Here is a 71,328-nt window from a genome sequence, read left to right as displayed (position 1 = left end):
CTTTGTAATTTCCCCCTTTGATAAGATGCTTCCCCTTTGCATGAAGCATGAGTCCCATCATTACTGCCCTGTCAAATGATAACTTGATCATCACTTCAACAGCCAAAATGGTATATTGTCCCTTCATAGTTAAAACCCTCCCACTGATAAAAACTAATTTCATCTAGATGCACGAAAATGCCACAAGGGTTTATACCTCTGATCAATCTCTGATCCTAAGCGTACTTTCTGTCCACTTTGATCTTCAACTTCTATGCTAAAGTCTTCCAGAGGTAATGAACCATCTGCATGCCGTTCAGCCAATGCAGTCGCAGCAGCCCTGTTTTGCATAATTCAACTAAGCTTCAGAGAGAGTAATAATTCTAACATAGTATCTATCTATTGAGATACTAGCTAATATTGATTGTAATCAGATTTGTTGGTATTCTTTCCTTATCATTACCTTTCATAGTTACCTTAGTTAATGGAAATTTGATTTGATCCCAAAATTATAGGATCATAGTTCTCTTTAGATTATATCTCTCAAGTATATAAATGCTTCTGCAATGTTCTCATGTATATAAATATAATAATATAAACATAAATCCCTTCGACACAATTTTAGGGACATTGCTAACTGACTGACTAATGATAAAAAAAAAAAATTAACTTAGTTCCCATATAATCAATTTAGTTCCCATATAATGAACTGCAATCTACTACTACTTCATAACACACATTCAATAACTAATTTAACCACTACATACATCATATTCAATTTCAATTAAACATGATTAAAAAATATATATATATAATTTTGAAACAGAAGAGAAAATTATGATAACCTAATACGTGCAAGCCTCTGAGAGCTTTGTTCTTGGACAACAAGGGAGTGACCTTGTTGAGGAGATGAGAGAGTAGCGAGAATCTTGGAGTTGTTTTTGACACCCAATTGAGACAAAGTTAGGGTTCCATTGTGGTGGTGGTGGTCATCGTCATCTTTGAGAATTCTACCGGCACATATGAGGTTGATGAAGTGAGGGTTTTCGCAATTTGATCTTTTAGCAACTTCTTCACGTAAACAAGATATGGTCCAATTCTCTAAATTCACTTCTTCTAATACACCTGACCATGTCCCAGCAATCTTCAATTTCGCCATCATCTTTTGCTCGCTCGATTTCCAGATACCGATGATCGTTTCTCTCTTTCTCAACTACTGACTCTAGTTTTGGTAAACTCTTTCTCAAATAATAATAATAATAATAATAATCATCTAACAATATATAAAAGGTATAGTTGAGTTTGGGATGGACTTTTCAATATACCTATTTTACTCTTAACTTAGTTTCACAACTTTCATTAATTAATCAATTTAAAAAAATAAAAAATAAATTCAAATCATAAAAATCTAACAGTATATAAAAAGGATAGGTGAGTTTGGGATGGACTTTTCAATATACCTATTTTACCCCTGACTTAGTTTCACAACTTCCATTAATTAATCAATTTAAAAAAATAAAAAATAAATTCAAATCATAAAAATGTGAATAAGTGGCGAATGAGTTGCCTATACATGAATGATTACCAACTTAATAATACATCTATACTATATAAAAAGAGAATACAAATATTTTTGGTGTCGATTTTTCATAATACCAACAATACACTTATTTTTTTAGCAATAAAAATTTTTTATTAACAAATTCATCATCTATAACAATATATAAAAAGGATAGGTGGGTTTGGGATGGACTTTTCAATATACCTATTTTACCCTTGACTTAGTTTCACAACTTCCATTAACTAATCAATTTAAAAAAATAAAAAATAAATTCAAATCATAAAAATGTGAATAAGTGGCAAATGAGTTGTCTATACATGAATGATTACTGTTGGGTTTTTGTATGTTGGCTACATTTTGCAAAAACATATTTTAGCCAAGTGTTGAGACATATGTGTCTACCCCAAGTGTTGTGACAAATGTGGGTACACTTTGGAACAACACCAGTCTGTGTATCTGTGCGCGCCATCTAGTGGGTTTTAATTTCTACTCAATCTTTTGAAGATTTGTTTGAAGAATTGTTTCAAAGTTTCTTACAGAGGAAGGCGCACGTGTTTAATGTGTTTCAGGAGGCAGCCGAACCCTAGTTATATTTTCTAAAGGAATTATATTTTTGGAAAATATATTTTTGTGTTTCAAAAATAGAACTATTATTTTCAAAAATATATCAGCCGCTGCCGCAATTCTAGAAGCCCTAATTTTGTCTTGAAGCCCAAGTCGTTCTACTACTATAAATACGAAGGCAAGCATATGGTTTCAAGCATCTAAAATCATGTCTTACAAAGTGTGTGTTTTAGGGATTTTAGAGTGTTAATTGTGAGCCTTTCTTGTATCTCATTGTTGCAAGCTTAGGACCTGTGTTTGTTGAGTTGTAAGTGTGAACTTCTCCTAAGCTTTGAAGTACGGAGATTGTTCTAGTGTGTTGTGTGATTTGCTCGCAAGCTTTTAAGCAAGAGTGAATCCTAGTTTCTTAGGAGTGTGTCTCCACCGTTTGTAATCGTTGAAGTTGATAACAACGCTGAGTGTGTTGTTAAGGTGGGAATTGGGACGGGGTCTCATATCTAGGAGTTCCTAGGTAGAAGTGTCATTGGGTAGTGTAATCGTTAAAGCCTTTATATTTATATTTACATTTTAATATTGCCTAGATTTACTCCACGACACAGGGTTACTTGGAGCAAAGCCAGCTAAAACACCACTTGACAATTCAGTCAAGCTTCATCAAGATGCAGCAAAACCTTATGAAGATATAGCTGGATATAGAAGATTGGTTGGCAAATTATTGTACCTCACAACCACTAGACCTGACATAGCATTTGTAACACAGCAGCTTAGTCAATTTCTTTCATCTCCTACTCAAACACATTTTGATACAGCTTGTAGAGTGGTGAGATATCTCAAAGGATCACCAGGAAGAGGTCTTCTCTTTCGCAGAGATGCTACATTGCAGTTGCTTGGCTTCACTGATGCAGACTGGGCAGGGTGTTTAGACACTAGAAGGTCTACTTCAGGATATTGCTTCTTTCTTGGATCTTCATTAATTTCTTGGCGAGCTAAGAAGCAACACACTGTTTCTAGAAGTTCTTCTGAAGCAGAATATAGAGCTTTATCCTTTGCATCATGTGAGCTACAATGGCTGGTGTATCTACTTGCTGATCTCAATGTCAAGTGCATCAAACCTCCTGTTCTCTATTGTGATAATCAGAGTGCCTTGCACATTGCAGCCAATCCTGTCTTTCATGAACGAACGAAACATCTAGAGATTGATTGTCACTTCGTTCGTGACAAGCTTCAGCAAGGCATCTTCAAATTGCTCCCAATTCATACTTCATGTCAGCTGGCTGATTTCTTCACCAAACCACTGCCTCCAAAGTCTTTTCTGTCCTTTATTTCCAAGCTAAACATGCTAGACATCTATCATGCTTAGCTTGAGGGCGGGTGTTGAACATATACATTGCTTGAAGTTAGCTTGCGCCACAAGCTAATGGTATATGGTAGCTGCAGTAAGAATAATGTAGGCTAGAAGTAACAAACTTGCCTATCAAATGGTTAAGGCAGTAAAACAACACTATGCACAAGGTTTCATTAAAATATCATAACATTGTTTTTTTTTTTTTTGCTTTATACTAGATAAAGACAGATATAATTCACAAGTAAAACAAAACAATTGACCTGTAATCTCATCCGAAAGATGGTGAAATATCTTACTAATCACAGCATAATCATAATAGTGAGGATATATAAATTGCATCATAGAGCCATTCCAAAAAAAAATTGCATCATAGATTGCAGAACAATAAACAATAAGAAACAAAAAAACATATAAACATTTGAATAACTTTCATTAAAATTAGTATTTGTGAAAATATAAATAGGGAATTAGTAACAGCAGGTTTATAAATAAGTAAACCCCTGTGTCGCAAGACATGTATGAGTTTGATCTATGCCAGCAAAAACGAAATGTCCAGCTACTAGACAAGAGTCTGAATTCTAGACATCAGATACCATAGGAAATATACTTTGTATTTAAAACAAAACAAACAAAAAACATATTAAAAAGAATGAAAATATTCACATATTTGCAAGAGATCATATGGTAGTGCATGTTTGTTTCATCATCTATAACAGAACCGTATGGATATATATCATCATTTCTCTGGCATTTCATATACTATATAAAAATTTAAATAAAAAATTTAAAAAATACTTGTTCCTATAAAAGGGATTAAGATCAGACATAGTTTTATCCCTCACCATAAGGCTCTAGAAGACCAAAGTAAGACTGGGTGTCAAAAACATATCAATAAATCCAACATCGAAATCAAAACAAACCACAATAATTATTATAACTGAAAATTAAAAATGTATAGAATTGGTTAAAACGGAACTTACTAGTCTACTTCTACAACCGTTTCAAGAACAGACGTAAGCTTTTTCCATTAGCAGGATCCTTATATTCATCCACCTTGTATCTTTTTTCATTCTTTTTCTCTCTCTCATCTATATGAACATGGGCAACTGTATATAAATCCTTCTTCTTATTGGCAAATGCATACTCCGCATTTGATATATAAAACCCTTTCTTGTCTAAGCTTGTCGACTTCACTTCAATATAATTGATGATGGTTCCCTCATTATTTTTGACCAACAAATCATAAGGTAAACCAGATTCTTTTATTTCATTCATCCATGTAACCGTAGCTGTATCTCCATAAGAGCGGGAGAAATACTCTGATGCATATTTTTCGCCTTCTAACCCTGTTTCTATGGCTTCCTTTTTTGATTTTGTTCCATGTTTCTACAATAACAAAAAAAAAAAGTAAGATTTTTAAAAAAGTATAGGACTTTTGTTGTACAGCAGTATACTTACAGTCCCTCCATGCCAATTGTCTTTTCCATAATAATACTCATAATCCAATTCACTCTCCTCCGGTTTATAGCCATTAAAAATCTTTGTATGGGCTGCAATGTACTTTTCAGAGACGGTATTTCTCAAGACTGCAAATAATTCATTCTTTGGGTGTTTTGAAAGTAGGTCATCAACATCCTTTTTAAGTTCATCTGCAATAATACTAAATCTTTTTGTAGCCTTTGAAAACAAATCATCAAGAGTTTTAACATATTTCTCATATTCTACTTCTTCGGTTGAAGGTAGCGGTAGATCAGGCTTCAATTCCTCCGAAGTTGAAGGTTGTTTTTCAGCAATTTTAACTCCTTTCTTGCTATTTTTTGGTTTTTTTTTAACGGCTTCACTTTTGTTCCTTAAATTCATTTTGAATTCATCAAAATTTTTCCTGCAACAATTAAATAGATAGTCAATGTAAGGAAACAAATTAATACTCTTAAAATTAAAAAAAAAAAATCCTTAAAGCAGTAAGTAAATTACCTGAATTGAGACTTGATAAAATACATTTGAAACGCCAAGCAACCTATTTTCTTTAGATTATTCTCAAGGGAAATTACAACTTCATGATTGAAACTCTCATCTTTTTTCAGATTTATCGGGGAGTATATTTGATCAGAAGCCAATCGTAGAGTTTTACTAGCAGGACTAAGCAAGTGGAAGTTTTTACCCTTAGCTTCGACCAAACGAGGTAAACCGGTTGGGATATCATTTTTTCTTATTGAGTTATAACCCATGTAGAGGATGTCTAGAAGCACAATATCACCGTCAAAGTATACCAGAGCTTCTTTTACAAGTGTGCCCTCTGATATTGAAAAGTCTTTGACCTTTGTATATCTGCAAATATAATAACAAAACTGTATTAATACTCCAAATATATTAAATTCTAATCATTTGAAAAGTTGGATCAAATAAAACATACTTTAGCCACTCATCAAAAGTAAGAATCTCGGTGCTGATATCCCTTGCTGTATCCTCAAAAAGTTTTTTAAACTCTTTGTTGATGGATGCCCCATACTCCCAAAATAATTGCAGCAGCAACTTGCGTTCAAGAAAACTCAGGGAAGTAGGATGTTTTCTGTTCATAAAAAACGACCATACAATTGTTAGAGTTCAAAGTTCAAGTTTAAAGATGCAAAAAAAGAATAGAATAAAAATTGTAATTATGACTTACACAATCTTTTGAATTTGAATGTCAATCTTAATAAAGCCTGCATGGTTGATAAATCCCTTATCTTCTTCACAAATACTATCATGGTTACATATAGTCACATGATCACTTGTTTCACAGCTAAACAGAAACATTTGCTCTGGTAGATTGGGGTGAATTGCTGCAATTATTACTTCGCCTGAACAACCACCACGATCAAACTTAAATTCCAACTTGTTTTCATCCTTCGTAACCTTGCAATCCCATTCAGAATCTTCGACTTTAATTTTAATGTTATAAGGAAGATGGTGAACATCGATCTCCAACTCTTTTCGAGTATATAATTGTGATGCAAAATCGTCAGACTTCAAATCCATATTCTTTAAAAGATACAAATATCTGCCGTATTCATCCATCTTTCTTCCAAAATCTGAAACCAAACCAATAAAACATTGTGTAAGTGAAACAAAGTGAGACTCATTGTGAGAGAAATCCTAAAGTTTGATAAAGGAACAAATATGGCATTTTCAACAGACAACAACAAGCCCCTTGCCAACAGCCTGCTGAACAAACAACCACGCACACATGGGACAGCAAAACAAAAATCTGTTCCACACAACAATGAAGGACTGTGACTAGATGATATAATAATAATAATAATAATAATAATAATATGCTACAAGTTGTATCAATACACTACAACAAAACTGCTCTGGAGCGTCGGCCAAAATTAGACGCTAAATGACAAAAAACGGACGCTACAAGGTATTTAGCGTCTGCTTAGCGTCCAGGTCGTGGCGGACACTTAAACGCCTGAAGCTAGACAGTTGCGTCCAGTAGACGCTATTTGGCGTCCGTCTGAGGAGATGCTATGTTGAAGCTACAATCACAGGTATACGGCAGACGCTAGTAGCTTTGGCGTTTGTATGACGCTATGGGTATGGTTTGGTTCTATTAATTGTTGCCAATAGAGTCCGTTTGGCGGACGCTATTTCTAGCGTCTGCTTTATTTTGAAGCTATTTATTAGCCAATAGAGTCGGCTTGGCAGACGCTATTTTATTTTATTTAACAAAAAAATATATTTTTAATTAAACTCTCTCCCAACCACACATACAAATCCATAAAATCAATAGTCATACAAAGTGACAAACACAATATCTCAACCAACAAACAAACTAAACTTATTTGGTGTAAATTTTTAGAATCTCAAGAGATTGGCAACCATTATGTTATACAACAATAACACTAAGAAAAACAAATCAAATATATGTCTAACAAATTGAAAGTAAAGTCTACACCAAAAAAACCTATTTGGTGAAGATCCTTCCAAATCTTCAGTGACAACCTGAAAATTTATACACAAGAAAGATTGGTGAAGATCCCAATAAGATATAAAACACTAAATGAATAACTCAAATCGTTAGCTCATATTGCACCAAATTAGTGGCTAAATTAATCATGAGGCAATTCAAAGAGTAAGGACCAATTAGATACAATTGAGAAGCTTAGGGATAAAACTAAACAAATGCAAATCAGATTTTGAAGTATTTTTGTCATAGAGATAGATAATTATATGCACATACATATATGTGTAATTAGCTAAAGATAAGGCAACTGATAAGCACATCAAAAGTCGTCCAAATTCAAAGAAAATTAAATGTGTGAATATGTAGATGAAGAAATAGAAGAACTAATCACTCACAAGTTGAGTGGGATAAAAAATTGCAAAATTTATGCCAATAACTAATACAAGACATTAAATCCAATAGCACACATCCCACAAAATCTTAAGGTCATAAACTTTTTGAGAGAAAGGCTCACATAGAGTGGAGAAGCAAACGACGACAACAAGTATGCATTTTGGAACAAGTTAAAATCATGTGTATATAACAAAATGCCAATTAGACTCAAGCAATCAGGTCTTTTATTTGCTCAATGTGAGGGAAGAAAGAACCAATTAAAAACATAGTAGATTCAAGAAATGTCACAAATACTAATAGACTTTAGCAATTTCTATAAGCAACAAGCATGTACTTTCTCCAACATGTTAGAGATGAAAAGAAACAGCCACAATGTACATATATTTATGGATCACCCACATCGTAAGCATGCTATTTTATACACGTTCATTCCAAGCATGATATAGAGATGTAAAACATGATTTAAAAATACAAAGCACGAGAGATCACAACTATCAGACAATCAACCAAAGAGTCACACAACACAATTTAATCCTAATTTTCACACTTGTTGCAATGAATAGAATAGAGTACTGATGCAGAAATCTATTTAATCCTCAAAGGAAATTAATCCTAAACAACCGACGTGGAACTGTTACTTTTTAAAAAAAAAAAATTGTTTTTTTCTGCTGCTCTAAAAACCATTTTCTACTCTGCAATAATTAAAAAACAAATCCAATTATCCTGAAACAAACAAGGTTCAATTACCTCAACCTCAAGCACATCAAGGTCTACCAAAAAAGCAAAACCATGTTCCTTGAACTCTTACCTTCTAACATTAAGCTTAGATAATAGACAGTTAGAAAAAGAGGGAAGATTTACTAATACTGACCTTCCGATAACCCCTTCATAAAAAACAAAGAACCATCCTTGCTATTTTAAATTGTCCCTTTCCGAGCAGCTCTAGTAGCCATTTGTAACACTGTCACTTTCCGAGTAGCTCTTTTTAGACTAGAGAAATCAAGAAACACATTTTCATTAAGAAAAAATAAGTTGAAGAATCACATAAGAACTTATATGATAAATGCTTAAGCTACAAGGCTTGAAACAAGGCAGTTTTCTTGTATTGTACATTTCATTGAAATTGAAAAACATGGTTATAGTGAGCAGCTTGAAACAAAACATGGTTACAGTGAGCAGCTTGAAGTTAGAATCGATTATAATCACTATTAGAAACCACTCCATCATATATCACTAATAGGAATATATCACTATTTTTATCACTAATTGAAAAACATAACTTTCCATAACTTTTTGGTTTGGTCTTATTATCAATTTAACAATACATAAGCTGTATATTCTTGGCTCTTGAGTAATTAGATACAGTTTTTGTTCTAATGCAAAAAAAAACTAGTTTTTATCAATCAAATAAGAAATCAATCAAAAAAATCAGTAGTCTAATCATCACATCTATTCGTATATGGATTTTGCATTGCATGTCTATATATATGCATCAAATCTGACTATTCAACCATTGTTGTTAGTTGAGTAGCGGTAGTAGTTTTTAAGTCAGTTCAGAAACAATTTACAAGTTGAAAACTAGTTCAGAACCAAAACTAAACTAACCATTTTTGTGTTTAAAACAGTTTGGTTCAAAAGTTTTAAAACCGATGCAGAGAACCAAAGAATCAGTTCAGTTTGGTGAACAGTAAAATCGATTCAATTTGGTTCGGTTACAGTTATGCAAATTGGGTGCTACTTCACAATTTTAGGTCTTAAAGCAATTTTACATGTTTTAGGTGTTGAACAACTCAGTAACAGTTCAAAACTCATTTGGGTGGAACCATTGCGGGATTGCAAAATCCAAGTGTATTACAAGTAAAAATGTAAACCTTGGATATTTTAGGTGTTAGAAAAACTCAGCCCTACTTCAGAAGCTATATAACATTTTTTACACACAACTTTATATAGGCACAACTTCAATCACTTGGAAACCCAAACAACATCATCCCGTGAGAATCCCTTTTGGCTAGTGAATCCCTAAAACATCTCAAAAAATAATTTTAGGTCTTAAAGAATCCCTTTTGTCTAGTGAATCCAACCATGCACAAACTCAAAATTAAAAGAACAAGAGATTAAGGAACAAACTATAAAGAACATGAAGTGCAGAAATTTGTGAAGGGATGAAGTTACTTACTTGGAATCGTGAAAACGACGGCAACGGAGAGGAGAGATGCGCGACAAGAGATTGAAGAGAGTTGCGAGCTTCTTCGACGGAAACGAGAGATTGAAGGAGAGATTGAACGAGAGATTGAAGTGGGAGCTTGAGTTGCGAGCTTGAACGAGAGACAACAGAGGATTAGGAACGGCGGAGTTTGAGATTCTTCTCGTTCTCAGTTTCCATTATTGTGTTCTGTCTTGGATTTTTTATTTTTTTTTACTTCATATATTTAGGATTAGGAAACAAAATATAATTAACTGATAATATTTGTGAAATAAAAGTGGCAAACTGAAATAAAAGTGGGAAACTTAAAATTTGTAAAAAAGGTAAACTGCAATTTTCTATATCAACTTTTCAACGAGGCCTGGAAATTGTAGAATATCGTTTCTTAATACAGTATGTACTTGATTGAATATGTTGACCACAGTACGAAAATGAGTCACGTTTTGAAGTGATTTGATTCATTTTGTTTTTTCTTGGTACATAAGTTAGGTCGAAATGCAATTGGTTTAATATTGTTCAAACTTCAAACAAACTCTAGCATAATTTTTTTTTGGAACTTGAATGAGTCCTCAACTTACTCTAACATAACCATGGCTTTCATTCCTATCATGCAAATACTATCATTTCTGGAATATTACTATACTTCCAAATTCTAATTATTGGATTGCGGTATTACTTCTCAAAGTGAAATTACATATTTCTTATGCACTGTAGCAAGACATTATAGTATTCCGTTTCCTAATTTTTTATAGGCAAATGCTAACGAGTGCCTCCGGGGCACTCTTTAAGACCTTAAATAGTAAGTTTTTTATAGAATTTTTATGTAAATGTGTAAAGTCAACGCATTGAAAATTGTAGTGTTTAATTTTTTGAATAAAAGTTACTTTAAATGGAATGCTTAAAGAGTGCCCCGGGGGCACTCGTTAGCAAGACCCTTTTTTATAATATTGGAATACTACAAGAAAATAAGCATTTTGCGACGGTTAAAATTGCAGTTTGCAACGGTTGAAACTGTTGCAATTGTACATTTGCGACAGTTGGCAAACCGTTGCTGATTTGTGTGTCGCAAGAGAACTTTGCGACAGTTCTGAAAACCGTCGTTACAACAGTTTCAAACTGTCGCTATGTTTTTCCCCACATAACACTAAATTAATGTTGCAACGGTTACAAAACCGTCGCAAACTTGTTTTTTTTTAAAAAAAAATATTTATTTAAAACATTTTTTATTCATTGTAAAGAAAACATTTTTTATTCATTTTGATGACTTATTAAAGAACAATCACAATATCCTTATAGGAGTAAAGAAATTAAAACGCACAAATATATAAATATAAATAACTTAATCTCATTTATATATATAATTCATTCAATAGTGACAAGATTCATATAAATCAAAAATTTAATTCAAGTACATGAAGTTCCAAATGAAAGAAACTAATGTAGTTCAAACATTCAAAAACTATAACATAAATGTTAGTAGAGTGGTTAAATATAACATTACGTCAATAAGTTCAAAAAATATCTAAATATCCCTAGTATGTGATGTTGCTTCATAATCCTTAATTAGTGTTAACTAGACTCAGAAACGCCTATCATCGCTTGACTCTTCTTATTCGGTTACCTGAAAAAATATAAGTATATATTAGCATACTTAAAAAAATGAATTGAGATGTACAAATTGACTTAGTTCATGGCATAAAATTGCATAGTTCATGCCCCACACCTGATCTGCCATCTAGTAGCATGTTGGAAACTTTACTTCACATTCATACCACTGATTTACTTCACATCCATTCCACTTTCTTCAATCACCACCATTTTCCACAATTCAATTTTTACCCTAACTTTGGCTACAAGTTTTCACATCTTTAACCTTTCAAAGGTCCCTGTAAAATGATTTATATGTTATGATTTATTTATATAATTCGCAAAAATGTTGGTCTAACTTAGATCAATCAATAAATCCTATTATGCACTAACAAACATACCAATATTTAATCGGGATATAAGGTTCAAGCACTAGACAAAAGTTTACAATAATGTACCAAAGACCATTCATCACACAAGTAGTACCAATCAAAATTAAACTTATATTCTAACATGCACAATTGTGCCTAAATTCAATAGATAGATCAACAAGTATAAGAGAATCTTACCTATGAAGAAAGGTATGAGCATTGGACCACAAAACCAATAGGACAATAACCAGAATTGAAATGACACGCATGAGTAACAAAGTGATATTCAAGCAGCTCAAAAAACCCAAACCACAGTTCATACACTTCCATAAGAACACATCAGCAGCTATAATTCACAATCGCCCATCAGTTAAATAAATAATAATGCAACAAAACACAATCAATTCTTCTTACAAAGGCATAAACGATGTTTCATGAAGCCAATATATGATCAAAGGTTTATATACTACCTTTCATACCATGAGAGAACATATATAAGCACCTCAAGGACCAACTTCTTGAAGCCAATATATGATGACAAGCTTCAATATCTATCATCTACATATGACCAAGTTAACTTGACATTCCCACTGCAATATTAATAAAATTGTTAGGAAAAATTTCCAAAACTCATAAGCCAAAAGAAGACTGTTTAAATTGCAAAATTGTTAAACTTTGCCTTGTTGCTGGTTCAGAAAGGCAAAAATACTTGTTATTAGCTTCACTGTATTCAAAAACATATATAGGAATTACAGGAATAAGAAAAATAATAAACATATACATATTCATTTCACGATTATTTTCGGTATAATGCAAATAAAGTGTGACACAAAATTATTTGTTTGAGTTGATTTTACGGAATAATTCGAGGTGAGTAGTCTCGAACCATTCCCTTACATACCCGGCTAAATTCCCTATCATATCAGGGCTAAAGCGTACGGTCATACCTCATCTTATCGTTGTGTGAAATTCTATATAGAATTTCAATCCAGCTCCAACTCCTACATAAGGAAGCCTTTCTGGTGCCTTATAGACCACAACTTAACATATTATTCATCATAGACATTTAGCATTAGAAATCTAACACTTGTGGCCCAAAGTCCACTACATTTCAAGATCAACTGTCAATATTCTTACCCTGTCCTGAATTAACTTATAATGCATCTAGTCCATAGTATTCTGTTTGTTTTCCCTACCCAACCTATGCAATTTATTAAGCTAACTACTATATTTGTCATTCCTATATGATCTTATTCCATTAGGGACATTACGGTGTCCCAAAAGCGTCCGGAAATGCAAAACAGTGCAAACGGGGCTGCTGGATGTAGCTCCAGGCGCAGGAACAGTCTGGGAAACACTGTTATTTGCGCTTCCAGCGCAGTGGTCCGCGCCCCAGACGCAGAGGGCAGAATGCCCAGGTGGCCAGTTTCCTGCAAAAAATTCAGTTTGTACCATTATCCTCACACAGTCTTAGCCATACTCTAGATGCATTTTAGTGACAATTTAGGCCCACAGTTAGTAGCACAACAAGGGCAAGGGAAGTCACCAAGATTCATAAACAACATGCATTAAATCTATACAATTTGAGAGAACTAATCTAAAGGGGCAATCTCATCAAAGTGCAATTTCTCATGAAATAGTTTCTAGTTCTAACTACCCGTAAACCCAATTCTCCATGAGAATAGTGGGGAGACTATATTGGTAAGGATTTCTATCTATGGAACTCACCTCTGTAATTGTAGCTCTCTCAACACTTGATTATTACAACCACAACATAGTCTACATCTAAAGCTTGTTCTCCAATCTAGTCTAGTGCTCCAATTGAATCTCATCTTATAATTCTTTTCAATCCAAACTTCCAACCTCATGTGTCAAGGGAACTTCTGGAACTAAAAAGGAAAACGAAACTTCAAGCTTCAGGTACCCGTTTGTGCGGCTTGAGCGAGTAAAACCCGTCGGGAAAATCCTGCAATTTTCACAGCATCAGAGACCCAACTTCAAACGAGTTTTCAGAGCTCGTTGCTAAACCAAATGCTATGAAACGAGTGACTAAACTGAAGAAAATTTCGTCTAGATTCTGAAAATTCAGCAATCGTTCAAATCTGGATTACAGAGTGAAAGTTATGACAGAAATACTGGTCATAGGTCCATACGAATTTTACCTAGATTACCTCCAGTACTTGAAATGCTCCAACCCATAGTAAAACTCATGAATACAAGCCTCAAGAGTGAAAAAGGATTCTGAATAGCAAAAGAAACAAAGCATAAACTGAGAGTGAAACAAAAACAAAGGGGCTTTTAAGGGGACATAAAAAAAAATGCAGTAAAAGAAACAAAAAACAAAGCATAACTTGATACCATAAAACAACTCACAAAGGGGCTTCTGTTGAGCTATATAGAGTTCGACCCATTATCTAGTTAGTATAGATCCACTAGCTAGTTAGTATATAAGATAGAAGTTGCACTCATTTATACTTTGACACATTCATTTGTATCAATTCTATTAGTTTCATTACAGATTTCTCAAACTTTTCTCTCCCTTTACTCTGATATCATGAATCTTAACATGGTATCAGAGCCATGGATTCCTCCTTAGTCACACAATTCAGCTGCAATTTTCCCGTGAAAATTCAACTCTTGGATTTTTTTCCTTCCATTCTCATTTTTCATTTTCCAGTTTCGATCTTCTTCTCTGTCCATGGTTCTTAATTCCTTTCAGAATATTGTTCAATCTTGATTCAATTTTCAATTTTCGATTTTATTTCTTTTCTCATTTCCCGTTTCAATTCGGTTTTGCGATTTTCGTGATTCCAATTCATGTTCTTGATCTGACTTCTTGATTTCTCTTCTATTTGATTCTTGTTCCGTGTTTGATTGCGATTCTGTTTTATTCGCAATTTTAATTCATCATTTTCCCCAAATTCTAGGGTTTGAGACTTCATTTTGATTGAATTTCAGTTTATTTCCATTTCCGCTTCCGATCGCATATCATCTGCACTCTGTTTCTGGTGCTGTGTTATTTTCGATAATGATTCAAGGAGACGATGATGAAAATCTCAATTTCGATGATTCTTTCTATATTTCTTCGTTAAAAACTTGCGGCAGTTCGTTATTGCATTATGTTACTTTGATTCTTTGAGTTCACCGGCATTGGCGGCAGTTATTGGTGAGATTGCGGTGGATATGATTTGACTATTCTTGAGTTTCGGATTCATTGTGAGTGGTGTTATTGTCACCATTGAAGATACTGATTGCAGAATTGAATTTTGCTCTCTTCAGTCCTTGAGGTTTGTCTACATTGTGATACTATTTGACATTGATTTTCTTTTAAGCTCTTATGAAGTTAGAGACAAATATGCATCAGAGGCTGTTTTTTTGATCAATTTTAGCTTACTTTTGATCAGAGATTCATTGGCTTTGAATGTTCTTTTAAGTATAGTTCCAGCTGCTTATTGAAGATTGGTTTTGGAATTAGTTGTGATTTTCTACATCACTGGTATTTTGGATGCACAATTGTGTGCTTCGGAAGCTTGGCATTAGTAATTGTTCTGATTTTGACGTGCTCTAACAGTTACTATTAATTGATCAATGATTTCCTGCAAATTGTCAATTCTGTGAAGTTTTATCCAAGACTGGTTCAGATTAAATGATATAGAGTTAGTTGTTGTGATATGGAAATTCAAGATGGAAGTTCATTGTTACCAAGTTTACTATTAATCTGGTTACTAAAATGCATCTTCTCCAAAAGTTGTCATCTGAATTTTATGCCAAGCTACATATGTTGAGAAGGGTTTATAGAGATTTGGTACAGTAATATTGTTCTACTTGAGCACTTGAAAAGTTTGGATTGGAATTTGGCTGCTGGTTCTACCTGTACTTTGGATTATGGCTTGGAAGCTATTAAATTGGTTCAAGTATTTAGGTCTGTTATGGTTATCCAATTTGGAGTCTAAAGGTTCAAGTCTAGTAGCAGCTTGGTTGCTTGTCCTCAGTTTTATGCATTTGGCTTATGCTTGCTGATAGTTTGAAATTTGAAGATTGGAGACATTTTTTGATTTGGCTTATGCTTAGCTTATCTCCTCTTTCATAGTCCCATATTAGTGGTTTCTTGTCCTGTTTGGTACCTCACTGCTTCTGTTTTGCTTCCTACAAGTGTTGGAGTTTAGTCTTATTTGAATGCCCTTTGTGGTTGCCGCTAGTTTTTCTCGTATTGTGAAGATTCAAGACCGGTTTTGAACTCTTTAATCTACTCTTTGTTGCCCTGTTTTAGGCAGGTACTTAGCCATATTGGCTTTGTTGCTTTTATGCTTTCTCTTGAGCAGCTTGAATTTGCTTGCTTTGTCAAGTGGTTATTTGGTTTTCTTTTTGATGTGCTATCTCATCTTGAGCACAACATTGGTATTGATGCTTTACTCTCTAGCCATCAACCATGCTACTTGATCTTTCTCCTTGATTTGTTGGTCCTTAGATGAGCTAATTACCTTTAGCACGACTTGAGTATTGATGCTTCACTTTGTAGACATCGGACCCTTTTGATATTCTCTACTAGATCTTTCTCCTTGATTTGTTGGTCCTTAGATGAGCTAATCACCTTTAGCACAACTTGAGTATTGATGCTTCACTTTGTAGACATCAGACCCTTTTGATATTCTCTTTTTTGCTTCTATCTTGAGTGATTGAGTGCTCTTGATGGTTAAGCTTTGTGCCTTAATTGGCTTTGTTGATTTGCTTCTGCCCTTAGTTGGCTTTGATGGATTGTGTTTCTTCCTTATGGTGGTTAAGCACTACTAGTTGTTGTTTTCTAGCCGATGTATTATGGCAAATTTCATTGTATTTTCTTTATATTGATGTACCTTTGTATTAGTGATCCCAAGCTGGAAGTGTTGTGACACTTTCCAGCTTGCGGGAGGCTGTTGAGCTATATAGAGTTCGACCCATTATCTAGTTAGTATAGATCCATTAGCTAGTTAGTATATAAGATAGAAGTTGCACTCATTTATACTTTGACACATTCATTTGTATCAATTCTATTAGTTTCATTACAGATTTCTCAAACTTTTCTCTTCTTTTACTTTGATATCATGAATCTTAACAGCTTCTTTGATTCATAGAGAGAAGAATTGACTCGATACATAACAACAAAACAACAAGCTAAAGATAAACAACAGAGAGATGGAGTTACTCGATACCTTGGAACCGCGGAGAACGACGAAGAAAGGCGGAGGATTAAAGGAGAACGGCGGAGGAATTGAAGAAGAACGGCATAGATATTGATGGATTGAACGAAGGAGAACAACGAAGGGGTTTGAGGTTCTTCGATTAGGGATTCGACGGAGGGGTTTGTGGTTCCATATATGCGATTCGGCGGAGGATTTGCGATTCAGCGGAGGAGGGTTTGTGAAATCTGGAGGAAAGATAAACTCTATAGAAAAATAAAATAAAAAATAATTTGAGTGAATTTTTGATTTATGAGAGAAAGAGGCAAAATTTTCAGTGGGCGGGAAAGCCAAAACATTGCAACGGTTCTCATAATTGTCGCAAAATTCTAAAATTAAGTCCAAACATTGCAACGGTTGATCTAACCGTCGCATAAACTGTTGCAAAATTCTAACATTTAGCACATTGCAACGGTTTTGGTCAAATCGTCGCAATGCAAGTGTCGCAAAGTGACAATTTTCTTGTAGAGCGGTTTACCTATGCTCACTTAAAATTTTCAATCTGAGGTATAGTAATAGGGGTGCAAGGCATCAAATTAGATTTCACCTTATTGATTGTGTTTGGATTTTCAATCTTTCGCTTTCCTCCTTATTGATTGTGTTTGAATTTTCTTTTTCACTTTTAAGGAAGACTTGATCTGGATGGAACAACAATTCTGATTTTTCATTTTAGAGTTGTCTGGCTGTAATTATTTTCCCGTTTCTGGTGTTGCCTGCCTTAAACTATCAGTTACTGTTATCTGTTATTAGCATATTTATTGTCATTTCACTTGAACAAAATACTTTGGGAAACTAAGTTCTAAAATGAAAAGAAAAGAGTTTACATAATTGGTCTTCAGAATTTTTCAGAACCGGAGGATCTCTCTGCATATGATGGTTTGGAGTTCCGTCTAAAAGGTGATGGGCGTAGATATAAAGTCATTATTCGTACAAGCACTGATTGGGATGCTCTTGGGTACACTGGAGGCTTTGACACAGAGAAAGGCAAATGGCAATCGGTAGTTGAAATCTAATACAGCATACACCGTGTATTTTATCTAATGACAACTAACAAGGGTGTGGTTTTTTTGCCTTTCACAGATTCAATTACCATTTTCTTCCCTAAGGCCTATATTGCGAGCAAGAACGGTGCCTGATGCTCCACCATTTGATCCAAGCAATATTGCATCATTGCAGGCATGGCTCTGCTGTTAGTATTTCCTTATGTCTTTTGCTATTGCAATCTCTCACACTGGTTATTAATGATGAAACAAAATTTTCTGCAGCTCATGTTCAGCAAGTTTGAATATGATGGTAAATTAAATCAGACTTTTGTGGAAGGTCCATTTGAGCTTCCGGTGTCTAGCATAAGGGCATATATAAAGGATCCAATAACACCTAGGTATAACCTTATTTTCTGGTTGCCTTTCCTATCCTTTTTTTCATCCCTATATGCTTAAAGATTTGCTATGTTTCTGTCATTAAGATTTGTACATGTGGGCTCAGCGGGAGTTACCAGACCAGAAAGACCTGGACTTGATCTAAGTAAACAGCCTCCTGCAGTTCGATTAAACAAGGAACTGGATTATATCCTCACGTTTAAACTAAAGGTAGAAAACTGTTGATGATGCTTTGTTTTGCACAGTTATATTAGCAAATTTTCAGGTCTCCAGTTTGCAAAGAATGATGTTTATTACTTTATTCTGGTTTGCAAGACTGGTTTTGTTGGTTAATATTTTCTCATCAATGAAACTTGAAGCTGAAATTGAAAATCAAACTATTGGTCAATGGTCATTCATTTGATATAGTGTTATTTGTATTTATCTGAAAGGTTGAGTTAAACTGTAAGTTGTGTAGATGTTAAAAAATGGGGTACATTTGGTCGTCTGTTTTCTACATATTTATTATCTGAGTAATGATATTACTATTTATACATGCAAATTCCCTTGTATATCATCTGAGTTATGGAATTTTTTTTATAAAGGAAAAATCATCTGTGATATGGAATTTTCATTTGCATTACATTTTCATTTACTAACAGCAATTAATGTTGCAATAGGGTGAGGATTTAATTCGAGAAAGTGGCATTCCATACGCGATCGTTAGGCCCTGTGCATTAACTGAGGAACCTGCTGGAGCCGATCTAATCTTTGATCAAGGAGATAATATTACCGTATGTGAAACAAAAAATATGAATGCTTTTCTTGGTTTAAGTGCTCTTACTAAAAATTTCAGAATAGCAGCATTTTACTTTCTCATTTTGCCAATTTAATGCAAAAATAGGGTAAAATATCAAGGGAAGAAATCGCTCGCATGTGTGTAGCTGCACTTGAAAGCCCTTATGCATGTGACAAAACTTTTGAGGTCAGCCATTTCCTTATGCATTACATATTTTGTGTAGTTTATTTAGTCATTTTATGTTTTCATATGTAATCTGCATGGTAATATTAGCCTTTGATTAACTAATAGCCATTCTATAGCTGCCTCTATTTTTTAAATACAACAATCACATCAAAGTCCACATGCGCTGCTATTTTTATACAGGCAAAGTGCATGTAATTGTTTAATGATTACATAAGCTATTTTCCCCTATATTATGAATCTATTAATTTTATTATGGACAGTCTCACTCTAGTTTAGGAGCTTTAAATAATCTGTATCTATTGCAGGTCAAAAGTGTTGTTCCATTTAGTGAGCCGTTTACTGTGGATCCAGAAAATCCTCCTCCAGAAAAGGACTATGACATATACTTTAAAAATTTAAAAGAAGGCATAACTGGAAAGGAAGCGCTCCAACAGAATCCCATTCCTGTTTAATGTTCCTGCATTGCAGTTCAGTTATGGATATTGCAGATATAGTACATTAAGAGCTGCACATAATCTTTGAATCCAAAGATATATAGTCCAAAAAAATCTATGAGACTTCATAAACCTAGAAATGAATGTTGCCTTATACAAGATGCATGTATATTCATAGTGTTTAAATACATTCTTTTCTTTTCCTTGTTTGCTTTAGCAGATAGGAAGGCAAAGAATATCATATTCGTAATTGACAGGACCACACCACACTTTCATAAACCAAAATAAGTTTTGTTGACACTAATATCTTTATAAACATTTATCCTTAGTCTGATTTATTTTCACATTCTCATATTGATATTTGACATTTTGCTTTGACTCCGAAATACAAAGTGCCATAAGATTAAATACGAAAAAGGATGCCGTTATATCGAGTTCACTCACATTTAAAATATTGAGTCCTCTTAATTTTTATGTTACAATTTGGTCTTCTAGTCCATCTGCCATTGCCATCCTATTGCTAACAGTTTGGTGGCGCAGCAACCTAAATATGTTTTGTTGTTCTGTGGCACCTTAAAAATGTTTGATTTTTTGTTGTCTTTCTAGTTCTGCATTCGATATAATTAGGCTATTGTCTTTCTGATATAGTATCACATGATTAACAGAAAAAACAGACTCTACTTCCATGTGTTTGCTATACATTGTTTAGGATGTTATAGAAAAAGTGTTATTGACTGTTGAGAGGTTTACATAGCCTCTTAAAAAATGATTTTATGCAGTTAAATGCATTGTGTCAATACTGCATATAAAATCCTGGACTTGTAAGACTCACGAGTCACAAACAAGGTCCTTTTGTAACTGAAATAGGTTTGGACAAAATGCCACTGCCCCATTATGTCAGTAAAATACAGATAATGTACTATGTAACATAGCAAATTTCTTCCAAAATATTTATAATTAATTAATCAAAACATTGCTCTAACAGTTAAGGAATATTATTGACAGTAATACATAAAAAACCATGTGACTACTAGCATCTTTAATCAACTCATCTATTCATCTAACGTGCAGTTTTCACCTATGTTCACTAAAAATGAATAATCACAGGAAAGGAAAATCTTATGTATTGTTTTATACTAGCTATAACGTCAAAAACTTATTTGCATAAATTGAGAACCTATAGAGAAGGATGAGCTTCTCATGTGTTGAGTAGTTGTGGGGGATCAAAATTTAACTTTTATGAAAGGATGAGCTCTTACACTGAAGAAAATTTTGTCAAACACTTAAAGTCTTGTAAAAGCTGTGTATTTTGTAAACACCTTTGATTGTAGATCAAGTATTAATTCTAAACTTTCTTAAACTCATTTTAAGTTAGTGAAGTCTTGCAGTTGTGCTTGAGCATAGGAAGTCTTTTGTTAGTGAACTTGAGCATCCAGAAGTCTTTTGCTAGTGTGTTTGAGCAATTGTAATCAATAGTAATTATATTAAAATCCCTTGGAAGTGCAAGGGGACTGAAGTATCCTCGACTTATGAGGGAAACCAGTATAAAAATTGATTGTGTCTCTCTATCTCCTTATCTTTGTTGTGTGTTTAATCTGCTGCATAACCTCTTAGTTTTGAAAAAAAATTTAAACATCAAAAACACAATTCACCCTTCCTTCTTGTATTTTTCCACGCCTTAAAAGGTACTATCACTTTGAAGTACTTTAACATTTAACTAAAGAGATATCCACATTGTGTTCAATATATTTCGGGTAAAATTATCTTTAGTGAAAAATCATACATAAAACTAAAAACATAAATTACACAAATTTGCTTAGATTTTCTTTGGTGCATATATTTGTTTAGATATTAAAACTACATTTATTTATTTTTTGACTAAAGATTTTAAAGCGAAAATTTCTCTTTACATCCTGGTGTTTCTTTTCTACCCCCTATTTTTATCTCTGTATAAAAAAATTCGGAAAACATATTTCAAGATTTTTTTTAAGACAAAAAGTAATCAAAAAATGCATTCCAAAATATTTATTCAAATGCAAAAATAGAAAGATTTGAGGTAGAAATACATGAAAAAAATAAATAATCCCAAACCCAATCCGTAAGAGCCCATTATTCACATTTTATTCCTCTTTTAAATAAATAACTAAGTTTTCCATACTTACGGTGTTGCTGCTCATCTTGAATTTGGTTAGTTTTTTTTTTTTTTTTTTTTAATTTCTTTTGACAAAGTAACTAACATTCACCGCGAATTGAAACATGTTATGTGCCCTAATTTTCATGGAGTTTTAGAATCTTGTTTTGGAATATTGGGTAAACCTTGTTTGATGTAGGTAGCTATTTGTTTGAATATATTTGTTTGTGTATAGCAAGGTGATTAGTTATTGATAAATGATATTTGATTAATGTTTATGTGTATTTGAAGTTATTAATTGTGAAGAGTTTCCTTTTAGCTTATAATAGGTCTTAATTTAGTTTTTTTACTTGTTTTTGTGTGGGTATAGCAAGGTGATTATTGGTTAGTTGTTATTAGTGTCTCATTTGGGGGATGTTATGGAATTTAAGACTAATTGGTAATTCTTTATATTTATGTGAAGTGATTACTTGTTATAATGGGTCTTAATTTAGCCTTTATCACAGGTGTTTTGGAGGGTTTTATGAGGTGGTTTTGATTGAACTCATTGTTTTCATTGACCCTGATATCTGACAAATCTTACTCTTCATGCAGTTGGTGATCAGGAACTCTTTTTTCTTCGTCTGTTTTCTTGACCAAGTTACGAGCAAATGGAGATGGTTGTGGTAATGAGATTCCTCTTTAATTTGATCACACACTTCACCCATTGTTTAATTACATAATTGCTGAAATATTTTATTCTGACAAAAAAGTTGTATATTAAACCAACAATTCACTCTAACCATACTATGTTTCTTGTACTGTATTATTTATTGTTGTTAATTTGAGATATGCTTGTTTATTTTTTCCGCGGAAGAACAATTCGCAAGCTCCTGAAAAGAAGGGAAAGAAAGTCGAGCTAGAAAAGGAAGAACCACTGGATTCTTTGGCTGAAAAACATCTTCAACAAAGGTTTATTGTTTGCATCTGTTTTGTTTACTCTGATTCCAATGTTCCTTTTAGAATAACATGTTCTTAGTGCTGGTATGTCATATATTATTATTAAACACTATAAGGAACATTGTGTTGGTCAAGTGACTCCAAACGACACAAGAGGGGGGGTGAATTGTGTACTCAAAAAATGATTAAAAATAAGCACTTAAAATATTTTAACCAAATAAAAATAACTTGTAGCGAGAAATAAAAGAGATGAAATGGTAAGAAGAAAAACACAAAGAAATTATCCTGGTTCGGCCAAAAACAAAGGGCCTACTCCAGTCCCCAAGGAAAGCACCTTGAGATTTCACTAAACCAAGCTTTTATAACAGGATAAGCTAATAACCTTTACAACCGAGAATTCTCAACACAAATAATGGGATATCACCTCCCTTGTGCAAGAGCCTCTAAACCAAGAGATATCACCTCTCTTGAAAACCTTGGGATCACACCCAATACAAGTGGAATAAATTAAGTTACAAGATATTACACCATATGTGTAGATAAAACAAATTGAAGCACAAGTACTACAAGTAAACTATGTAGTATAAAAAAATCTCTCAAGTAAATATATTATCAAGTGTAGAAATAATGAGAGTGATAAGTATTATTTGTTAATAGAATTTCAAAGCAAAATTTTGTTGTTTGAAATGCTGCAACAAAGCACCTATTTATCGTGTAAAATATGAGTGAGGTGTTTAAAGAAAATAGCCGTTGCAATTTGATTTGATATACCTATTATGAGTTTCCAAATATATACCAACGGTAACTTCAAAAACATGTTGGCATGCTGAAATTAATTTTGCATCATAATTGATTAATTATACCAAATAGCATAATCGGATTATGCATTCTTTTGAAGAACTTGATGAAACCAATTTAATGCATAAACGTTAAGAAACAGCAAATCCTGATCCTGAGATTTATTATACCAGTTGTAATATCAACTCAACAATGCCTTTGGTATAATGTAATTATCATGCTCAACAATATTTTTAATGGATAAGAAAAATATGCAATTTTCAAGATCATTGTGATTTGTGAGTGTGTGATATATTTTCAAGAGAGCTTTTTCTACTACTCACATAAGGATCCTAAAAATAGATGGATTACAATCCAATAATTCTATAATCCAAGTCTTGAAAGTTTACTCCACTTTTCCGCTTTTTGCATTCTTTGTCATTCTTAAACTTCTTTTGTCAATCATCAAAAACCACAACGTTCCTGTCAAAGCATATATTCACATTCTCCCCCTTTTTGATGATGACAAACATCTCATGGTGGGATTTGCTCAATGGAGGGTTAGAATAACAATAATCAATAATAAAATATATATCAGAGATAAGCGCAGATTATTCTCCCCCTTTCTATATGCAAACATCTACAAACTACTCCCCCTGAAACATGCAAATCACACAACTCTCCCCCTTTTGGCATTATCAAAAAGCGGGAAAGAAATAATCATGGCAAGGCATATATTCAGAAAAAATAAATCATAAAAAATAATAAAGTGAAAAGAGTAAACCAGTTTTGCTTCTCTTAAATTTGCAATTTCTTTTTGGAGAACTTTCAATAACATCGCCTTGCGATACATATAGCCACTTTTTGGTGATGATAGGGACAACTCATTTTTCTCCCATTTCATGTGCTTTGAATAGCCGTTAAAAATATAATATTTGAGTTATTGGACTCCAAGCACACCTACAACACAAAATCAATTTTTGGCTTTTGGTACCCAAATCATTTTGGGTCCTTTAGAGTTAGCTTTAGGCAAAGTGCCATTTGAGATTCCTTCCCACCTATTATTTAAATATTGGTTCTTTCTCAAATTACAAATAGATGAAGTATGACCATTTTTGTTGCAATAGAAACATTTAACAAAAGGTCTACTAGAAGTCTTGTTTGAGCTAAAATTTCTTTTAAAAGGTAAAGTGTGTCTTTTTGGTTGATAACCCAAACCGACTTTATTATAACTTGCCTTTTGATTGCCCAAAATGATGTCTAGTTTGTCTCTACCCATTGTGAATTTTGCAAGAACATTATTCAAATCTTCAACTTTATCTTTCAATATATTGCATTCATTACATTCAATATTTTCTTTGTTGTTTTCACAAGGGGTGTAAGTAGAGACATTACTTACAAAAACTTGTTTCTCTTTAAGAATATCTATTTCCTTATTTAAAACTTCAATTTTTGATTCAAGAGTGGAAATAGTTTTCTTAGAAGTAGAAACAATTTTTTTAAATTTACTAGACTCTTTGTTTAATTCTTCACAAATAAAAAACAACTCATCATAAGTAAAGTTGGCTCAGATTCAAATGAATTTACCTCTTCTTCTTGATTAACCATGAGACATAGATTTGCTTCCTCATTATCTGATTCGTCGGATGAATCCGTGTCATTGTCGTCACATGAAATGTAACCCCTTCTCCCTTTAGATTCTATTTGTGGTCTTCTATCTAATTTCTCATGTTTCTTTTGATATAGCAGACACTCAGATTTTATATGACCTTTCTTACCACACTTATAGCATGTTGGATTGAAAGAGGTTCCCTTCATCACTTTTCTTTTGAGAATTTCGAAATTGTTTTGGTTTAGCTTGATGTCGCATGAACTTTTTGAAATTTTGAAACATTAAAGCCATGTCCACGTCATCTTCATCAGAATTGTCACCACCTTCAAAGTCACTATTTTTGGTAGTTGCAGCTAAAGCATGCCCTTTCTTTTTCTTTTCTCCTTCTTCATTTTCTATGAGTCGATTTAGTTGCATCTCGTGTTCCTGCAGTTTTCCAAAAAGAGTAGCCAAGTCCATAGATGCTAAATCTCTAGATTCTGAAATGGCAGTCACTTTGGGTTGCCAACTCCGATTTAGACATCCAAGAACTTTGTTAATTAAATCCTCATTATTGAAAGTTTTTCCAAGTGCTCGGAGATGATTAACTATGTGGATGAATCGTGTTTGCATATCTTTTATATTTTCTTCCGATTTCATCCTAAATAGTTCATAGTCACGAGTTAATGTGTTCATTCTTGCCCTCTTGACCTCGGGAGTTCCCTCATGGGTCACTTGAAGGGTGTCCCACATTTCCTTGGCGGTACTACAATTTGAAACTCGGTAAAACTCATCCATGCTTAAAGCAATACTTATGATTGTTTTAGCCTTCAAATTGTATTGTACCTTTTCTTTTTCCTTTTTGGTCCAAAGATTTCTTGGTTTATTCACCACTACATTATTAACTAAACGAGTGGGAATAAAAGGACCATTTTCCACGGCATCCCATATATCAAGGTCTATACCTTGAAGAAAAATTTTCATTTTTTCTTTCCAATAACCATACCATTCACCATTGAAGGGTGGTGGTCTATTTATGGAAATTTCCCCATAAAAATTGTTTGAAGTCATCTTGGCTCTTGAGACGATTAGTCTTTAAACAAGAGTCCAAGCTCTGATGCCACTTGTTGGTCAAGTGACTCCAAACGACACAAGAGGGGGGGTGAATTGTGTACTCAAAAAATGATTAAAAATAAGCACTTAAAATATTTTAACCAAATAAAAATAACTTGTAGCGAGAAATAAAAGAGATGAAATGGTAAGAAGAAAAACACAAAGAAATTATCCTGGTTCGGCCAAAAACAAAGGGCCTACTCCAGTCCCCAAGGAAAGCACCTTGAGATTTCACTAAACCAAGCTTTTATAACAGGATAAGCTAATAACCTTTACAACCGAGAATTCTCAACACAAATAATGGGATATCACCTCCCTTGTGCAAGAGCCTCTAAACCAAGAGATATCACCTCTCTTGAAAACCTTGGGATCACACCCAATACAAGTGGAATAAATTAAGTTACAAGATATTACACCATATGTGTAGATAAAACAAATTGAAGCACAAGTACTACAAGTAAACTATGTAGTATAAAAAAATCTCTCAAGTAAATATATTATCAAGTGTAGAAATAATGAGAGTGATAAGTATTATTTGTTAATAGAATTTCAAAGCAAAATTTTGTTGTTTGAAATGCTGCAACAAAGCACCTATTTATCGTGTAAAATATGAGTGAGGTGTTTAAAGAAAATAGCCGTTGCAATTTGATTTGATATACCTATTATGAGTTTCCAAATATATACCAACGGTAACTTCAAAAACATGTTGGCATGCTGAAATTAATTTTGCATCATAATTGATTAATTATACCAAATAGCATAATCGGATTATGCATTCTTTTGAAGAACTTGATGAAACCAATTTAATGCATAAACGTTAAGAAACAGCAAATCCTGATCCTGAGATTTATTATACCAGTTGTAATATCAACTCAACAATGCCTTTGGTATAATGTAATTATCATGCTCAACAATATTTTTAATGGATAAGAAAAATATGCAATTTTCAAGATCATTGTGATTTGTGAGTGTGTGATATATTTTCAAGAGAGCTTTTTCTACTACTCACATAAGGATCCTAAAAATAGATGGATTACAATCCAATAATTCTATAATCCAAGTCTTGAAAGTTTACTCCACTTTTCCGCTTTTTGCATTCTTTGTCATTCTTAAACTTCTTTTGTCAATCATCAAAAACCACAACGTTCCTGTCAAAGCATATATTCACACATTGTGTAGCATTGCCGTGTATGCTAGCTAAGAAAATAAGATTATGAGCAAGTGCTGATCATAAAAATTCTACCACAAACCCAAATACTCTTCCTTGTTAGATTGCTTTACGTACTTTTATGGAAACTTTTTTTTTGCTCTGTGATAAAGATGTCTTTAAATACTTTGGGTGTTGTTTCAATACAATTTCTTCTTTTTATAGCTAGCTCTTCTTTGGCTTCTGCCTGAGCAGGCAATATAGTGTTGTTAAGGGTTGCTTTTACTAGCTATGGTAGTTACACGATGGGTAGCTTTTTTGGGTCTTAGAGGCTGCATCATAGGATTCAATTGGGGAGTTGAAATGGAGAAATTAAATTGTAAATGAGGGAGAACTATCCAGAGTCAGTAGAAGAAAAAAAGGATATATATTTAAATGCTCTGTCATTTGGTGTGATATACATTATAGGCATTATCCAATCTTTATAGCCAATACTACTGAGATTTTGTTCTTTAGAAGCACTATTATTAAAGTACAGTAAACAACGTCTTGGTACAATTTGAATCGCTGAGCTTAAATGATTATAAAATTCAGCTTTTAAGTATATTTGATCTCTATTTTTCCATTGCAATTAAATTTGTTGTTTAAGTAATATCTTGTATAAAATTGCCTCTTACTAAATATAACTGTCATAGCTTCTGAATGAGTATATAGGATATGAAAGAAACTGATAATTAATTTAGATTAAAAAAACTACTGTTTTTGATTTAATTTACTTCCTATGACAGACTAGTTGAAGAAGCAGATGTCAAAGATATCTCATCTTCCGTGACTGCCATTGCAAATGAAAAGATAAAAGCAGAGAAAGAAGCCAATGCTGGTAAAAAGAATACAGGTAACTTCATCTTACACTAGAACCTTCTATGTTGCTTTTATTATTCATATTATCTTCCAATTCTAATCACACTTTGTATGATTCTGTCAAAGAAGTTGTATATATTAAACCAATAATTCACTCTAACCATACTATGTTTCTTGTACTGTATTATTTATTGTTGATTTGAATATGCTTGTGTATTTTTTCAGCACACCAATGGACACCTAATTTTAAACTTAAAGTTATATCCAAAGATGGTAAACGACTTAGAGTTGTATTGATCGGTCAGGGTGAGGGTGAGGGTGAGGATGAGGATGAGGAGGAGGATGAGGATGAGGATGAGGACGAGGACGAGGACGAGGACGAGGACGAGGACGAGGACGAGGACGAGGACGAGGACGAGGACGAGGACGAGGCTGAGGACGAGGACGAAAAGGAGGATGAGGATGAGGATGAGGAAAAGGAGGAGGAGAAGGAGGAGGAGGACAATTTTCCTTACTGCTTTTGTTTTCCGATCAATGCAGATTATTCAGTAACGGGATTCACCGCATAAACTTGTTCAAATTTGAAGAGTTTGTCTTGCATTTTGTCCAAAAAGAGGGTGCATCAGTGTCTTTTTTGTCACCATTATACTTGGAAGTTGTTCTTTCACTAGATGATTTATATCTCTTAAAAGTTTGAAGAAGGAATGTGTATTAAACATTAGACATTGCATTTGCCTTGGGTACATTCATGTTGGATTGTAAGAATATATTTGTTTTCGCAGTACTTAGCACAGATGAGTCTGTATGCTTAATTATGTTATAGAAAAGTTAGTGGAATGGCCAAGTTGTTCTTGCACGTAATTTTTAAGATGAACTGTTTTGGGGTAACTGAAATGGGGAATGTTCAACAATGAATGTCTACGGTAATATCTGGTGCAAGTATTTCAACTGATAAGGATATAAACGCACCTTGACACTGTCTAATGGATTAATTAGCAGGGGTAATATTACACTTCAAGGGTAATATTGTAATTTGAAGTGTACTATACTGCATTATACTCTGTAACCTTAAAAGTTGTATGATAAAAAAAAACTACAGTAGGTAAACCTATGATATCAAGGAAAAAATCATCATTTAGAAACAAAATCAAACATAAATTGGGAATTACTATATACTTCAACAGAAGCAGTAGATGCTAACATTTCAAAATTTCAAAAATAAACATATCTCCAATTTTCTTTTTATGGTCTCTCTTAGTATATTACCAAAATCAAATAGCACAAATGCACAATCATCAGGGAAAACAACCATGAAATAACAGTTTTTACAACAAAGTCCTAAGAAACAAGGTAAACCTGGTAAGTAGGCCAAGTTCAATTTGAAGGTCTAGTGCTAGTGAGAATCATCTAGAACGGGTTCCGGCCAAAGTCTCACTAGTGATATGGAGCCATTATCTGGTATATCGCATTTTTTGCACAATAGCATGAAGCTGACAGTTAATTCTAAAAATTCACATCATAAAAACAAGGCTTGAAACAATTATGATATCAGTATCCAAGGATTTAGGAAAAATCATTTAGAAACAAAATCAAGCATACATTTGGGAAGTGTTTCTCTTACTATAGTAAACTCAATGTCGTGCTTTCGGCTGTATGACCAAAATCAAACATAGACCAAGAATTTTCAGTTTCTTTTTTGCTTTTGTTTTGTATTTGAACTTTATGAGTTTTTATTAATTTGTTTGTTGTTATAATTTTAATTTAAGAATAATAATTTTATGGTGCAAGGTATTGCAAAAGATTCGTTTTGTTTCTAAACTTCTAAGTAAACTTTTTATGCCTTTGTTTTGTCCTTATAATAACACTAACATGAGACTACCAATCTGAAGACAAAATGACAAACAAATGGATTCACATAACACTAACCACATTTCCAGTACTAATAACAGAATTCGTTAATAAATTAAAGAAGAAGAAGAAAAACTACCTTTATAGATCTATTGGAACATATGCAACTAAATAATATTTTTACTTTTGAGGCGTGACCAAAGTATGTTTTATTTGATCCAACTTTTCAAATAATTAGAATTTGATATATTTGGGGTATTGTTATTTTTTTTTTTGAATAGCAAATATATTAACCACAACCCAAGGCATAAGAGGTGCCAAGGAGGGGAAGGAAAAGAAACAATACAACCAAAAGCAAGAGAGCAAAAGCTAAACAGACTATCACACAATTACAAACCACTCCTAGCACTTATACTCCTAACACCTATACAAAAGCATAAGAAGCTCATACCCACCCAAACCTCCAACATCATCTCCAAAGAGAAACAGATGGACTGAGGCACGGAAAAGAAAAAACACCAACCAGCAAAGAGAAGAAGACTAGCGGCTAGCGGCTAAGGCAACTTCCGGGGTCCCAAGACCATTCGCAGACTGGGGTATTGTTATTATATTTGCAGATATACAAGGGAGGTCAAAGACTTTTCAATATCAGAGGACACGCTTGTAAAAGAAGCTCTGGTATATTTTGAAGGTAAAAACTTCCGCTTGCTTAGTCCTGCTGGTAAAAATCTATCCTTTGCTTCTGATAAAAAATACTCCCCGATAAATCTGAAAAAAGATGAGAGTTTCAATCATGAAGTTGTAATTTCCCTTGAGAATAATCTAAAGAAAATAGGTTGCTTGGCATTTCAAATGTATTTTATCAAGTCTCAATTCAGCTAATTTACTTACTGCTTTAAGGATTTTGTTTTTTTTTATTTTATTTTAAAAGTATTAATTTGTTTCTTTACATTGACTATCTATTTAATTGTTGCACGAAATTTTTTGATGATTTCAAAATGAATTTAAGCAATAAAAGTGAAGCCGTTAAAAAAAAAACAAAAAACAGCAAGAAAGGAGGTAAAGAAGTAGAATATGAGAAATATGTTAAGACTCTTGATGAATTGTTTTTAAAGGCTACAAAAAGTTTTAGTATTGCATGACCTACTTTCAAAACACCCAAAGAATGAATTCTTAGGTGTCGTGAGAAATACCGTCTCTGTAAAGTACATTGCAGCTCATACAAAGATTTGTAATGACTATAAACCGGAGGAGAGTCCTGAGAATTGGAGTTACAGCTAAGGTTATTTGGATGATTTGGTGGTCAAAAATGAGGTGGGAATTATATTGAAGTGAAGTCTCAAAAGCGGAGTATGAATTTGTGGTCGAAGAGTGGTTGACGTATTACGGAAGAAAGGAATTCCTGTCCGAGTATTGGTATTGTTCTGACTTATGTGACTTACCTTTGAAATGAACTCCCTGTTAATAATTGGAGTTTAATTAATATTCAATAATGTTTTTAACTTCTGTATCAATACTTATCAGGTTAGAAATGAAGAGAAGGCCAGAAAGATGTTAGGCTCAGATGTTGACTTGGTGAGTTACTTTGATTTAATTTGCCGAGATACTTCGCTAATGATCAAATAAATATATACTTTCTTACTAGTTTGCAAAAAATTGCATTTAGTTCATAAATTTCCGTAAATTGGAGTGATCATTTTGTTGGACCTAAATATGATGGAACCAGCAATATTAGAAGAAGAAAATTGTTACTTCTGCTGGGTATGTGTTTGTTTGCAAAAGAGATAATAAATTGACTACCAGCCATGTACAAAGCTCAAGACTCTTAATTTTTGCATAAAAGATTTACGGAAGTTACAAGGCTAGTTGGTGGAAGATAACGATGTTCATCAACGTAGCTGAACTTTCTGTTATATATATATTGTATGATCACATATACTACTATTAATATATTATAATGCATACAAATTGATAAATTTTATTTACCCTCTACTTCCTCTGCGGTCAACTAACCTTTTTGCTGAAACTAAGGTTGTTGGAGACATCACTGATGACATTCAGTCATTTCAGTATTTTTAATTATTATTTAATAGTATTTTAGTTAGTTTTTTTGTAGTAATTCATGGTCAAAGAGAAGAATATTTGAAGAAATTGACATAGCAAGAAGTTTGAAGACAAAAGGGCAAAAATGGAAGAAAACAACACTTCCTTGCAAAAATCATAACCGGAGCTACGAATATTGGATTGAGGCCCGTGACCATGTGTTGGAAAGCTAAGGAAAAGACCTACAACTTTTGTGTTGAAGCCAAAAGAAAATTCTGAAGTTATAAATGTCAAAAGAGGCGCGCCATCGTGCCACAATGGGATATCATCGTGGCACGATATGGTTTGTTTCTTTAGAAGATTTGCGCAGAAAATTAAAAGATATGGTTTATTTCTTTTGAATAATATTCTGATCAAATCTAAAATATGAGAGATTAGAATATTATTTGAAACTTAGTTGCCAAGGAAACAAAAGATATACACAAGAAAAATAAAACAAAATCTGTTTTATTTATTTTAAGCAAATCTTTGGTTCGTAGAAGTTAAGTTCCCTTTCACTATAAATAGAGCTCTCCTCCTTCACAATTATATCATTCAGAAATTTAGAGAAATAGTTCTCTCTAAGGAGCAAGGAGAGAAGAAGCTGCCGCATCCAGAGAAGAGAGAACAAGCCATCGGTTCGCCGTGCCGTCGTGATTTTTATCGGTTATTCATGTATAATTTTCTTAACTCTCTGGTTATGTCAATTATTATTATGAGTAACTAAACTCATCAGGTTAGGAATTGAAGATGATTTTCTGTAAACCTATTTGAACCATGTGCTACATGTTCTAATTTATGCAATCAAAACTAATAGTTATTCAGTTAATTTTGTGTTTAATGCTTTTCTTTATTTGGCCAATATAGAATTGATTTTAAGTGATAAATCACTATTGACCGTAGGGTTTATGACTAGAACTAGATTAACTGTTTATCAATCGTAATCGCTTTAGGAATAAAGGGTTAGTTGGTATGATTAAGAATTTAAAGTTCAATAAAGCTTTTGATAATATTAGTTTCACCTAAGGAATTAGGGTACTTTATTAGATAAAAGGGATCATGAGCCAAGGAATTGGACTTAATCTATTTTGTTAAATTATCGTGATTATTAGTGTTTGGTTGATGAGAGTTAGAACCTAGAGTACCAAATATGGATACTGAGAGGATTCGAAACAATTCCTAATCGCCTTTCTCTACCAAAAGTTTTCTCTTTTATTTTCTTGCAATTTAATTATTGATACTTTCAACATCAAAAACCCCCCTTTGCAGTTTATTTAAATCCTAAATTTAATTTAATTGTTTAGTTGAAATTGAAACAATCCCTGCGGATACGATACTTAAAAATACCTTTGATCCCTGAATACTTTCAAGGAGTGAAGAAAGTGGTTAACGCTGTTTCTGTCATTGTTGGCCCTAAGGAAGGAGACACTCCGGACAGAGCAAAATACAGCCAAGTATGTTCACTCACTTTATTAAGAATAGAAATTTTAGTTATTGAATGTTTGTTGAAGGCTTCATAATTATTTCTCTCTAACTGATTGAATTTATTTTTGGTGCAGGGAATTAAGTTCTTCGAGCCAGAGGTAGCAAACTGATTTTCCTTTTTGTTGAGACTATCTTCAGAGTCAGACTTGCTTATTTAATTTAGAAGTTCAGTTGGTATGCAAGCTCATCATGAGAAACTATCTAGAAGCTTTTCTTAGTTATTGGTTATTGAAAACAGATAAAAGGTGATTCACCAGAAAAGGTAGAGTACATAGGAATGAGAAATTTGATCAAGGCTCTGAAGAACACAGCCTTGGACTTCGAAGGGGAAAGCTATTATTTGGTTTTGAAGGTAGGTTCCTAGTTGACAGCATTGCTTGATTGATTCAACTTCTTAATTGTGTGATCTAAGTAAGTTTCAACATATGAATGGCCGTGATTACCAAACTAGATTTATGCACTTGACTACTAAAAAGAAAACAGTTAAACTTGAATTTTCCCTCCATTTCTGGCGGTGGGGGAATGATGTTCGGCTCTTACATATCGAAAGAGATTATCTTGCTGCTGTATCTAATGACATACGATTGATTGGAGTGGCCTTCTGATATAACAGAAGACTCTTTGTTGCATGGCTTGAGTTTGCGTTAGTTACTATTGCTTTGTCTTTGTGATGTAAGAACAAGTAATTTTTCTTACTTTTGTGCATCCTTTGGATATTTTTTTCCTACTTTTCTGCAGGCGATAGTTATAGGCAACTTTCTTGGAGAGCTTTAGATGATGTGGTAATGGGTGGAGTTAGTGAAAGTACTTTTCAAATTGACCCAAATGGTAGTGAAAATGGTGGACCAACTGAGGTTTTTAAAGGTATGTATCAACTTGTTGCAAATGATTGCCATTGCACTTTTGGGACACAAGAGTAGCCTGTCCTTAGTATTTTACTGCTCAAAATAATAAAGCATTAAAGCCCTATGTCTAATCCAGGTATTGTTTTAACGGCAAATAATGGTGGCTTTACAACCATCAGAACAAAGGTAAACTGCAACCTTTTATCAACTTTTCAATAAGCCTTGAAAATTGTAGAATAGTGTTTCCTAAATTGGGTTAAACCCCAATTTGTTTAAGATGGTTCTACAAATTATCTCTTTGGGAACTTGAAAATGTCCTCAACATACTCTGACTAATTATTTTCACGTTTCTGGTGTTGCCTACCTAAAACTATCTGATATTGTTGTCTGGTATTTGTGTGTGTGTGTGTGTTGATTATTGTGATATCACTTTAACCGAATAATGTTGACGGGTAGCGGTTTTCGAATAATGTTGCAATAGGGTGAGGATTTAATTCGAGAAAGTGGCATTCCATACGCGATCGTGAGGCCTTGTTCATCAAAGACGGGTAGCGGTTTTCGAATAATGTTGCAATAGGGTGAGGATTTAATTCGAGAAAGTGGCATTCCATACGCGATCATGAGGCCTTGTTCATCAAAGACGGGTAGCGGTTTTCGAATAATGTTGCAATAGGGTGAGGATTTAATTCTAGAAAGTGGCATTCCATACGCGATCGTGAGGCCTTGTGCATTAACCGAGGAACCTGCAGGAGCTGATCTTATCTTTGATCAAGGGGATAATATTACGGTAATGAGAAAACAGAAGTTGGATGCTGTCTTTGTTTAAGAGCTCTTGCCAAATATTCATCTCACAATATATTTCAGTATAATAGCATTTTGCTTCTTGTTACTCATTTTTCCAATTTAATGCATAAATAGGGTAAAATATCAAGGGAAGAGATTGCTCGCATGTGCGTAGCTGTTCTTGAAAGCCCTTACGCATGTGACAAAACTTTTGAGGTCAGCCATTTCCTTATGCATTACATATTTTGTGTAATTTATTTAGTCATTTTATGTTTTCATATGTAATCTGCAATCTGCATGGTAATATTAGCCTTTCATTAACTAATAGCCATGCTATAGCTGCCTCTATTTTTTAAATACAACAATCACATCAAAGTCCACATGCGCTGCTATTTTTATACAGGCAAAGTGCATGTAATTGTTTAATGATTACATAAGCTATTTTCCCCTATATTATGAATCTATTAATTTTATTATGGACAGTCTCACTCTAGTTTAGGAGCTTTAAATAATCTGTATCTATTGCAGGTCCAAAGTGTTGTTCCATTTAGTGAGCCGTTTACTGTGGATCCAGAAAATCCTCCTCCAGAAAAGGACTATGACGTATACTTTAAAAATTTAAAAGAAGGCATAACTGGAAAGGAAGCGCTCCAACAGAATCCCATTCCTGTTTAATGTTCCTGCATTGCAGTTCAGTTATGGATATTGCAGATATAGTACATTAAGAGCTGCACATAATCTTTGAATCCAAAGATATATAGTCCAAAAAAATCTATGAGACTTCATAAACCTAGAAATGAATGTTGCCTTATACAAGATGCATGTATATTCATAGTGTTTAAATACATTCTTTTCTTTTCCTTGTTTGCTTTAGCAGATAGGAAGGCAAAGAATATCATATTATCGACAGGCAGGACCGCACCACACTTTCATAAACCAAAATAAGTTTTGTTTACACTAATATCTTTATAAACATTTATCCTTAGTCTGATTTATTTTCACATTCTCATATTGGTATTTGACATTTTGCTTTGACTCAAATTCTCATCTGTGCCTTTAGCAATGAATATTCATCAACCTTCTCACATGTCTCTCAACAGCCAATAACACTTTTTCTATAACATCCTAAACAATGTATAACAAACACATGGATATTATGAGGTAGAGAGACTAAAAAATCTACACAAAGAGCAAATCATTTCCAATCATAAGAAGTAGAGTATGTTTTTTCTGTTAATCATGTGATACTATATATTAGAAAGACAGTAGCCTAATTTCATCAAATGCAGAAGTAGAAGGACAGACCATTTTTAAGGTGCCCCAGAACAACAAAACATATTTAGGTTGCTGCCCCACCAAAATATAGTGTTAAATTTAAATTTTCAGTGTCAACAAAAAAAGTCAACCGTGCTCAAAAAACTAGTTCATTACAAGGTCCTTAACAATGGAGGGCACATATCAAACCAACAAACCTTTTGTTATTTTTTTTTCTCATATGGACTTTAGTTAAAATAATGAGGGGTAAAAATGGAAGAAAAGATGATAAGTCATAAGCTATAAGACAATAAGCTACTTGAAATAGCGTTTGAAAAATAAGCTATAAGTCAGTAAAATAAGCTATAAGCAAGGCCGTCCCCGAGAATTTCGAGATCCTGGGCTAATAATAAAATTGGGCCCCTAGAACAACATCACATACACACGCATCAACAACAAATTTAGGGGATCAGAGTTCAAACTCCAGTCATCCAATTTATCCACCATAAGGTGGAATTTCTAGCCACTAGGTTACTGGACAAAAAGAAAAACTATATTAAAACTCTAATGAAGAAAACAATTTATGTAATGTTCAATATGAACACTTGTATATTATTAAAATTATTTAGATGTAATGTAAATGATTGAAACAATTATTTATTGGTTGGTTGTAGTGGAAAATAAAATTTGTAATGAAACAATATTTATTGGTTGGTTTTGCGTCAAAAAAATTTATTGCTTGGTTGTAGTGGAAAATAAAAAATGTAGCAGGGAAGGAGAATCAAACACACTCCATACTGGATATCTAGAGCTTAACAAAGAACACATACAACCAGGCCACCTAACATTTCGTTGAACTTTTTCTCCACAAAAATACTTAACCTATACCTGAACAAATGGACCCCAAAAAAATTGAGGCCCTAGGCTATGGCCCATCCTGCCATGCCTCAACTACGGCCCTGGCTATAAGCTATTTCTGAAAAGACTGTTAGCAAACAGGTCTTTTGGCTTATAAGACATAATCCATAACACATAAGCTCAAAATTTGGCATTGCTAAACAGACCCTAAATATGCTTTTGGTCCCTACAATTATGCCTTGTTTTGAAAAAAGTCCATGTAAAAAAATAAAATGATTTTAGTCCCTGTAATATCTCAAAACTTTTAAAATAGCCCCCGACCTGGATAATCCACATGTTTTAAAAATTGGCCACGTCAGCTCTAAATCTTACTCAACGTCTGTCACGTCATAATCCAGGTGACATGTCATCAAGAAATCCAGGTCAGGGGCTATTTTAAAAGTTTTGAGATATTGCAAGGATTAGAATAATTTTTTTTTAAATGGGCTCTTTTAAAAAACAAGGCATAATTGCAGAGACTAAAAACATATTTAAGCTTTTTTTTAATTGGTTTTTCTATTAATTATATATTATTCGGTATATAGTCATTATTTTTTACTTAAAATTTATTGGATCTTTCAAAATTTTAAAAATCCATAAACTATTTTGAAATCTGAAAAATATATGTTAAAAATTCATTAAAATCTAGTGTTAAGAATCTTAATAATAAAAAGTCTTTAAGAAAAATATTTTAAAATCCCACAAAATATTTAAGACTTTTTTTTTGAAAATAATCCTTGAAAATCTCAATCTAATAGTAGTTTGTTTGTGTGAAATCCGTCCCAAATACACATACATATATATTTTTTAAAAATTGAATATTTCTTTTTAAAATTTGAATGAGAGGAAAATTATATTTCAGCAAAAAAAGAAAGGGACCAAATCATTCGCTAAACACTCAAGAATAGGGTTTCGTATTGTTTCTTCTTCTTCAAGAATTCTTGGAAGCTTAATTTCACACTTCACAGGGAACAATTAAACACTCAAGGTTTCGTATTGTCTATTCTTGGAAGCTTAATTTCACACTCGAGAAGGGAAAAGTGGAGTTAATTCCGGTGACAACACTTCACAAGGAACAAGCAAACACTCAAGAATAGGGTTTCGTATTGTCACTTCCGGTGAAAGGGCAAACCGCAACCGCAAACTCGACTACACGTCCACACACACCGCCGCCTCGCCACGCCACCGGAAATTCAAGACTCAGGTATGTCAAATTCAATTTACGCCCTAAAAGATGCTCTAAATTTTCTTCTTGGTTTCCATTACATCTTTCTATGTTTACTTTTAGTTTGAAAAGGGTTTTTAAGATATGCTTCTCTTGTTTCTCCATCTCTTAAAAATGGGTATGGGAAATCACGGTGTGTTTGCTTTCAAAGATAAAGGAGAATCTTCTCTTGTTTATCCCTCACTATCTCAAGAATTGGGTATATAGATTTGTGAATCTCATGTGATTTGAGCGCAGGAAAAAAACCATGAAACATATCTATAGGTTTTGTTATTTTATTATCATTGTATAGATTTTGACTTGTACGCTATTGATACAACTTGTAGCATATTATTATTATTATTATTATTATTATTATTATTATTATTATTATTATTATTATTATTATTATTATTATTATTATTATTATTATTATTATTATTATTATTATTATTATTATTATTATTATTATTATTATTATTATTATTATTATTATTATTATTATTATTATTATTATTATTATTATTATTATTATTATTATTATTATTATTATTATTATTATTATTATTATTATTATTATTATTATTATTATTATTATTATTATTATTATTATTATTATTATTATTATTATTATTATTATTATTATTATTATTATTATTATTATTATTATTATTATTATTATTATTATTATTATTATTATTATTATTATTATTATTATTATTATTATTATTATTATATCATCTAGTCACAGTCCTTCATTGTTGTGTGGAACAGATTTTTGTTTTGCTGTCCCATGTGTGCGTGGTTGTTTGTTCAGCAGGCTGTTGGCAAGGGGCTTGTTGTTGTCTGTTGAAAATGCCATATTTGTTCCTTTATCAAACTTTAGGATTTCTCTCACAATGAGTCTCACTTTGTTTCACTTACACAATGTTTTATTGGTTTGGTTTCAGATTTTGGAAGAAAGATGGATGAATACGGCAGATATTTGTATCTTTTAAAGAATATGGATTTGAAGTCTGACGATTTTGCATCACAATTATATACTCGAAAAGAGTTGGAGATCGATGTTCACCATCTTCCTTATAACATTAAAATTAAAGTCGAAGATTCTGAATGGGATTGCAAGGTTACGAAGGATGAAAACAAGTTGGAATTTAAGTTTGATCGTGGTGGTTGTTCAGGCGAAGTAATAATTGCAGCAATTCACCCCAATCTACCAGATAGGGATGGCAATGGGCGCCCACGGGTGCGGGTTTGAGTGATACCAAACCCACACCCAAAATCAACACCCAAACCCAAACCCAAACCCAAATCTGTTCGGGTAGCAAAACCACACCCACGCCCACACCCATTGGGTTCGGGTTTTTTACACCCAAACCCAAACCCACAACACATTTTGTACTACTTTGCAAATTTAAGCAAAACAAGGTAAATTTAAGCAAAAACAATGGAATTTAAACATATTGTCAATCACTTAGCAAAAACATAGGTTTAAAATTACAAGGGAATTTAAAATTACAAAATAGTCTTTCAAGAAATTAAATTACAACTAAACCAAAATTAAGTTCTTCCAACTTTCAAGCAAAATTCAAACACAATTTTGGTTTGTGGTTTGTGAAAAACCTAATTTTACTTTTACACTTATATATATATGTGGGGGTATTTAGGTAATTTTAACATGTTTCGGGTGGGTGTATGGGTTTCGGGTGTGGGTTTGAGTTTGAGTGATACCAAACCCACACCCATATTTTCGGGTGTCACCCAAACCCAAACCCAAACCCAGTCAATTCGGGTTTCGTCCGTTGACTTGGGTTTGGGTTCGGGTGGGTCTCACGGGTTTGGGTTTTTCTGCCATCCCTACTACCAGAGCAAATGTTTCTGTTTAGCTGTGAAACAAGTGATCATGTGACTATATGTAACCATGATAGTATTTGTGAAGAAGATAAGGGATTTATCAACCATGCAGGCTTTATTAAGATTGACATTCAAATTCAAAAGATTGTGTAAGTCATAATTACAATTTTTATTCTATTCTTTTTTTGCATCTTTAAACTTGAACTTTGAACTCTAACAATTGTATGGTCGTTTTTTATGAACAGAAAACATCCTACTTCCCTGAGTTTTCTTGAACGCAAGTTGCTGCTGCAATTATTTTGGGAGTATGGGGCATCCATCAACAAAGAGTTTAAAAAACTTTTTGAGGATACAGCAAGGGATATCAGCACCGAGATTCTTACTTTTGATGAGTGGCTAAAGTATGTTTTATTTGATCCAACTTTTCAAATGATTAGAATTTAATATATTTGGAGTATTAATACAGTTTTGTTATTATATTTGCAGATATACAAAGGTCAAAGACTTTTCAATATCAGAGGGCACACTTGTAAAAGAAGCTCTGGTATACTTTGACGGTGATATTGTGCTTCTAGACATCCTCTACATGGGTTATAACTCAATAAGAAAAAATGATATCCCAACCGGTTTACCTCGTTTGGTCGAAGCTAAGGGTAAAAACTTCCACTTGCTTAGTCCTGCTAGTAAAACTCTACGATTGGCTTCTGATCAAATATACTCCCCGATAAATCTGAAAAAAGATGAGAGTTTCAATCATGAAGTTGTAATTTCCCTTGAGAATAATCTAAAGAAAATAGGTTGCTTGGCGTTTCAAATGTATTTTATCAAGTCTCAATTCAGGTAATTTACTTACTGCTTTAAGGATTTTTTTTTTTTTAATTTTAAGAGTATTAATTTGTTTCCTTACATTGACTATCTATTTAATTGTTGCAGGAAAAATTTTGATGAATTCAAAATGAATTTAAGGAACAAAAGTGAAGCCGTTAAAAAAAAACCAAAAAATAGCAAGAAAGGAGTTAAAATTGCTGAAAAACAACCTTCAACTTCGGAGGAATTGAAGCCTGATCTACCGCTACCTTCAACCGAAGAAGTAGAATATGAGAAATATGTTAAAACTCTTGATGATTTGTTTTCAAAGGCTACAAAAAGATTTAGTATTATTGCAGATGAACTTAAAAAGGATGTTGATGACCTACTTTCAAAACACCCAAAGAATGAATTATTTGCAGTCTTGAGAAATACCGTCTCTGAAAAGTACATTGCAGCCCATACAAAGATTTTTAATGGCTATAAACCGGAGGAGAGTGAATTGGATTATGAGTATTATTATGGAAAAGACAATTGGCATGGAGGGACTGTAAGTATACTGCTGTACAACAAAAGTCCTATACTTTTTTAAAAATCTTACTTTTTTTTTTTGTTATTGTAGAAACATGGAACAAAATCAAAAAAGGAAGCCATAGAAACAGGGTTAGAAGGCGAAAAATATGCATCAGAGTATTTCTCCCGCTCTTATGGAGATACAGCTACGGTTACATGGATGAATGAAATAAAAGAATCTGGTTTACCTTATGATTTGTTGGTCAAAAATAATGAGGGAACCATCATCAATTATATTGAAGTGAAGTCGACAAGCTTAGACAAGAAAGGGTTTTATATATCAAATGCGGAGTATGCATTTGCCAATAAGAAGAAGGATTTATATACAGTTGCCCATGTTCATATAGATGAGAGAGAGAAAAAGAATGAAAAAAGATACAAGGTGGATGAATATAAGGATCCTGCTAATGGAAAAAGCTTACGTCTGTTCTTGAAACGGTTGTAGAAGTAGACTAGTAAGTTCCGTTTTAACCAATTCTATACATTTTTAATTTTCAGTTATAATAATTATTGTGGTTTGTTTTGATTTCGATGTTGGATTTATTGATATGTTTTTGACACCCAGTCTTACTTTGGTCTTCTAGAGCCTTATGGTGAGGGATAAAACTATGTCTGATCTTAATCCCTTTTATAGGAACAAGTATTTTTTAAATTTTTTATTTAAATTTTTATATAGTATATGAAATGCCAGAGAAATGATGATATATATCCATACGGTTCTGTTATAGATGATGAAACAAACATGCACTACCATATGATCTCTTGCAAATATGTGAATATTTTCATTCTTTTTAATATGTTTTTTGTTTGTTTTGTTTTAAATACAAAGTATATTTCCTATGGTATCTGATGTCTAGAATTCAGACTCTTGTCTAGTAGCTGGACATTTCGTTTTTGCTGGCATAGATCAAACTCATACATGTCTTGCGACACAGGGGTTTACTTATTTATAAACCTGCTGTTACTAATTCCCTATTTATATTTTCACAAATACTAATTTTAATGAAAGTTATTCAAATGTTTATATGTTTTTTTGTTTCTTATTGTTTATTGTTCTGCAATCTATGATGCAATTTTTTTTTGGAATGGCTCTATGATGCAATTTATATATCCTCACTATTATGATTATGCTGTGATTAGTAAGATATTTCACCATCTTTCGGATGAGATTACAGGTCAATTGTTTTGTTTTACTTGTGAATTATATCTGTCTTTATCTAGTATAAAGCAAAAAAAAAAAAAAACAATGTTATGATATTTTAATGAAACCTTGTGCATAGTGTTGTTTTACTGCCTTAACCATTTGATAGGCAAGTTTGTTACTTCTAGCCTACATTATTCTTACTGCAGCTACCATATACCATTAGCTTGTGGCGCAAGCTAACTTCAAGCAATGTATATGTTCAACACCCGCCCTCAAGCTAAGCATGATAGATGTCTAGCATGTTTAGCTTGGAAATAAAGGACAGAAAAGACTTTGGAGGCAGTGGTTTGGTGAAGAAATCAGCCAGCTGACATGAAGTATGAATTGGGAGCAATTTGAAGATGCCTTGCTGAAGCTTGTCACGAACGAAGTGACAATCAATCTCTAGATGTTTCGTTCGTTCATGAAAGACAGGATTGGCTGCAATGTGCAAGGCACTCTGATTATCACAATAGAGAACAGGAGGTTTGATGCACTTGACATTGAGATCAGCAAGTAGATACACCAGCCATTGTAGCTCACATGATGCAAAGGATAAAGCTCTATATTCTGCTTCAGAAGAACTTCTAGAAACAGTGTGTTGCTTCTTAGCTCGCCAAGAAATTAATGAAGATCCAAGAAAGAAGCAATATCCTGAAGTAGACCTTCTAGTGTCTAAACACCCTGCCCAGTCTGCATCAGTGAAGCCAAGCAACTGCAATGTAGCATCTCTGCGAAAGAGAAGACCTCTTCCTGGTGATCCTTTGAGATATCTCACCACTCTACAAGCTGTATCAAAATGTGTTTGAGTAGGAGATGAAAGAAATTGACTAAGCTGCTGTGTTACAAATGCTATGTCAGGTCTAGTGGTTGTGAGGTACAATAATTTGCCAACCAATCTTCTATATCCAGCTATATCTTCATAAGGTTTTGCTGCATCTTGATGAAGCTTGACTGAATTGTCAAGTGGTGTTTTAGCTGGCTTTGCTCCAAGTAACCCTGTGTCGTGGAGTAAATCTAGGCAATATTTTCTCTGACAGATAGTAATGCCAACCTTAGAATGAGCTACCTCAATCCCTAGAAAATATTTCAACTGTCCAAGATCCTTGATTTTGAACTGCATATCCAACAAATGTTTGACCCTGCTAAACTCTTCAAGTGAGTTACCTGCTAGTATAATGTCATCAACATACACTAGGAGAGCAGTAAATTTGTCTCCATGATGAAGAGTGAAAAGGGAATGATCAGAAATGGATTGCACATATCCTTGATCAAGTAGTACTCCTGTCAGTTTTTCATACCATTTCCTGCTGGCCTGCTTCAATCCATAAAGTGACTTGAGCAATTTGCAAACTTGATTGGGCTTAGAGTGATGAACACCCTGTGGAATGGACATATATACATCTTCTTGCAAATCTCCATGCAAGAAAGCATTGTTGACATCTAATTGATGCAAATGCCAAGAATTTATAGCAGCTAATGCAATAAGGGTTCTCACTGTAGTAATCTTAGCAACAGGACTGAATGTCTCAAAGAAATCAATCCCTTCCACCTGATTATACCCTTTTGCTACCAAACGTGCCTTGTACCTCTCTATTGTCCCATCAGCTTTGTGCTTGATTTTGTAAACCCATTTGCTCCCTATGGGCTTAATGTTGGGAGGTGCATCAACAAATATCCATGTTTTGTTCTGTTGTAAAGCCTGAAGTTCGGCATTCATAGCTTCAACCCAACATTCTTGCATACTAGCTTGGTGATAACTGACTGGCTCATCATCAGTGGTTAGGGACAATGCAAACTTGCTATGAGTAGCAGACAAGTTAGTACAAGAATGAAAATGAGAGATGGGATAAGAAATACCTGGAGATGATGGTTGTACTGAACCTGTAGAGAGATTGCAAACAAAATCAGACAAGTGTGTTGGTCTATGTGTTGGTCTAGTGGATCTTCTCAGATGATCATTGTTAGGTATAGGGTTAGTGTCACCATGATCTGTAGTATGATCATTGGTGCCAGTGTCAGGGTTAGAAAGTGATGGTGAAGGTTGGTCAATGATGGGAGGAATGGATGGAGTGGCAGATGGAATGTGTGAAGGTTCAATGACATCAACAAATGGTGTTGTTGGAGTATCATCAGATTGTGCAGAATCTGAGTGATATTCCCAATGGAATGTAGGATTAGGGTTTTGGTAAGGTAGAATATGTTCATAGTGAGTGACATTTCTAGAGAGAAAAATGGCTTTAGTGTTGAGGTCAAGCAAAAGAGCACCTTTCACACCTTGCTTGTGTCCCAAGTAAACAGATTTTCTAGCTCTAGGATCAAGTTTTGTTCTATGATTTTGGATAGTGGAAGCATAGCATAATGAGCCAAAAACTTTCAATTCATTCATATCAGGATGTTTATTAAAACGAAGGAAATAAGGAGATTTGTTGTTTAACAAAGGACTGGGAATTCTGTTGATTACATATGTGGCTTGCAAAACTGCATATGACCAAAACTGTTTAGGGAGTTTGGATTGAAAAAGAAGGGCTCTACCAACATTCAAGATGTGTTGATGCTTTCGTTCAACACGTCCATTCTGTTGTGGTGTTTCTACAGAAGTAGTCTGATGTATAATGCCTTTAGAAGCAAAGAAAGCAGGCATTAAGAATTCTGGTCCATTATCTGTTCTTATAGTTTTAACATGACATTCAAATTGATTTTCAATCATGTTTATAAAGGACTGAACAAGTTTAGGTATTTCAGATTTAGCTTTACACAATATTATCCATGTGAATCTACTATAATCATCAAGGGCTGTAAGAAAATATCTGTGACCATTAACAGAAGTGGTAGAAATGGGACCCCAAATATCAAAATGAAACAATTCATAGCATTTATTTGCTTTAGTGTTACTAAGAGTAAATTTTGACTTTCTATGTCTAGCATAATGACATATGTCACAAGCTGAATTATTATCAGGGATTACAAAAGGGAAAGTTTTATGTAATTCCATCAATCTATTGTGTGAAAGATGGCCCAGCCTGAAATGCCAAAGAGCTGCAGAAGGTATGTGATGAGGTGAAGGAAGCTGAGATGAGGCATTAATGGAAGTTGAAGCTGTGAAAGGTATGTTTTGATCAGGTATGGTCAAGTGATACAATCCCTCCACAAGGTTAGCCAAACCAATCATCTTCAAATTCTTCCTTACCTGTATCAAACATTTTTCATTATCAAAACTAACTATGTACTGATTATCAAGGCAAAGTTTAGGCACAGAAATCAGGTTCAAATTAAAATCTGGAACATACAAAACTTGCTGCACAAGGAATTCTGGTGAAAAGCAAATAGTTCCAGCATATCTTGCTACAGATGCATTACCATTAGGTAACTTGATATGAACAGGAGGTATGGATTTATATGAACTAAAACTTTTCAGAGAAGAACATATATGATCTGTTGCACCAGAATCAACAATCCATTGTGCACATGTGGAACTAGTGAGTGAATAAGCAAGATTTGTTATACCTGAGGTGACATGACCACTAGCTATGTTCACCTTGCTAGAGGAGGCATTGGAATTGTTTGATTTTGAAGCATGAAGCAAGTTAACCAACTGATTATACTCTTCCCTTGTCAAGCCAAAAGAAGAATCAGTGTTACTGTCTCGAATACTCTTTGTGTCATCATTATCCTCCCTTTCTTCTGAGGCTTGGGAGGAAGCATTGTTTGCAACTGAATTGCGTCCATAGTGAGGAGGAAAACCATGTTTCCTATAGCAATTCTCAACAACATGATTAGATTTTCCACAGAAAGAACACTCTTTAGTCTTTGCGCCAAAGGTGTTCGACCTATTGCCTCCATTGTTTGGAGAATAACCACCAGCGCCACGGCCTCTGCCTTGGCCTCTACGCGAATCACTAGCATTGATGAGTACCTTAGATTCATCTAGATGTGTGGAATTATACTGTCTCTCAAATTGCAGTACCAGAGAAAAAATCTTGTTAAGAGAAGGTAACGGATTCATCACTAAAATCTGAGCACGCACAGGATCGAAATGCTCATTCAAGCCAGTCAAGAATCGAATGGAATGCGTGATTTCATGTTGCTCCTTTGCATTGCGAATACCAGAATTGCAAATGCATCTCATAGGACATGAACACACAGGTGTAGGCATGTAAGCCTCAAGTTCTTCCCATAGAACTTTGAGGGAAGTGAAAAATTCAGAAGCTGAACGCGAATCTTGCTTAAGAGCAAAGATTTCACACTGTAATTCAGAAATGCGAACATAATCGCCTTGATTGAAACGTTCTTTGAGTTCATTCCAAACGTCAATGGCGTTTTCAAGAAAAACAAGACTCGAAGCGATAGATTCATCCACGGAATTGAGAATCCATGAATGAATTAACATATTACAACGATTCCAAGATTTGAAGTTCGGATCAAAATCAGTAGGAATTGGAATGGAACCATCAACAAACTCGAATTTGTTCTTACCTCCAAGTGCTCTGCGCATAGAACGCGCCCAAACTTGATAATTCGAATAGTTGAGCAACGGTTTCACCACAACCGTGCTAGGACCATCAGAAGGATGCACATAGTAGATGTCGCTGGGATTGTTAGAAGGTTCAGTGTAGGTCAAGACTGAACTGCCACCGGCGGTGTTGTTGTGACCACCGCGAGCCATAACGAAAACAAGGAAAAAAACGAGAGGGATGCGCAGCAGAGCTCAGAAGAGCTCTGATACCATCATGAAGTTCTTGAAGAAGATGAGTAACAAACTCATAATGGAAGCAAATTAGAGAGCAAAGAAGAAAAGGATTCTTTATTATTGAATTGATCAAATGTAATGATACATGAAGTTGGCTTATATACAAAGAACTAGCTCTAACAAACTTGAACTAACTTCAACAAACTTGTAACAAACTTGTAACAAACTTGCCAGCTAAGCAAGTGTTACTTCTAGCCTACATTATTCTTACTGCAGCTACCATATACCATTAGCTTGTGGCGCAAGCTAACTTCAAGCAATGTATATGTTCAACAATGTTCAATAGGAAACTGGCGCAATAGGTTAAGAAAGAGAAAGGACACTGTTGAGAGAGCAGCACAGGTTCATGTTGCTGTGATAAACAAAATACGAAGCCAAAAGAGGAAGAATGGTTGTAATATCTCATTTGAGGGGATTTTTTTGTATTGACTCGCCACTTTTACGTTAGATTCACATTTTGACAGTTTTTTAACTGTTTTTGTTTATGTTCTGCATTAAATATTAAGTTGTCTATTTGTAGGTTGTACATTAAAAAATCTTTATATGCTTTAAAACATGCACCTCTGGTCTCATCAGTTTAATCAAAGTTTTATTAGTTCCGTAGTTATCAGTTCAAGTATTTTTCTTTAAATGGCAATGTTAGTAGTTAGATGAATGTTTACATCTTGTCTTTTTTGCAACGTAGCCGATGTAATCACAAACTGTAGTGAAATCAACATAAAAAGCCACCTTGGGCGCAACCTGAGCCTATCATTGGGGTTGGGTGTAGAGCTGTCAAAATGGGTTGGGCTATTGGGCCGGCCTATTAGGCCTATCGGGCCAGACCTTATCGGGCCAGACTTTAGCGGGCCGGGCCTTATCGGGCCAGACCTTATCGGGCCAGGCTTTTTCATGGGCCGTCATGGGCCGGCCCATGGGCTTCTGGGCCGGCCCCTTAAAAAATTTAAAAAATATTTTAAAAAATTCTATAATTTTTTTATTGTTATATTTTGATCCTATTTTTACGCATAAATTATATATAATCTTTTTTATTAGTTTTGTCGTTTTATTATTTTTTTTAAAACAAATTATCGTTTTATTGTTATTATTTGTGTTTTGTTCCTATCTATAATCTGTTTTATTCATATTTCTAAGCATATCATGTTTTTATTGTATTTATCTTATATTCTTTCTATATTTTTTTGTTGTGAAATTACAATGAAGGATATAAAACTTGGAATATAGTTAAAACTTGGAATATAGTTAAAACTACTAAGGATAAATTAGTAACTTTGGTAGTAATTAATTTGATTATATTAGAAGTAGATATAAAATACTGAGATACGAGGTGGAAATCTATACCTATGTATAAAGAGGATACAAAAAAATTTGGTGTGAACTTTTCATAATAACAACAATACCCTTAATTTTTTTTTTGGGCAGCAAAAAACTTTTATTAACAAACTCACCATAACATAAGACGCGTCTTTTTTTTTTAGCTGTAAAAATCTTTTATTAACAAACTCACCAAAACATAAGGCAAAATAGAAAATGTGGATCACACAAACTGACACTGGCCGCTAATAATAATAATAATAATAATAATAATAATAATAATAATAATATGACAAAACTTTTTGGATTATGATGAGATTATTTGTTAGAGATTTGTTTGTTTGTTTGATGAGGATAAAGAGGATGATATTATTGTTTGGGAGATTATGTGAGAAAATATAGGGATATTTAGATATAAAATAAATTTAGTACTAGAATCTATTTTTTTTTTTCAAAAAAAAAAAACTGAAAATTAGTGGGCCGGTCCATCGGGCCATATAGGCTTTTACTTATTGGGCCGGGCTAGGCGGGCCGGGCCACGAAGTTAACGGGTCAGGCCGGGCCAGCCCCTTTATATGAACGGGCCCCCTCGGGCCGGGTCAGGCTGGACCGGGCCGACCCCTGAGCCTATCCTTGACCCTCAATGTGCCTCCTCCTATACAGGTTTGATATGTCATTTTCGGATTTTTAGAAAAATGCCCTTTTTTGCTGTAGACATAGGTTTTTGAATGTGGAGAAGGTTTCTTTTCACACCGTTCTCTATCACTATTTACTAATTCTTAGACTTTTCAGATCCATTAGGGAAATCTTTTGGTAAGAGGAATGATACTATGATAGTTTTTCAAATTAGGGACTTGTCACATGTAGTAAAGATGAGTAAGTGATTTAATATATTTTCGATTTCATTTAGGTGTTTAGATGCTATTTCTCACTGCAATTATAGAAATGTTGAGTTGTGAAGCAAGATGAGTAAGCGTGAATAGTCAATGATGGAGCCGCTGCCGGTTCCATTGGCCTCACTACCCTGTTCATTTTTCTTTTAACTAATTAAGCGTGAATATCTATTGTATTGATCATTATTTTTGAACATGTAACTGCCGAGTTAAGATATGCTCCATTAGCTTATCCTCCATTAGCTTTTTCAGATCGTGCCATGTGGCACTCAAATGGTTTAATTGTCCAGATTAAATTAAAACATAGTAATAGGATACTCCAGCTTCCACAATACACCACTTCCTCCTTCTCATCGTCCACGCCGATCTCACCCACTCTGTCAGCCGCCTGTTGCCGTCTCGGTGCCACGACCATTTTGCCAGATTAAAAATCACGTCGGAGTCTCTTCCTTTCTCCGCCTCCTACGAAGAACACCGTTTTGGTTTAATCTGGTCGGAGCTAGTCCAGATCTCATAAACAACAATGGAAACTGATGAAACAATTTGATTTTATAAGCGTTTTTTTTTCTCTGATTTGAAATTGAAAACAAAAATAAATAAAGGAAAAGAAAAGATGAAATTATTTGTTATTATATGAGGGAAGTGAGTTGAGGTTGACAAAGAAGAAGCATGAAACATTGGAGAGTAACGTGGAAAACATTTGTAAAGCAGTCAATCAGTGCCGTTAAACGATGAAGAAGTCGGAGACGGCAGAAGGAAGAAAGAATCGCTGTCAAGTTGAATCGTTATATGTTTTTTTTTTATATTAAGCAAAATATTAATTTTCAGAGTTTAAATCTGACCATTAAACCATTTGAGTGCCACATGGCACGATCTGAGAAAGCTAATGGAGGGTAATGGAGAATAAGCTAACGGAGCATATCTGAACTCGCTCGTAACTGCAAAGATAAATTGCGGAGAGACAGAGGAAACAAGTCAATAGTCAATACTCCCTCAAACATCTCTTATTTATATTATTTTGTTTTTAATTTTATTATTAATAGATATTTTGTTTCGAGTAAAATGATAAATATCCTCTGAAATTTTAAAATTTGTTAAATACCCTCATGAAATTTCAAAATAAGCAAATACCCCGCTGAAATTTCGAAATTTTATTTTGAAATTAAAAAAGATAATTTAATCTTTTAATTATTTTTTAATTTAAAGATTTAAGGTCTGTTTGGTAACATAAGCTAACTTATAGCTAATAAGCTAGCTGATAGCTGAAAAACTAACTTATAACTGATAGCTGAAAAACTAACTTATTGAAATTAAAATGTTTGATAAAATTATCTTTTAAAGTGGTTGATAAATATAAAATGACATAAAAATGTATTATGTTTAGTGGGTAATTTTATTTTTAAAAAACTAGCAAAATTAAATTATAAGTTTTTTTGACAAGAAATTAAATTATAAGTTAAAAATGGAAAAAATTGTAATAAGCTATAAGCTCAAACGTTACTTGAAATAACATCTCAAAAAAACTATAAGCTATTGACAAAAGCTTTTTATCAAGCTTATAAGCTAATATGATAAGTTATAAGCTGACTTATTTTGTTTAACAAATAGACATTTAATTAAATTCTTTTATTTCCCAAAAGAAATTCTTTAAATTTAGTACTACGTTTTTTTTTTTTTTGACTCAATACTACGTATTATTTAAAAAGTCTATATACATTCAACTATATTTTGAAACAAATCCTTTTATTTACTCTCCTTCCAAATATTCACTTTGAATAAACTTTATCCTTTGACCAACAAACAAATACTCCCTCCGGTCCTTTTTATAAGGAACACTTAGGGCAAAAAAATTGGTCCTTTTTATAATAAACTTTGACCAATTTTCAAATATTTTAAATGTTCAATTTCACTTATGTCCTTATTTATTATCAGAGAGAATTTAAAAATAAGTAAGTTAGTTGAAGAAAGAGTAATTAAATAAGGGTATACATGGAATAAATTTAAATTTATAAGAGTATTAAATGAAAATAACTATGTTAAATGTGTTTCCTTGATCTGTGTGATTTTGTCAAAGTGTTCCTTATAAAAAGGACCGGAGGGAGTATCTGATTTTTATTTTATCCTTTGGTGTATATATTTTATTGTATAAAATCTACTTTTTTTAACTAACACAAAAGAGGAAAACAAAATAAAATTAATAAGTATAAGTTAAGTTTTAAGTTTATCTATCAAAATGAGGTACTCCAAGTCAGATCGAGGCAAATTTAATGGGTAGAATACTTCAAATGTGATCTATTCTTTACCATAAAATTCACTCATATATTTTGTTCCTTTAGAATATGCCCCAATTGATGACAGTCCGTCATTCTATATTTTGAGTAGCAGTTTTATAGTATTTTAATAAGTTTTTAGTATAAATACATGGTTTAGAGATGATTATAGCAAGAGTTGATACATCATAAAGAATTTGAAGAGAAATTACAAAACAGAGCAAATTTCTAAAAAAATCGCACCATGATCCATCAACATCGTGGCATATTTTTTTGCTGCTCGAAATTGAAGATTTTATCACGCAATCAGGCGTTGCCAGATGAAAGAGCTACAAATATATAATTTATTATATATATTATTTATCATCTATCTATTATTTATATGTTTAGGAGTTTTTTTTCATGGAAACTTTCATACATGACATTCTCTTGATCAACCAATTTTTTTCTAATCTTACATGGCATCTTCTAAGACCACATTTGCTTATGTGTCGTTTGGTTAAAACTCCTTAAGGTTTACATATCCAATTTTGGTTGATTTTGATTTCGATCTTATCTTCTTACTTAATTTGATCTTATATTATTAATCAATCACTACCACCATTCTCACAATTGTCTTAATTATTACACGTTTTCTATTTAATTGTTTTAATACTCTGTTACTAATTATATCATGGTACGAACCAAAATAACAAATTAAGGAATGTTAATTAATATTGTATTCCACATTTCAGTATAAATATAAACAACTCTTCTGATACATTTTTTCCAACTTTCTCCCATCATTCTTTCTTTCTTTTATTCTTCTGTATTTTCTTTCATATTTTTTTCTCATGATCTAATTTTTTTTTTCATGTGATTCAGGTGATTTTTTATGCGTTAAATCCATATTGATCCATGATCCTAAGGACATAGTCGTTATTTTAGATGGAACAATTACAAGCATAATTTTTCATGCAACAAGAAATTCGATGCTATATTTCAATAATTTAATTATGTCTATTATATAGAACGATTTGTAGTTTTAGGTTTAATGATTGTATTTTGTAATTTAGCCAATATTTATAGTTTGGGGTTCAATTTCAAGATCTCACGAGAAAAAACATTAATCATCACTTCTTATATAATTTTTATTCCTCCTCAAAATGATGCGGATGTTCTCTATAAGCATTTGTTGAGATGTCATTTTCTCACAACCTTTTCAATTAGCATTAATTCATGTACTATATTAATTTTTATAAAGTCAATTATTTAGCAATATGACGATTATCATTATAAATCAAATTCTAAAGTTGAACTTCATCTACTTTATTTGGCAAAAATCGTTATTTCCAATTTAGAATTTTTTTAATTATTTATTGTCGATTAATTTACATTAATGTGCTCCACCAAAAAATAGATATTCATGCACATTATTGTAAATTTCTTAAAAAAAATCAAATATAGAATAAATCAAATAATTTATTGACCAGATTATTTTATATGAACAATGTCTATATTCATGTCTTGATTTAACTGAAACATTAAATATGGAAAGTTTTAATTATTAATCCACTAATTTTTGAAATATATTTAATTAAATCAATCCCAATTAATTATTAATATGATTAATTACTATTAAAGTTTGGAAACAAGACTCTACAAAAAAAAAATGGAAACAAGATCATTTTGTCCTATAATTTATCAATCAGATAATCATTATTATTTTTTATGACAAACACAGACTTAACTAATCAGATAATTATTATAAAATTAATATTAAATCATATTTACAATTTCGATGTTCTTCCTATTTCGATCTTTATTCTAATTTCTGACAATTTACGGAGAATGAATATTTCACACGATTATTTTGCAACATACGGGGAATGAATATTTAATTTACACGAACTTTAGATAGAATTTTACATGATTATATAATTTTATCCTATGTAAATAATAGTTGAGATGATAGTTCAGGAACATAAATTTAACTTCGTAAAATCAAGGAAATTAATTTGTCTTTTTCCCCAATTGTTTTTTAAATATTTTTATGGAAATTTTTTATTAGTTGAATTATCGATGTAACTATATATAAATTTAACACAATGATTATTTTAAATGATTAAATAATAAAAAAAGTTAGAGTTGCGACTGACAAAAAAAATAACATGGGAGTGAAAGATCACTCTCCACCCTGCTTCCCTTTTAAAATCACTAAAAAAGTATTATTTTTTATATTTAAATAAATTACATTAAATAAAAAAAATAATTTTATAAATAATTAAAAAATCACAAAATAATAAAATTTTAATAATTTATATTTTCCATTGAACATTAACCCGTGCAATCGCACGGGTAAGTTAAACTAGTTATTTATTAGTTTGCGAGTTTCTCTCTCCATATCAAATTCTTAGATGTCAAGCTCACAGTTCCTCAATACACGCGTGGCATTCTCTTATTCTTTGAAGGATGATTTGTCATGCTCTTAACCTTTCATGGTTATTCTACTCAATTTTCATAGAAATTCAAAAAGGAAATGCAAAATAGAAATAAATTATAAATTGAAAAATCATAATTAATTATGATTGACTATCAAAATATTTAGTTGAAAAATATAAATATTTTATAATACAATTAAATAGAAATATATTATAACAATACAACTTTATAATACAATTTTATATTTATATTACCTTTCAAGGCTTATTGTGTTATTTTTTATTTTTTTAATATAGAATTGTTTTAAAACCCAAATCCCAATTTTGGAAAATATACTTTATCATCAATATTATTATATAATCTATGTACAATAATATAAAGATATTTTATTCTCAATGTTATTATATGATACATGTTAAAATATAATACATGCTCCATATACGCTAAAATAATATAAAGATATTTTATTCTAAATGTTATTATATAATACATGTTAAGAAGTAATGCATGCTCTCCATATACACAAAAATAAATTATATTTCGAAAAATTAAATATATTTATACAGTTTTTTATTTTAAATAAAGTTGTTGTGTAGAATTTTTTTATTATTCAACAAAAAAAATATAATTTTTTTGGGGGGGAAGTGAGGATATTAGGAAAGTGTCTTGGATTAATTGGAATACTATTTGCTTGCGTAAGGATTATGGGGGTTTGGGGGTTAGGCAGTTGAGGGAGTTTAACTTGGCCTTGTTGGGCAAGTGGTGCTGGAGGATGCTCGTGGATAGAGAGGGTTTGTGGTTCCGAGTGTTGGCAGGACGTTATGGGGTTGAGAGAGGGAGGTTGTGTGAGGGTGGTGCGCGTGGGTCGACTTGGTGGAGGGAGTTGGCGCGCATTCGGGATGGTGGAGGTGAGGCAGGGAGAGGGTGGTTTAGAGAGTGTGTTTTGAGACAGGTGGGAGATGGGTCAGACACCTTTTTCTGGACTGATCCCTGGGTGGATGGTACTTCGTTGAGGGATCGGTATGGGCGGTTGTTTGATCTGGCAGAAAACAAATCGGCTTCAGTGGCTGAGATGTTTTTGCGTGGGTGGGAGGCTGGAGGGGAGGCGTGGGAGTGGCGGCGTCAGTTGAGGGCGTGGGAGGAGGAGTTGCTGGGGGAGTGTCAGGCTTATCTACTCACCATCTCTTTGCAGGATCATGTTTCAGATAGGTGGCAGTGGCGGGTTGACTCGGATGATGGTTACACGGTTCGTGGTGCTTATCAGCTTTTGACGACTCAGGATACAATTACTTTAGATGCTGCGTCAGGACTTATCTGGCATCGCCAGGTTCCTTTGAAGGTTTCCATATGTGCCTGGCGACTCTTGCGGGACAGGTTACCTACAAAAGCAAACCTGGTTATTCGAGGGATTTTATCTACGGAGGCTCATCTCTGTGTCTCTGGTTGTGGAGAGGTTGAGTCAGCTCAGCACTTGTTTCTCAATTGCAGTTCTTTTGGTCTCATGTGGCCCCTTGTCAGCTCCTGGATTGGGTCTTCTTTGGTGACTGCTCAGAATCTTCCAGAACACTTTGTTCAGTTTACTGATTCAGCAGGTGGTTCTAGAGCCCGACGTTCTTTCATGCAGCTCGTATGGTTGGCGTGTGTCTGGGTTATGTGGAACGAAAGAAATCATCGTTTGTTTACAGGCTCAGCGAACTCGGTGCATCATATGTTGGACAAGATCAAGACGTTCTCTTTTCGGTGGTTGAAAGCGACGAGTAGTACTTTAGCTTTGAACTGCCACAGTTGGTGGTCTAGTCCTTTGCTTTGCTTGGGCCTTGTTTAGCTTCTTTCGGCTCCTGTATTTTTGACTTTATTTGTAACATTGTTTTAGTCTTATTGGTACGTCTTGTGCTAAAAGACTATTATACTTATTTATATATATATATATATATATCTCATTTTGGCTTGTTCAAAAAAAAAAGATTTTTTAAGGAAATAATTAACAAACAAATCATGATAATTGACAAACGAATTTTTTAATAAAATTGTTTACTGTCATTAATGTGTGTGTATACAAAAAGTCAAATATATGGTCATTAACACACAAATCGTGGCTTTAAATTTGTATGATTTTGTTTCTAATTCAAAATTCCAAATTCAAAAGTATAAATTCAAGAATTAATGCACAAATTTTGTTCAGTTGCTACATGCATAATTTAAGGGAATATTTATAATTATTTTGATTATTTAATATTTTTGTCTATAAATAGTACTTTTGAGTTTCACACTTTACGCACAATTTTTTGAATCATGGTTAATTTTCAAAATTCTTCCTTGCCTTCTATTTTTTTTTTCTTCTTCTTTCTCTTTGATACTTTGTTATCTTGAGAATAATAGTACTAGAAATGATTTCTTTCGCGTAACGGTCTACAACTGATTACAAAGTTGACAATGTCTTATCATCGATCATTGATTCTTTCTTTTCTTTTTTTTTTTTTCTTTTGAATTTTCTTTTATATTTGATCTCATGATCTCTAATTTTCTTTTTCATGTGATTCCGCAGGTGATCTTTTAAGCGTTAAATCCATATTGATTCATTATCCTGGAGGCATAATCGTGATTTTAGATGGAACAATTACAAGGATAATTTTTCATGCAATAACAACTTCAACGCCAGATTTCATTATTTGATTTCATTATGTCTACTATATAGTCGATTTGTAGTTTTAGCTTCAATGATTGTAGTTTATAATTTTTTTTGTTTATACAAATTGTATTTTGTAATTTATATCATTTGAATGCAATATTAGAAAATATTTTTGACGAAAATATTATAATGTTATACGAGGATTTATTTGAACCAACCAAAAATAAATTATTTTAAAGTTGATCTTTTTTTATACTATAATAAAGTTGGTTTCTTAGTAAAAGAAAATATATAGAATATGTTTTTGAGCAATAAAATTATGGTATGGATCTTAATTATAAGCCAATTTTTATAGTTTGAGATTCAATCTCAAAAACTCACGAGAAAAACAGTAATCCTCATTTCTTATGTAAGTGTTTTTATCCCTATCTATATCTATATATTATACGTTTAAGTGTTTCTTCTCAAGAAAATATATAAATCCATGTTTTACTGCAAGTATTTGCTCACATATCATTCTCTCACACATTTTCAATGAGCATTAATTCGTGTGCCATATTAATTCATATAAAGTCAATTGAAATTTTATTTGACAATATGACAATTATCATTAAATCAAATTTTCAAGTTGAAGTTCCTCTACTTATTTGACAATAATCAGTATTTTCAATTTGGAATTTTCTTATAGTAAAAAAAAAAATTGGAATTTTCTTAAGTTTTATTGTCAGTTAACTTACATTATTGCAAATAGACCCCCAAACCAAATTGATATGTACGGTGGACTAGATACTATAGACTAAGTTTTTTTTTATTTAGTCAAAAATAAATAAATTTTTAATAATTGGCATAAAAACGTTTATATGATTATTTTAAACAAAATTTTACATTGTATTTTATGACTTAAATATTTTAAAATATATTATATCTGTTTCAGAATAAATATTACTTACATTGTAAACACTAATTAGGGTATAATAGGAAGATAAGAAATAAAAAATCTACTTTCTTAATTAGTGTTACTATTCATAACCTGACACTTAAATAAAAATGGAGGGAGTAATTAAATTGCATGTAAAAAAGTTTATATTATTTATTTACCTAGATCATTTTTTTTTTGACAAACCTAGATCATTTTATATGAAAAAATTCTCATCGAACCAAATTGTATATGATCATTTTACCTAGATTACTTTTTCCGGTCTTTTTATAAGAAAAAATTTACTTTTTTGGTTCATAAAGTGTTTAATGTATTTGGTCTATTTTAGAGTAAACATTCTCATCGAACCAAATTGTATGTGATATTCTACGAGAATATATTTATCCGGATGTTTTAATACGGGACTGAGAGTTTTTTTTTCTACAAGAACCTATATATTAATACGAGTATTTTTTTTTTTACTTTCTATGAGAACCTATATTTCTACTCATATTAATACGGGAGACCTATTTTTTTTATAATTTTTATTGGACTTATAGTTACACTCTTATTAATACGTGTGTGCTTTTATTTTTTTTAATTTACACTTGGTCAATATTTATACTCATATATTTATACAAGTACCAATTTATTTATTTTTATTTACATGAAACTTATATTTATATTCATATATCAATATAAGACGCTGTTTTTCTAATAATTTCTATGGGGACGGGGAAACAAATACCAATATTGTTGGGAACGGAGGGTGAAAGATCACAAAATTGGATCCTGTCATGCTATTATTGTTCAGCCCTCTCTCCTTTTGGTAATTCAATGGTTGAATGTCTACAAATAAAAAAAGGAATATAACTGAAGAGAAAAAAAAAATGAAAGGCCTAGATTAGAGCATACTAGGCAGTATAAGAGGCGAAAGGGGTTATATTTTATAATTTTTACGGAGTTATATTGTTTCGTATGTGTTAATACGAGGTTTATTAAAACGAGACAGATGACCTATTTTATTTTTCTTTCTATGGGAACCTATATTTATCATACACATATAATTAATACGAGATACCTATGTTTTTGTAATTTTTACTGAGACTTATCTTTACACTTATATTAATATGAGTGTCTTTTTCTTTTTTGTAATTTATACGAGGGTCCATATTTATACACATATATTAATGCATAATTTTTTGGTAATTTACGTGAGACTTATATTTATATTTATATATTAATACAAGACCCTAATTCTTTTTTCGTAATTTCTACGGGGATGACAGAGAAAACACGAGAAGCGGGAATTCACTCTCCACCCTGTTCAATTCCATACTAATATAATTTTGTACAATAGAATAATAATTTTCATAATTTCTACGGGGGTGGGAGAAAAAACACAGGAAGCAGAAAATCACTCTCCACCAGATTTAATTTCATACTAATATAATTTTGTACAATAAAATAATATATTTTTTGTTACAAGAATAATAAATTTTTAATAATTCATATTTTTACTTGAATATCGAGTGAGTTATACTACTATGTGTAAGTGTGATTAGTGCAAAAGAAACGTGGGCCTTCTATGTTGACCCAAATCAAGAGCCTCGACCGAAACCAATAAAGAAACACAATGAGGATTGAGGTTTATGAGGCTGAAATATAAAAGGCAGCGCATTATTCATTATCACAGGAGGAGAATTGAAGGACGGAACGACGGTATCATCAAGCAGTAACACAACTTCTGGTTTTGTTCCTTCTTTTTATTATGTTGCTTACTAATTTAATTATTATGAGTAGCTAAGTTATTATTTGATTAGATTCTAGATTATCTTCCTCAGATCGATTTAGAGATGTGAACTTTTGAGGATCTTATTATTTCAATATTAATCTTGTCGTTGTTCAGTTATCTATGTGTGTCAATACTTTTATGAATTACAACCTTATAATTGTTCACAAGTTTCAATTGATTACTAACTCTAACTATTGAACTGGAATATGAGATAAATTGTAAGTTTGTAACAAACAAAATTGAAGAGGCACCTCATATCATGCCATAAATGCCATAAAGTCAAAGTTTAACATTAATTTGGAGAAAAATGGTAGTTGAACATTTTATAAATGAAAGAATCCTTAATTTTAATGTCTTAAAATGTTGATGTTCAACTCACTTAAATAATTATTCTTAAACCAATGTGAATGATCTCCGGCTGCACGGCACCATCTCCTGATCCAACAATGTAGTACTTAATCATATACACTACAAATAGATTTTTTTTTTTTGAAGGCACATATATAATTTGTTATATCATATCCTACTTTAAATTCATTTTGAGAGCAAAGTTTAACCTTCAACAATAAGAGAATCAAAACATATGTCACTTTTTATTAAAAGGTTTGTGCTTGAATGTTGAGGGTCAGGTGAGGCGTGTTCAAAAATCTAGTTAACTGAATCAAAAAGTAATTCGAACTGCATTGAACCATATTTTAAACTGCACCATTCAATATAGTTTTGAACTGAACCACTTTTAATAAACAGTTACAATTCAGTTTATAACCAGTTCAGAACCAGTTTAAATTTATGAACTGTTTTTTATTTTTTATTTTTTTAAAGAAAAATATTTAAATTTTTAAAAAAATCACTTTTTTAAAGTTTTGAAATAGCAAATGCCCCTGAAATTTCAACATTCGTCAAATACCCCCTGAAATTTCAAAATAGGCAAATACCCCCCCTGAAATTTTAAAATGTCAATCAAATACCCCATTAAATTTTGAAATAGGAAAATACCCCCTGGAATTTCAAAATGTCAATCAAATACCCCCTAAATACCCCACTGTCAGGGGGTATTTGATTGACATTTCGAAATTTCAGGGGGTATTTGCCTATTTTGAAATTTCAGAGGAGAATTTGCCTATTTTGAAATTTCAGGGGGTGTTTGACAAATTTTAAAATTTCAGGGGGTACTTGCCATTTTACTCGTTTCAAAACATAAAAAGATTTTTGTCAAAAAAAAAAGAAGAAGATTATTATTATTATTATTATTATTATTATTATTATTATTATTATTATTATTATTATTATTATTATTATTATTTTCACTTCAAAGTTTAAAACATAACAAAATTTTCACCACTTTTCAGAGAAAGGGGTTTTCTCTAAACCCTAGCCCCCAAATCGCACCGACCACCACCACCAATCGCAGCATCGTTGACAGTTCTTGTTCTTTCTCCACCACCGACGAAGATTTTGCTTTCTTCAAAGGTAAATTCCTACTATATTTAAATTCCTCACTGATTATGATTAAGATTATTATTATGATTATGTAAATTCCTACTCTGTAAATTCCTCAGTGATTATGATTATGATTAAGATTATTATGATTATGATTATGTTAATTCCTACTATAAGTAAATTTCTTACTTATGTAAATTCCTCACCGATTATGATTAAGATTATTATGATTATGATTATGTAAATTCCTACTCTGTAAATTCCTCACTGATTATGATTAAGATTATTATGATTATGATTATGTAAATTCCTCTGTATGTTTGGTTTTCAATTCATGAAGGAAAATGTCAAGTGAAACTGAGTTATCAAAAGCACCACATCTGGTTTTTTAAAAGACACTTAGAAAACTAGTTTAAAACCGGTTTTATATATATATATATATATATATATATATATATATATATATATATATATATATATATATATATATATATATATATATATAAAACAGTTTTAAAAAAAAAACCCATTTTTTTAAAAAACTGGTTTAAAACCAGTTAACTGAAACTAAACCGGTTTAAATTATAAACTGGTTCTAAATTGGTTCTGAACCGAACTGAAACTGATTTGAGAAATAAACTGATTTTTATAATAAAGTGATTCAGTTAATGAACTGAGTGCAGTTCATGAACCATGAACACCCCTAAAACCAACAAACCTTTTGTTATTTTTTTTTCTCATATGAAATATAGGCACAATCTTAAAAGCCAATAAAAAAAAATGATGAAAATAAAACATGACATTTAATTTCTTTAGGTAGACATCCATTATAACAATATTGATGAAATGTAAACACATGCATAATAGTAAACATATAAATTGCTCAAAACAGATAAAAATTTAGACACGGTTGACAATATTGACGTTGTTGTTAAGAGCTTCAGTCAATTTGAAAATCAAATGATTCTCAACTTCAATGTTGTTGAGTTGACAAAAAGTTCTCCAACCATGTCCAAATTTTGAAATTGATCATTTCGTTGGTCACTACATTGTAACTTGCAAGAGTAAATTTGACCTAAAGGACCAAAGCTTAAATTTTGAATGAGTAGTCTTAAGTATGAGTGGCCTTTCAAAATCTCGAGAAAGAATCTATATAACAAATTTGAAGACTTAGTCAAAAAAAAAAAAAAAACAAATTTGAAGACATAAGCTTGAATAACTATGAGGTAAGATAGATTTTAAATAAAAATAACAATATATTATACTCAGTGGCGGAGATGCCACCCGGCATGCCCTGGCACGTGCCCGGGCTGCCCCACCCCAATTTTTTTTTTTTTTTAATTTTTTTTTTAAAAAAAAAAAAATTAATAAAAGAAACAAGAGAAAAAGAAGTAACCAGTTTGCGTTTCTCCTTTTCTCCGTTTCATTCATTCCTTTCGCCATCGACCACCGCAGCACCGCTCTCAAATCCGCTCTCAAATCTCTCTATTTCTCATTCTCTCAGTCTCAGGCCGCTCTCCGCCGCCGCTCTCAGCCTCTCTCTCTCGCAGTCGCAGCGCAGACAGGTAAAGTAAGCAACCCTAAAATTGAGAAATTGCATAAAATACTTAGAAATTGGTATTCCAATTATTATTCTATGTCTAACTTGATGATATTAATCATTATCCTTTGATGTTGGGTTGTAGTATGAGAAAAAATATGATTCCTGTTTTAGGTTATTTAGAAAAAATTGGGATTTCAATCAAGGTCTAAACTTGGTGGATTTGTTAAGAATTATCCACAAGTTTTGCATGCTAGTGTTATTGTTGAGCTTGCTCCTGTTATTAAGTTTCTTAGAGGGCTTGATGTGGAGAAGATGATATTGGGTTTGTGTTGCAAAAATCTCCTGAACTTTAGGCTATGCGCTATGCTCCTGTTATTAATTAAGTCAATATATTTGCAAAAATATTCTTAGCTTGAAGGTACTATGAGTACTTCAGTAGCTTATCTTGTTAGTATTGGTGTTAGTCCTAGAGATATTGGTCCAATGGTTACACAGTATCTGTGATAATGTTGTTTCTTTTTCTGCATTTTCTCAGCAGTATCCTAACTAAAATTGTTTTAAAATTGTTATTTTGTGCATTATCAGTTTGGCTAAATTTTGTATCATTTAATTTCAGAGATGAGGAGGTTTTTGGTTCATTCTTCAATTCAATATATTTAGCCATTTTAAAAAAAAAAAATTCATCTCTCTTATTTGATTATGTTTTCCTGGTTTTTTCTTATTTGACGCGCCAAAAAAATATTGCGGTTAAAATTGTGCCCAGGCTCCAATATAATCCTGGCTCCGCCACTGATTATACTCATCAGTTCATCTAACGTGCAGTTTTCACCTATGTTCACTAAAAATGAATAATCACAGGAAAGGAAAATCTTATGTATTGTTTTATACTAGCTATAACGTCAAAAACTTATTTGCATAAATTGAGAACCTATAGAGAAGGATGAGCTTCTCATGTGTTGAGTAGTTGTGGGGGATCAAAATTTAACTTTTATGAAAGGATGAGCTTCTTATGTGTCTTCTTTATAATAATGAAACAAAATAGCGCTGAAGCTCTTACACCGAAGAAAAATCTGTCAAACACTTAAAGTCTTGTAAAAGTTGTGTATTTTGTAAACACCTCTGATTGTATATCAACTATTAATGTTTATGTGTATTTGAAGTTATTAATTGTGAAGAGTTTCCTTTTAGCTTATAATAGGTCTTAATATAGTTTTTTTTACTTGTTTTTGTGTGGGTATAGCAAGGTGATTATTGGTTAGTTGTTATTAGTGTCTCATTTGGGGATGTTATGGAATCTAAGACTAATTGGTAATTCTTTATGTTTATGTGAAGTGATTACTTGTTATAATAGGTCTTAATTTAGCCTTATCACTGGTGTTTTGGAGGGTTTTATGAGGTGGTTTTGATTGAACTCATTGTTTTCGTTGACCCTGATATCTGACAAATCTTACTCTTCATGCAGTTGGTGATCAGGAACTCTTATTTTTTTTTTCTTCGTCTGTTTTCTTGACCAACTTACGAGCAAATGGAGGATGGTTGTGGTAATGAGATTCCTCTTTAATTTGATCACACACTTCACCCATTGTTTAATTACATAATTGCTGAAATATTTTATTTTTTGGTTACAAGTGCAATCAAAGTATTGGATTTGCATGTGTATCACATCAATATCAATAAAATTCTATAACATTTGCTGCTGATTGGTTAAGGCTGACATTATAAAAAATTATGATGTTCTTTACTTGGTAGTTCACTAACATTTTGATTCATTTTTTATTATGTTTGGAATCATTGAAATTGTATTTGATTTGATTTAAAATATATGAATTTGAACATATGGGATTATTGTAAAAAGTTGATTTTACTTGATCTGTAAATAAATTTGTTTTCGCGCTTTGACCATTAAAGATTAAATAAGCGTGTTATCGTGGTATTTCTTCGTTATTGCCCTATATAATATTTTTCAAAATGGCTGCTCTAGCAAGTATGATATTGTCCATGTATATATAGAAATTATGATTACACCTCATTTTCACTCAAGTTCAAATATATTATAGTGAATCTCTAAATTTTCACAACTAAAGAATAAGAATATTTTTTCGGCGAACAGGAATAAGAATCTTATATCAATTATTTAGATTATATTTCCCAACTAATGATTTCATTTATAAATCAAATCAATCCCCAATTCCAATCACACTTTGTATCATTCTGACAAAAAAGTTGTATATTAAACCAACAATTCACTCTAACCATACTATGTTTCTTGTACTGTATTATTTATTGTTGTTAATTTGAGATATGTTTGTTTATTTTTTCCGCGGAAGAACAATGGGCACCTAAAAAATCTACTGAAAAAGCTCCTGAAAAGAAGGGAAAGAAAGTAGAGCTAGAAAAGGAAGAACCACTGGATTCTTTGGCGGAAAAACATCTTCAACAAAGGTTTATTGTTTGCATCTGTTTTGTTTACTCTGATTCCAATGTTCCTTTTAGAATAACATGTTCTTAGTGCTGGTATGTCATATATTATTATTAAACACTATAAGGAACATTGTGTAGCATTGCCGTGTATGCTAGCTAAGAAAATAAGATTATGAGCAAGTGCTGATCATAAAAATTCAACCACAAACCCAAATACTCTTCCTTGTTAGATTGCTTTACGTGCTTTTATGGAAACTTTGTTTTTGCTCTGTGATAAAGATGTCTTTAAATACTTTGGGTGTTGTTTCAATACAATTTCTTCTTTTTAGAGCTAGCTCTTCTTTGGCTTCTGCCTGAGCAGGCAATATAGTGTTGTTAAGGGTTGCTTTTACTAGCTATGGTAGTTACACGATGGGTAGCTTTTTTGGGTCTTAGAGGCTGCATCATAGGATTCAATTGGGGAGTTGAAATGGAGAAATTAAATTGTAAATGAGGGAGAACTATCCAGAGTCAGTAGAAGAAAAAAAGGATATATATTTAAATGCTCTGTCATTTGGTGTGATATACATTATAGGCATTATCCAATCTTTATAGCCAATACTACTGAGATTTTGTTCTTTAGAAGCACTATTATTAAAGTACAGTAAACAACGTCTTGGTACAATTTGAATCGCTGAGCTTAAATGATTATAAAATTCAGCTTTTAAGTATATTTGATCTCTATTTTTCCATTGCAATTAAATTTGTTGTTTAAGTAATATCTTGTATAAAATTGCCTCTTACTAAATATAACTGTCATAGCTTCTGAATGAGTATATAGGATATGAAAGAAACTGATAATTAATTTAGATTAAAAAAACTACTGTTTTTGATTTAATTTACTTCCTATGACAGACTAGTTGAAGAAGCAGATGTCAAGGATATCTCATCTTCCGTGACTGCCATTGCAAATGAAAAGATAAAAGCAGAGAAAGAAGCCAATGCTGGTAAAAAGAATACAGGTAACTTCATCTTACACTAGAACCTTCTATGTTGCTTTTATTATTCATATTATCTTCCAATTCTAATCACACTTTGTATGATTCTGTCAAAGAAGTTGTATATATTAAACCAATAATTCACTCTAACCATACTATGTTTCTTGTACTGTATTATTTATTGTTGATTTGAATATGCTTGTGTATTTTTTCAGCACACCAATGGACACCTAATTTTAAACTTAAAGTTATATCCAAAGATGGTAAACGACTTAGAGTTGTATTGATCGGTCAGGGTGAGGGTGAGGGTGAGGGTGAGGATGAGGATGAGGAGGAGGAGGAGGAGGAGGACGAGGACGAGGACGAGGACGAGGACGAGGACGAGGACGAGGACGAGGACGAGGCTGAGGACGAGGACGAAAAGGAGGATGAGGATGAGGATGAGGAAAAGGAGGAGGAGAAGGAGGAGGAGGACAATTTTCCTTACTGCTTTTGTTTTCCGATCAATGCAGATTATTCAGTAACGGGATTCACCGCATAAACTTGTTCAAATTTGAAGAGTTTGTCTTGCATTTTGTCCAAAAAGAGGGTGCATCAATGTCTTTTTTGTCACCATTATACTTGGAAGTTGTTCTTTCACTAGATGATTTATATCTCTTAAAAGTTTGAAGAAGGAATGTGTATTAAACATTAGACATTGCATTTGCCTTGGGTACATTCATGTTGGATTGTAAGAATATATTTGTTTTCGCAGTACTTAGCACAGATGAGTCTGTATGCTTAATTATGTTATAGAAAAGTTAGTGGAATGGCCAAGTTGTTCTTGCACGTAATTTTTAAGATGAACTGTTTTGGGGTAACTGAAATGGGGAATGTTCAACAATGAATGTCTACGGTAATATCTGGTGCAAGTATTTCAACTGATAAGGATATAAACACTCCTTGACACTGTCTAATGGATTAATTAGCAGGGGTTATATTACACTTCAAGGGTAATATTGTAATTTGAATCGTACTATACTGCATTATACTCTGTAACCTTAAAAGTTGTATGATAAAAAAAAAAAAAAAACTACAGTAGGTAAACCTAGGGGTGTAATTGGACCGGTTTGGTTCGGTTTTGAGTGAATCTGATGTCCGAACCAATGAATCATTGATTGGTTCGGTTTTCACTGTTTTTCAAAAATGAATCCGAACCAAACTCGTCGGTTTGGTTCGGTTTGGTTCGGATACTTTGATCGGTTTTAATCGTATTTTTTTCCGATGTATTTCATGTTTTTTTTTTAATGGGAAAATTCAAACTATCTTCAAACAAGAATTACAAGAGAATCAAAAGTAAATTAAGGAAAAATAATACAAAGCACCAAGGGGAATAAACACAATCAGCCTGCAAAACTGTCGTACCCCCACCCAAACAGATATCAAAGAAAACAACAGTAGCAGAGCAATAAGAAAACAGCTCATAGTACAACCATCTTGAAAATTAAGTTCAACAAATGCCAAATAAATCAATCAAGTACATAGTACAATCATATTGAAATTAAGTTCATCAAATACTAAATAAGTTCATAATATAACCATATTGAAATTAAGTTCAACAAATCTAAAATACAACAATATCGAAGCAGATGTAGTGAGATTTTATTTTTATAGATACTTGGGCCAAATGTAGTTCGGTTGAACTGCCTAAATTAAAAAAATTAACATATATCCTATATATCGGTTTGGTTCGGTTCAATCCAATGGATCTGAAAACAGATCCGAGAACCGAACCAAACCACATCGGTTTTCAATTGGTTTTGTTCGGTTTTTGATCCGAACCAAAAAATTCGGTTTTTTTCGGTTTGGATTGGATTGGATCATCGGTTCAATTGGATTTTTCTGATCCGCTTACACCCCTAGGTAAACCTATGATATCAAGGAAAAAATCATCATTTATGTTGTGTTTGGTATGCAAGAAAAAGGGAAGAGAGAATAAGAGAGGAGAGAAATAGGTGTGAAATGAGCAATTTCTCTTGTTTGACAAATGAGAGAAAGAACTAAGAGAGACAAAATATTAGTGGGACCCACCATTTTACTCTTCTCCTCAAAATCAATCTATCTATCTATCTATCTACCTATCTAGTATCTAATACTCCCTCCGGTCCTTTTTATAAGAAACACTTTGGAATTTTTATTTGGTCCTTTTTATAAGAAACACTTTGACACAATTCCATTTGTACCCTTATTAAATACAATCAAATAATTCATTATAATGCTAGTGCATTAATTAGAAAAGTCTATTTCTCATGCTAGTCAAATGTTAGTTTTGGAATATAACATAAAATGTTAGAATCATTAATGAGAAAATTTACCTTCCTTGGTCTGTGTGATTTTGTCAAAGTGTTTCTTATAATAAGGACCGGAGAGAGTATACAATTACAAATGATTTACAATAAATACCCTACCTCAAAATCATTCATAGGCCTTCTACACACCTATTTTGCCACATGGCATAATTTCAATGTTGATTTACAAAATTGTTCACACGATAATTTCAATTTCAATCAACTAATTGCTATAATTACACATACCCATTGCTCATCATTCAAACAACTAATTAAGGATATCTGTTTTTGTCAGTCATTTTTGGTATTTACCTGCCAAAATAAGTACAATATTTTTAATTATAAATTAAAAATACAATATTATAAGTCCCCTTAAAATATAATACTATAAATTGACTATATTTCCATGAAAGTTGTACTAAACTATTAAAATGTAAATATAAATTTGGTATTTACCTGCCAAAATAAATACAATATTTTTAATTATAAATTAAAAATACAATATTATAAGTACAATATTCCCTTAAAATATAATATCCCCTTAAAATATACTCCGTAATACTATAAATTGACTATATTTCCATGAAAGTTCTACTAAACTATTAAAATGTAAATATAAATATAAAGGCTTTAACGATTACACTACCCAATGACACTTCTACCTAGGAACTCCTAGATATGAGACCCCGTCCCAATTCCCACCTTAACAACACACTCAGCGTTGTTATCAACTTCAACGATTACAAACGGTGGAGACACACTCCTAAGAAACTAGGATTCACTCTTGCTTAAAAGCTTGCGAGCAAATCACACAACACACTAGAACAATCTCCGTACTTCAAAGCTTAGGAGAAGTTCACACTTACAACTCAACAAACACAGGTCCTAAGCTTGCAACAATGAGATACAAGAAAGGCTCACAATTAACACTCTAAAATCCCTAAAACACACACTTTGTAAGACATGATTTTAGATGCTTGAAACCATATGCTTGCCTTCGTATTTATAGTAGTAGAACGACTTGGGCTTCAAGACAAAATTAGGGCTTCTAGAATTGCGGCAGCGGCTGATATATTTTTGAAAATAATAGTTCTATTTTTGAAACACAAAAATATATTTTCCAAAAATATAATTCCTTTAGAAAATATAACTAGGGTTCGGCTGCCTCCTGAAACACATTAAACACGTGCGCCTTCCTCTGTAAGAAACTTTGAAACAATTCTTCAAACAAATCTTCAAAAGATTGAGTAGAAATTAAAACCCACTAGATGGCGCGCAAAGATACACAGACTGGTGTTGTTCCAAAGTGTACCCACATTTGTCACAACACTTGGGGTAGACACATATGTCTCAACACTTGGCTAAAATATGTTTTTGCAAAATGTAGCCAACATACAAAAACCCAACAGTAATCATTCATGTATAGACAACTCATTTGCCACTTATTCACATTTTTATGATTTGAATTTATTTTTTATTTTTTTAAATTGATTAGTTAATGGAAGTTGTGAAACTAAGTCAAGGGTAAAATAGGTATATTGAAAAGTCCATCCCAAACCCACCTATCCTTTTTATATATTGTTATAGATGATGAATTTGTTAATAAAAAAATTTTATTGCTAAAAAAATAAGTGTATTGTTGGTATTATGAAAAATCGACACCAAAAATATTTGTATTCTCTTTTTATATAGTATAGATGTATTATTAAGTTGGTAATCATTCATGTATAGGCAACTCATTCGCCACTTATTCACATTTTTATGATTTGAATTTATTTTTTATTTTTTTAAATTGATTAATTAATGGAAGTTGTGAAACTAAGTCAGGGGTAAAATAGGTATATTGAAAAGTCCATCCCAAACTCACCTATCCTTTTTATATACTGTTAGATTTTTATGATTTGAATTTATTTTTTATTTTTTTAAATTGATTAATTAATGAAAGTTGTGAAACTAAGTCAAGAGTAAAATAGGTATATTGAAAAGTCCATCCCAAACTCAACTATACCTTTTATATATTGTTAGATGATTATTATTATTATTATTATTATTTGAGAAAGAGTTTACCAAAACTAGAGTCAGTAGTTGAGAAAGAGAGAAACGATCATCGGTATCTGGAAATCGAGCGAGCAAAAGATGATGGCGAAATTGAAGATTGCTGGGACATGGTCAGGTGTATTAGAAGAAGTGAATTTAGAGAATTGGACCATATCTTGTTTACGTGAAGAAGTTGCTAAAAGATCAAATTGCGAAAACCCTCACTTCATCAACCTCATATGTGCCGGTAGAATTCTCAAAGATGACGATGACCAC

At 32.6% G+C, this 71,328-nt stretch overlaps 7 protein-coding genes, 2 long non-coding RNA genes and 2 other non-coding genes across 13 annotated transcripts in view; 7 read left to right on the top strand and 4 right to left on the bottom strand.

The window, feature by feature from the left end:
* LOC123885683 overlaps positions 1-1,234 on the bottom strand; it is a 1,987-nt gene extending 753 nt beyond the window's left edge. Inside the window, exons 1-3 of the mRNA XM_045934984.1 lie at positions 825-1,234; positions 197-319; positions 1-68 (exon numbers count right to left, since the gene is read on the bottom strand). The exon at positions 1-68 is cut by the window's left edge and continues 29 nt beyond it. Coding sequence (XP_045790940.1) covers positions 1-68; positions 197-319; positions 825-1,141 — 508 coding nt within the window. The 5' untranslated portion in view covers positions 1,142-1,234. The remainder of the gene's footprint in view (positions 69-196; positions 320-824) is intronic.
* A 2,367-nt stretch (positions 1,235-3,601) lies between these two features.
* On the bottom strand, positions 3,602-6,693 carry LOC123885680. The gene is made up of 6 exons (XM_045934982.1): positions 6,627-6,693; positions 6,115-6,520; positions 5,863-6,018; positions 5,424-5,777; positions 4,908-5,331; positions 3,602-4,835 (listed from the first exon to the last, which is right to left on the bottom strand). The coding sequence occupies exons 2-6, from the start codon at positions 6,504-6,506 to the stop codon at positions 4,440-4,442; spliced, it is 1,722 nt and encodes a 573-aa protein (XP_045790938.1). The 5' UTR covers positions 6,507-6,520; positions 6,627-6,693; the 3' UTR covers positions 3,602-4,439.
* LOC123887814 lies at positions 4,121-4,196 on the bottom strand. The gene has a single exon (XR_006801807.1). It is a non-coding gene; the product is annotated as a small nucleolar RNA Z195/SNORD33/SNORD32 family (small nucleolar RNA).
* A 4,657-nt stretch (positions 6,694-11,350) lies between the features above and the next one.
* On the bottom strand, positions 11,351-17,409 carry LOC123885688. Of its 2 annotated transcripts, XR_006801221.1 has the most exons (7): positions 17,142-17,400; positions 14,115-14,193; positions 13,681-13,918; positions 12,423-12,542; positions 12,151-12,298; positions 11,718-11,880; positions 11,351-11,615 (listed from the first exon to the last, which is right to left on the bottom strand). It is a non-coding gene; the product is annotated as an uncharacterized LOC123885688 (long non-coding RNA). The 2 variants fall into 2 exon arrangements; XR_006801220.1 differs by having other exon boundaries at positions 12,423-13,918; positions 17,142-17,409.
* Positions 17,410-17,602: 193 nt separating this feature from the next.
* Positions 17,603-37,722, top strand: LOC123886468 (protein HIGH CHLOROPHYLL FLUORESCENCE PHENOTYPE 173, chloroplastic-like). Its single transcript, XM_045935784.1, has 8 exons — positions 17,603-17,632; positions 17,981-18,166; positions 18,249-18,344; positions 18,434-18,549; positions 18,634-18,757; positions 35,438-35,551; positions 35,683-35,763; positions 36,076-37,722. The coding sequence occupies exons 1-8, from the start codon at positions 17,603-17,605 to the stop codon at positions 36,220-36,222; spliced, it is 894 nt and encodes a 297-aa protein (XP_045791740.1). The 3' UTR covers positions 36,223-37,722.
* On the top strand, positions 22,004-29,348 carry LOC123885686 (glutamic acid-rich protein-like). Its single transcript, XM_045934989.1, has 5 exons — positions 22,004-22,132; positions 22,671-22,741; positions 22,933-23,027; positions 28,432-28,538; positions 28,730-29,348. The coding sequence occupies exons 2-5, from the start codon at positions 22,727-22,729 to the stop codon at positions 29,071-29,073; spliced, it is 561 nt and encodes a 186-aa protein (XP_045790945.1). The 5' UTR covers positions 22,004-22,132; positions 22,671-22,726; the 3' UTR covers positions 29,074-29,348.
* LOC123885689 lies at positions 33,805-34,253 on the top strand. The gene is made up of 3 exons (XR_006801222.1): positions 33,805-33,888; positions 33,994-34,017; positions 34,158-34,253. It is a non-coding gene; the product is annotated as an uncharacterized LOC123885689 (long non-coding RNA).
* A 1,136-nt stretch (positions 37,723-38,858) lies between the features above and the next one.
* On the top strand, positions 38,859-48,672 carry LOC123885679. The gene is made up of 9 exons (XM_045934981.1): positions 38,859-38,902; positions 39,677-39,746; positions 39,853-40,122; positions 40,770-40,905; positions 41,002-41,157; positions 41,243-41,596; positions 41,690-42,113; positions 42,186-42,591; positions 48,356-48,672. Exons 3-8 carry the CDS (start codon positions 39,867-39,869, stop codon positions 42,579-42,581), a joined length of 1,722 nt encoding a protein of 573 aa, XP_045790937.1. The 5' UTR covers positions 38,859-38,902; positions 39,677-39,746; positions 39,853-39,866; the 3' UTR covers positions 42,582-42,591; positions 48,356-48,672.
* On the top strand, positions 42,825-42,900 carry LOC123887813. The gene has a single exon (XR_006801806.1). It is a non-coding gene; the product is annotated as a small nucleolar RNA Z195/SNORD33/SNORD32 family (small nucleolar RNA).
* Positions 48,673-61,617: 12,945 nt separating the features above from the next.
* On the top strand, positions 61,618-67,504 carry LOC123885685 (glutamic acid-rich protein-like). 2 transcript variants are annotated; one of them, XM_045934987.1, is made up of 5 exons: positions 61,618-61,777; positions 64,753-64,831; positions 65,618-65,732; positions 66,606-66,712; positions 66,904-67,504. In XM_045934987.1, the coding sequence occupies exons 2-5, from the start codon at positions 64,816-64,818 to the stop codon at positions 67,227-67,229; spliced, it is 564 nt and encodes a 187-aa protein (XP_045790943.1). In that variant the 5' UTR covers positions 61,618-61,777; positions 64,753-64,815; the 3' UTR covers positions 67,230-67,504. The 2 variants fall into 2 exon arrangements, with proteins under 2 accessions (XP_045790943.1, XP_045790944.1); XM_045934988.1 differs by lacking the exon at positions 61,618-61,777 and adding an exon at positions 63,141-63,312.
* A 3,555-nt stretch (positions 67,505-71,059) lies between these two features.
* Positions 71,060-71,328, top strand: part of LOC123884603 (NEDD8 ultimate buster 1) — a 5,728-nt gene continuing 5,459 nt past the window's right edge. Inside the window, exon 1 of the mRNA XM_045933739.1 lies at positions 71,060-71,328. This exon is cut by the window's right edge and continues 140 nt beyond it. Within this exon, the coding sequence (XP_045789695.1) occupies positions 71,152-71,328 (177 nt within the window). The 5' untranslated portion in view covers positions 71,060-71,151.

Source organism: Trifolium pratense, linkage group LG5 (assembly GCF_020283565.1).
Source record: "Trifolium pratense cultivar HEN17-A07 linkage group LG5, ARS_RC_1.1, whole genome shotgun sequence".
In the NCBI taxonomy this organism is placed as follows: Eukaryota; Viridiplantae; Streptophyta; class Magnoliopsida; order Fabales; family Fabaceae; genus Trifolium; species Trifolium pratense.
The sequence above is the reverse complement of the archived record's forward strand: the minus strand, read 5'-3'. Positions and strand labels throughout refer to the sequence as shown.

Excerpts from the sequence above, each read along its gene's own strand:
- LOC123885685 (XM_045934987.1), top strand. Across the intron at positions 65,733-66,605 it reads GAAAAACATCTTCAACAAAG|ACTAGTTGAAGAAGCAGATG; the intron begins GTTTATTGTTTG and ends TTCCTATGACAG. Across the intron at positions 66,713-66,903 it reads TGCTGGTAAAAAGAATACAG|CACACCAATGGACACCTAAT; the intron begins GTAACTTCATCT and ends GTATTTTTTCAG.
- LOC123885679 (XM_045934981.1), top strand. The coding sequence starts at position 39,867 with ATGGATGAATACGGCAGATATTTGTATCTTTTAAAGAATATGGATTTG. Across the intron at positions 40,123-40,769 it reads AATTCACCCCAATCTACCAG|AGCAAATGTTTCTGTTTAGC; the intron begins ATAGGGATGGCA and ends CCCTACTACCAG. Across the intron at positions 40,906-41,001 it reads ATTCAAATTCAAAAGATTGT|AAAACATCCTACTTCCCTGA; the intron begins GTAAGTCATAAT and ends TTTTATGAACAG.
- LOC123886468 (XM_045935784.1), top strand. The coding sequence starts at position 17,603 with ATGCAAGTGTCGCAAAGTGACAATTTTCTT. Across the intron at positions 18,345-18,433 it reads GCAATATTGCATCATTGCAG|CTCATGTTCAGCAAGTTTGA; the intron begins GCATGGCTCTGC and ends AATTTTCTGCAG. Across the intron at positions 18,758-35,437 it reads TCCTCACGTTTAAACTAAAG|GGTGAGGATTTAATTCTAGA; the intron begins GTAGAAAACTGT and ends ATGTTGCAATAG.
- LOC123885680 (XM_045934982.1), bottom strand. The coding sequence starts at position 6,506 with ATGGATGAATACGGCAGATATTTGTATCTTTTAAAGAATATGGATTTG. Across the intron at positions 6,019-6,114 it reads ATTCAAATTCAAAAGATTGT|AAAACATCCTACTTCCCTGA; the intron begins GTAAGTCATAAT and ends TTTTATGAACAG. Across the intron at positions 5,332-5,423 it reads TTTATCAAGTCTCAATTCAG|GAAAAATTTTGATGAATTCA; the intron begins GTAATTTACTTA and ends TAATTGTTGCAG.
- LOC123885686 (XM_045934989.1), top strand. Across the intron at positions 23,028-28,431 it reads GAAAAACATCTTCAACAAAG|ACTAGTTGAAGAAGCAGATG; the intron begins GTTTATTGTTTG and ends TTCCTATGACAG. Across the intron at positions 28,539-28,729 it reads TGCTGGTAAAAAGAATACAG|CACACCAATGGACACCTAAT; the intron begins GTAACTTCATCT and ends GTATTTTTTCAG.